Genomic DNA, 71,284 nt, shown 5'->3' with positions numbered 1-71,284 from the left:
AGTTTGCATCATAAGAGCATTTGTGTTTGCTGTGCCTTGCTCTTCCCTGCTCAGACCTTCAGCCCGGTTCTCCTAGTCACATAGGTGCAGTGCTGTGCATGGCCTCTAGGTAGAGTTGGAACTGAAGTCTTGAACAACCAATAATACTAAGCAGGTAAACAGCAGAAGCTAAATTTAAATGTCTATGTACAAACACATAATAAATGTTTGCTCTTGGGTTGGGTTCTAGGAAAAAGAAGGGGCATGTGTACTTCCTGGTGAAAGATGTGTGGTTGTCACACTACAAGAAGGGTTTGAAACCCATGTTATCTTTAGTCTGTATGCTGGTGTTTATGTTAAGCTTTGGTAGTTGTCTGTAGATAGCAGTGCTGTGAAGGCATAGGTATTTTGCTTGTTCCTTCTTAATTTTCAGGGATTATATAGCAGTGGTGAAACATACAGTGGGAGAGAGGGGAATGCTAGGGGTTTCCCTGCTAAGCCAATTTTGTTTTTAATAGCTTGCTCTCTTCACAGTGGTCTGTAACTGTAATCACAGAAGTGGTTAGAAGATCTGATCCAAAGCTTGGTAAGAGTTTCAATTTCTGTTTTGGATCAGCATGTAATATGTAGTTCCATTTATATCCCCCTTCTTAACTGTAAAATACTCAGGGTATTTTGTCACTGAAATGTTCTTTGTATGATGCCATCTGCATGATAGATACACTGTGAGCAGGAGACCCATAAGCAAACAAAATACATTGATTGACACTTGTGGAGTCAAGCAGAGAGAGTGCAGGAGTGTGGTGGATGTCAGGAGGGCATGCTGGACCTCTGGCACGGAGTGTGTGAAGTGGTGAATGGGAAGCTGCTGCTGCCAGGACTGCGGATTTGCCTCACCTTGTGGTGCAGAAACACCCTTACCACCCCACACTGTCAGCGCTTTCCCTGCCTCCCAGAGTACCGATGCCATGTGCTCCATGACAGCTCTGTGGCTTCTCCCATGGTTGGGTTGAAGGTAGGAAGGGCATTTCGTACCTGAAAAGTGAGCAGGTCCAAGTAAGGAAGGGGCTGCATTGTTTCGGGGTTTTTTAAACCCAGGTTATCTAGTCTTAGTTTTTTCAGGTTGTGTCACTAACCAATGCTTGCTTTCATCCTTAACAGCATAAGCTTGGTGTTCGTTTTCTGAGTGGATTGATCAAGTGGGTTGGTTGCCATGAGTCTTCAGGTTGCACCCAAGAACTGCCCAGTACCAGGACATACAACAGGGAAAGCTCAGAAGAAATTTATTCCCTTCAGAGGAGCCGTACTGGTGAGTATACACTGACAAACAAGCAGTAGGTTTGGCATGCTGCCAGACTGCTATTTCTGAGTAGTGTTCCTCAGTAATGGGAGGAGGTTCTAGTCAAAATATGAAAGGGGAAGATGAGAAAAAGGTGAGGTAAGAGAGTATGAAATGCCAGAACTGTGAGAAAGTGAAGGTATTCAGTGCAGACAGGGGGTGGCATATTAAAGGAAAAACATATGAAATTCATGTGGAAAAAAGACGTGTCTAAAAAAGCTGCTAAAAGCATTTTGCAGCATGCTGTGAGAGTACTGCATCTTTTGGGCTCAGCCTTCCTTCCAGAATAACGCTATTCTGTGCATGTTCTTCATCTGAACTCTTCTTACAATTGCTATTCTATTTAAACAGTGATCTCGTATTCAGAGTGTGCTTTTATTGCACAAGATAAATCATGGTGAACAATTAGGTATTTCAAACACTAAACTTAGGTAGATTAGGCATTTCAAATATTAAAGTGAGGAAAAAAAGCACAGGGAACAAGAGTGTGATAATCATCAGTTAATTTAGGAAGATGTAAATGTGTTCACCTATGATTGACTGATTAGTCAAAGACACATAAAAGAGTTTCATTCATAAACCCTGCTTTGCCAATGGATACAGCTTCTGTTTATCTGAAGAAGGTGCTTTGGTCTATTTCCTCTGGAACTACTACCCAGGCTGAGTGTGTGTGTTGCTCAGGAAAAATCATCTCTTTGTAAGGGACCTGTGCCTTACCTCACATCAATGCGCCTTTTGTGCAGGAAGGCATCTGCTGTGATTACCTGGGGAAGTTTTACACATAGAGTACATAGGGGAGGGAAGAAAATTAAAAACAAACAAACAAACAAAAAACCAACTAACCAAAAAACAAAACAAAAAAACACCACCCCACCCCACCCCCAAAAAAAGGAAATCCTTTTTTCTCTTCATGTTCTTCAAATATAAGGGAAAACAGAAAGGTGGTGTGCTTTTTTCAAGGTATTCTGCTGATATCCTGGAAACCAAGAGAACAAACCTCAGTTTGGTTGGGATCCCTATCCATTGGCATGGTGGATCTCTAAATGGAGAGGTGCTGAGCTGAAGGAGGAGCCATGGGGATTTCTTAACAGGTGGAAGAGGTTTATTGGCTTTTAGAGAGTGTATTGCTGCCTGGGCTGTGCAGGGCATGTGATGTGACATAGACTAGGGTGCAGAGGATGTGTGAAGGATCACACCTTAATCTGTGAAGTGTAAAAATTGTGGCCTGCTTGAAAAAAGAGGGATTTTGTGTAATATGAGGTTTGTGGTGGGCTGTTGAGGGACATCTGAAGAAGTTGAGGATTCTGCTCTGTTCTTCAGCTCAAGCTGTGCAAAAATTGTCCACATGCATGTGCTACCATTCTGACTTTTTGGGAGTGGAAGGGACCTGCAAGAGTTAATGTTTTCCTGAGATTTCTCTCTTACTGGTGTACTGAAATATGCAGGAAGCTTTGTTTTTTTTTTCTTTCTGCTTGTTTCTTTTTTTTTTTTGTCTTTTCTCAGAATGGAGTATTTCTTCTCTAACCTCAACCCTGAAGAGCAGTTGGGGGTAGGCAGGGGGAGCACCGCAGTTTAGCTCTGTACCATTTGGGCTGTTTGAATTCATTAGCTTGGGAGCCCCCACAAATGCCTCAGGCCGTGTACCTCCTCATGCACCCAACTTGGGAGAATCTCTTACTGCTACAGCATGCATTAGGCTTCATTAATACAATTAGCATAATAGCGATTAGGATTCATTATTCCCTACAAAAAGATAAAGCCAGTAATACATATCCCAGAATCAAACTCCTCAGTGCCTTGTCTTGGGATTGCTTTATTTTGGAGTTGTTTGCTCTTTATGTCCTTCCATATCTTAGAAAAAGAAAGCCACTTAATTGTAAAACTGCTTGGGTCAAAGAAATGCACTGAGATGATTTTTCACGCATGCTAAATAGGTGAATTGATCTATGGGACCCACACAGCTCGCTCAGACCGCCACTCAGTAGTTGAAACTGTGAACTTCATCTTCCTCAAGCACAAAAGCTACTTAGTTTCCCCATGTTGAAGACTTTTTATAATAGCAATAAGACAACTCTAGAGAGAACCATCTAATATTAACTCCAGGGAGTAATCATCTAATCACAATCTGGGGGTGATTTGAAGCACTCATCTGGACCAAATGCCTCACAACACCCCAGGAGTGGTTTTATTGCATGATAGCAGTACCCCATTGAGCCTTATTGCTTAATTAAAAACAAATTCCCAAGTAATTTTTTTGCCTTTCCATAAAAACACAGTAGTATATAGCATGTATAAAACATCCATTAAATGATGGTAGATGCAAATTTACATTGTGAGATACAATCCGTTTCTTTACCACTTGGGGTTGAAGTTAAATGTAAAACCATTTCCTATAATCTGTGCACTGCTGTGTTTAGCGAGGAATAAATATGGGAAAGAGATTCAATGTAGGATGCCTAGTTTTTATTAAGTGATATGTTTGGTCTCCTTACAAAGGAGTTCAAATTCTCACCCGTCTTGCAGACACAATAGTCGGTCAACAGTGTTGCCTTTTCTGCTTCCTCCTGGACATTTCTTCAGCTTGCCGTTGTTTCAGTGCAGATCTTCAATAGAAGTCCTGTATTTTTGTTTGGTATTTTCATTTCTCTTCGAGCAAAGAGAGCATGAACAGTGTAGGTGTTGTATTTGGAATACATCTAGAGTACTATTGCAAGTGGTGCCTTGCTATCCTTTGTGGGTTTTGTAGCCTAATGCGGATTAAGCCTGGTGGATGCAGGGTACAGCCACTTTTGGGGGGTTTGCTGCACAGCTGACCTCTGCCTGCACTGGGTGCATGGCTGAGATGTCTCCACCTCCTGCAGTTTGACTGGGACCACTGCTACAGCTGTGGTTGCTCTGCAAAGGACCCAGACTGTGGATGGGAAGAGTATGAAAGTCCTTTTTGGTTTTGTTGCGGCATGCCTTAGCACCCACCACAGCAGCTTTACACCTTTATGGAATGCTTTCATAGCCCTAAAGTAATTCCCAAATGTAGTGCTCCCGAGGACTTTGAATATTGTTCATATATTGCAGGCAAAGGAAGGAAATCCAAGCTTTTAAGTGTTTGTCCAAAAATCATCCAAGGAGTGCTAGAGACACTGTTTGGAAATCTTCTTAGCCAAAGCTGTAATTGGGCTTTCAGCCACAGCACTGAAGTAAATGGGGGAAAAGGGTTGGTATGACATTTTCTTTAGATTTGTTGCTTGGGGTGCCTTTAATTAATTGGTGGAGATAAGCTTGCATGTACAAATTTTTAAATAAAAGCTGAGAATTAGTGGTAACTATTACTCTAGTTGTTCCACATGGTGAAGCCACCTCGTGGTACCTACAAGCTCTGGATAGAGGATGACACTTGTGTCAATCTCATCCACTGTGGGCTCCATTCAGTGTTACACTGACCCTTCTGTTTTTCCCCATCAGATGGTCTTTCCCCAAGGACTGATGGGAGCTGAAGTCATGTGTGACTATCTACTGCTGATAGCAGGTTGCAGCATTCAGGGTTATAGAGGCAGCATGCTTTGTCCCATATTTAGTTTCTGTAAAAAAATAAATGATTTTTTTTTTTTGGTGAACCACTTTACTAGAATGTTTTACTGACTTAATTTTTAACATCCTGATAGAAAGATGTTAAATGTTGTGGTGGAGGATTTGTTATAAAGAGGTTATGGCATTGTACTAGGAAACGCATGAGAGTAAGACTAGTTGCCTCCTGCTGCTGCCTGAGATCAGTCTGAAAGAGTGACAAAAAGAATAATTAAGTCTCTATATTTAAAACAGTTCTGTAGTAACCTGGGACATTGCCAGGTCAGGAAAGGACATGAAAGGACCTGAAAATGTTCTTGAACAATAAACATTTTTACCTGAAAGATCTCAGCTGGCTTTATTAGGAATGCCATTAACTTGCTTTGATCTGACTGTTTAGGACTGGCTGCTCATACAGCTGACATGAAGCATGCAGACAACAAAGAAAAGCCCTAATAGAGTAGAATCATTTAGGTTGGAAAAGACCCTTAAGATCATAAAGTCTAACTGTTTACCTAGCATGTCCAAGTCCACCACTAAACCATGTCCATAAGCACATCTGCATGTCTTTTAAATACTTCCAGGTGACTCAACCACTTCCCTGGGCAGCCTGTGTCAATGCTTGATAACCCTTTCAATGAAGAAATTTGCTTAATACCCAACCTAAACCTCCCTGGTGCAACTTGAGGCCTCTTTCTTGTTGTATCACTTGTTACTTGGGAGCAGAGATCAACACCCACCTTGCTACAGCCTCCTTTCAGGTGGTTGTAGAGAGCGATAAGGTCTCCCCGAGCCTCCTTTTCTCCAGATTAAACATCCCCAGTTCCTTCAGTCGCTCCTCATAAGACTTGCACTCTAGACCCTTCACCAGCTTCGTTGCCGTTCTTTGAAGATGCTCCAGCACCTCAATGTCTTTCTTGTAGTGAGGGGCCCAAAACTGAGCACAGTATTTGAGGTGCGGCCTCACCAGTGCTGAGTACAGCAGGATGATCCCTTCCCTAGTCCTGCTGGCCACACTATCTCTGACACAAGCCAGGATGCTATGGCATTCTCGGCCACCTGGGCACACTGCTGGCTCATATTTAGCTGGCTATTGATCAACAGCCCCAGGTCCTTTTCCAACAGGCAGATTTCCAGCCACTCTTCCCCAAGCCTGTAGCGTTGCATGGGGTTGTTGTTACCCAAGTGCAGGACCTGGCACTGAGCCTTGTTGAACCTCATACAATTGGCCTTGGTCCATCAATCCAACCTGTGCAGATCCCTCTGTAGAACCTTCCTACTCTCATGCAGATCAACACTTCCAGCCAGCTTGGTGTCCTCTGCAAACTTACTGAGGGTGCACTCAATCCCCTTGTCCAGATCATTGATAAAGGTGTTAAATGGAACTGGCCCCAGTACTGAGCCTTGGGGAACACCACTTGTGATTTGCCACCAACTGGATCTAACTCCATTCACCACAACTCTTTGGGCCCAGCCGTCCAGCAAGTCTTTTACCCAGCCAAGCACATGCCTACTGAAGCCATGAGCAGCCAGTTTCTCCAGGAGAATGGTGTGGGAAATTGTGTCGAAGACTTTACTACTAGGTAGACAACATGCACAGCCTTTCCCTCATCCACTAAGCAGGTCACCTTGCCATAGAAGGAGATCAGGTTAGTCGAGCAGGTCCTGCCTTTCATAAACCCATGCTGACCGGGCCTGATCACCTTGTTGTCCCATATGTGCTGTGTGATGGCATGTAAGATGATCTACTCCGTAACCTTCCCTAGCACTGAGATCAGGCTGACAGGCTTGTAGTTCCCCGGATCCTCCTTGCAGCCCTTCTTGTAGATGGGTGTCACATTTGCTAACCTCCAGTCAACTGGGACCTCCCTGGTTAGCCAGGACTGCTGATAAATGATTGAAAGTACCTTGGTGAGCAATTCCACCAGCTTTACCCTTGGGTAGATCCCATCTGGCTCCACAGACTTGTGTGTGTGTCTAAGTGGTGTAGCAGGTCACTAACCGTTTCCCCTTGGATTATGGGGGTTTCATTCTGCTCCCCAAACCTGCCTTCCAGCTCAGGGGGCTGGGTACCTGGAGAATGACTGGTCTTACTATTAAAGACTTAGGCAAAGGCATTAAGTACCTCAGCCTTTTCCTCATCCTTTGTCATTATGTTTTCCCCCACATCCAATCAGTGATGGACTTTCTCATCAAATGATCAGTCACATCAAATGTGCAGCTTACTCTGAGTGACTGCAGCAGTGCTGAAGGGTTTGCAGAGTACAAACCTAGCCTATTCTCTCATCTGAGCACATATTTTTAAGCTTTAGGATACAGAGTAAACATGATATTATATCTGCATTTATTTGGCCTTTTAAGAAGATGAATTACGAGTTTTATGTTGATGGGACATGTATGACTTCCTTTAAGAGTGCATCCTTTCATGAAGGAAATTAAAAGTGTGATATTTTAGCAGTTGGAAGCACCTGGCTTAGTTTGGTTCTGTTTCCTGATTTCATTTTGACACGGTAGGCAATTCAGAAAATATATTTGCAATAAGGAAAATTCAGTTGTTATGGAAACATCTGAGAAAGGCAGCTGACATAGGGTAGGGCACACACCAGATTAGCAGTACACATAGACACAGTAAAAAGGCAAGTTCATGTAAGGTAAGGGAGCAGTTTCTAGGCACTGTCTGCTTCATGGGTGTTTTTTTCTGTCAAACAGGGGAAAAAAAAAAAAAAACAAAACCTCACTCTAAAACTGTGAGCGTGTGGCTCCATCTTCTGGTACCAAAGCAAAATGTGTTGCTCTGGGCAGAGAAGATGGTGAGGAGATTTCTATAGTATTTTTATGTTAGCTGCAACAAAAGCAACAACAGAACCAACAGCAATAATAATAAATTAAAATAACTGTGCCTCAGATCCAAACCACAAGTTATTAATGTAGTTTTCCTGAAGCTACAAACCATTCTTCCTCATGGAAAGAAAATTTGTCTTTTGAAACATTCTCTTAAGTGGGTAACCCCAAAAGTGTCTTGTCTTCCAAAGCACGACACTGTTCTCCTGCACAAAACCAATGTTTGGTCAGTGTGGACTGTACCAGCGACGCTTGGTGCCTGTTTAGGTGTTAATACTGTCACCTGCTTATAGCTGTAGGATGTTTTTCTTTGTTTTCCCTCCCAACAATATCTTTGGCAAAGTAGCTAAAATTCATGATACATTTTCACAGAAATACTAGCTGGGTAGAAGTAGGAGTGATTAGTTCTTTGAGGTAGGCTTCCAGAAGTCAAAAGAAAATAAAGCTGGTTTATTACTTCACCGAACAGCGAATGTTGTTACAGTGCACATTGCGCATGCTTAGTTGAGCTTGATTACTCAATCTGTTTACCTTAGTAACTCATTTTGTTTTAAACAGAAGTAAGTCATAGTTGAAAACCAGGAAATGTTATCACTCTCTGGATAAGCCTTGGGTTGTCTAAGTAATCCCAAAGAATTTCCTCAACTTTGTTGCTTTTTTTTTTAAAAAAAAGCACCACCACGACAAGCCAGAAACAAAGGTTATCTTGATGCAATGTTGTCCTAATGCTGTTGTTCACAAGTCATTGCAAATAGGAGGTATTGCACTGTAAGTGCAAAAATAAAAATGTGGATCATGTGTTTTACTTATTTTTACTTTTGTGTACATATGTAGGTATGTCTGTTTTTTCCTCTGGATATTGAGTCTAGGATATAAGGGACCCTATATTCTTTGTATGAAGCATTAGTTTTCAGTCCAAACTACTGCATGGCAGAACTGTGAGAATGAAGGTCAAGGGACATAAATTTAATGGCCCCACCGATTCTGCCTGTAATTGTGCCACTCTATGACTAACACAAGTGATGAGTTATTTTCATGCTGCACTTATCTGTGGGGAGGGTTTTGTGGAGACCTGCTTGGAAAGAGTGCATTTGTGTCGGTCTAGTGCCTGTATGGCAGGGAATTGTATCACAAAAATAATCCCTAAAGTAAGCACTAGTCAGGTCTTATCATCATGGCCTCAGCAGCAAGGCTGTGGATTGAAACCAGAGGTAGAACTAGCCTTTACTCTTCAGTGTGGTGCTTCTGAGGCCCCACAGAGAGGAAGGCATGTGGCCACAGGCTGTGTTGATATAAGATTGCATTTTCCACAGCTTGCATATAGCATTTCTAACCTGTCCCTGCAGCCAGAGTGCATTGGACTTGCCCTTGGCACTACCTGAGGTTTCCTCTTGAGGCTGCCTCCAATTGTTAATGATCTTTTTTTCCCCTTCCCTATATTTAGCCTTCAGCTTCATCCTGTTTCATTTCAGTGGTGATTCGAAGCTTTGATTTTTAGGGTCTGTGGCACTTTCTGTATGCTGTGGATTATTCCTAAAGGGATCTACTCACCCTTTGGAAAGATGTCACAAGGGTAGCACCTTTCATCAACACTAACAGTAAATAAATACTACAGACCTCTTTTATTAGGAAGTACAAACCCACAACAAATCCTGCCTGGAGTGTGTTTGATAAATCAGATCTTTTGTAGACATCTGGAGATTGTGTTTTCAAATCCCCAGCCAGCTTGTTTTGTAGTCATTGTTACTATAATTCAGGTTAATGTTGTTGCCACTTTTTACTTGCTAAAACACATGTGGTGCTTTATTGCTGAAAAAAGTGGCTGCCTTGGAACAGAAGTTCTTTTAAAACCCTTCTTGGAAGTTTGCTGCTTGGAGAACCAAATGTCAAATCAATTGTCCTAGCTCTGAACTGCAGTTCTGAAAATGCAGCTGTGAAAAGAGATTACTTGGATACTGCCATGGGGAGCATGTAAGAATCTAGATTGAAAACTATGTAGCAATAGAGACCTAAAATAACAAGTGGAACAAGTAAACTTTTAGCTTTTCCTGCAAAGATTTGCTTAAAAGATACTAGATCCCAAGCGACAGTGCTCATGCCAAATTTTAAATCTCATTTGAATTCTAATAGCTGTTATAATCTCTGATATATAACCATGGAAATAGGGTCTCGTAACAGAAATGCCAAGTCCCTTGACTGTTGCCTCACAAAAAAGAGTTGCTGTAATGAGTTACAATTCTGAGACAGGTTTGCAAGCCTGGCTTATGTCTGCATATCATCACTCAAATGGGTCTAAGCTGGGCTCTTCACATTATTTTAGGGTATTTGTGTGTACATGATCAGCTGTACGCAGCTGTTGCAGTAATGTCAGCCTTCTAAGTATAACAGGCACAATTCAACATATCTTTATCCACTGAAATGTTGCCACAGGGAGAGGCTTGGAGCTTGGACACACTGTCATGAAAAGTAAAGAAGAGCTTATATTCTTTTTTTTTGTCATTCTTCTATATTTCTGCTCAGAAGAAATGGAAGTTCCCAAGGAGCCTGGGCTGCAGAAGGATTGCATGTGCCAGTGCTCTTTTTCCTCTCATTATCATGTGCTTGCAATCAAACTCTAATTTTTGAAATAAAAAACCTGCAGGATTCTTTATTGGTACTATTAAACCTTCAATCTTCATTATTTAGGATGGCAACTTACCTTTTACTCAATGAAGCCATACTGCAACTGCTCCTATAAAAACTATAGAAATGGCTACTGTGGCAGTGAGTAGATTTTCCTCCGTGTAAAATAATCCTCTGTGAGTGAGACATAACTATCATTTACATTAATTAGGCAGCCATATAATGGTGTGTTCAGTAGCTATTACATCATTTAAATTCTTCAGTGAGCACCTCAGCCACCCAAGAACTATCCAGCTGAACATTTTTGAGTCCATAATTTTGAAATAATCCTTTAGAGAAAGAATATGCATGGCAGAGCGTTGCAGACAATTTCACCAAAAAAAATTTCACTTTATTCGGATTTATGGGATTATTGTAACATTTACAAGAAGGGCATAATCCTTTTTTTCCCTCCCTCCCAGAATAACAGTGCTATTAAGTGGAGTCCATTTTGGGACTGATACTGTATGTACACTAGAGGATGGCCAAGGAGCTTGTAATCAGAGGTCTGCAATGGCAGCTGGACTTACATACACAACAAGCACATTTCCCTTAATACTCTGTTACAAGCCTGGGGCCTGGCAGCCATGCAGCTCAGCTGAGGAGCCCTGACCATGGACGAGTGAGTGCAGTCATGCTTGAGGTTTTGTTTTTGAAGTCTTATCTTTTGCCTTTAACAAGCATATGAGGATTTTAGCATTTATATTAAATTTTGGTTATTGATTTAAAATTTGTGAGATCAAACCAAAGTCCTTTGGCATTTCTAGTAGTGTCTTACTTCCCATAAACTATCACAGAAGTATTAGAATTAATATTCTAAATATATTATCATATATTTTTGTGTATTTTTAAGATTAGTGTCTCAGTCAAAAGTATGCACGTATGTCATGAGGCTAGGAGCTCATTCTGAGAGCTGAAAGAAATAAGGCTGAATTTATTAATATACCAGGAAGAGATTTCTATTAACATGCCTGTACTGCACATCTTTAACATGCTGTTCAGCTGCCTACAGAAGGTGATGGTTATTAGAAGATTGGTCAAGGCTAAAAGTATATGAAAATAATATGTTTTAAATCAGTGTTGTTTGGCAATAGTTAGGTGCTATGGGAATAGTTCCTAACAGAATGAAAAAAAATAATAGTCTGAAAATAGACAGGGCAACAGGACAGAATAAACCGTAAAGTATAAGTTGTTCCTTTTCCTTCAACATCCTGGTTTAAAGCTATCAGTTATTTTTGTCAGTTGGACACTCAGGTTTTTTCCTTTTTTAATGGTTATAAGGTACTGTACCTTATCAGACTAATACAACAGTAGAAAGCAGCAGAGAGCTCTCCTAACACGTACAGCTCTTAATTAAATATTAAGTGTTGCTGGGTTCTCTGTAGTTCTCAGTAATCCCTATCAAACAGGCAGAGTGTGCAGAGCTATGTGTCAAAACCTGTCTATAGGTAGAGCACCAGGTACTATTTGTTCTGCAGCCCAGGAGGTTTGTATTTGCCAGATGTAACTGCTCCTCTCAGCAGCAGTGGTTGCTTGATCCTCTATTTTTCCCATTTGCTTGTTAATTTAATTAAATGAGTACACTGAGGGGGATTTCTGCCTTACCAAAAGAATGTGTTTTCATCACATGCTGAAGGGAAGGTGATTCAGAGTTGGAGTTAGTTACCATAGGAATGACAGAATTTAGGAGGGGGAGTGTGAGGCAAAGGTGGGTCAAACCTCTGTAAAATTCCATGAAATCAGCCGTTATCAATGTATAATTTGACCTGGTATGTAGGACCACGGTCTGGTGAATGTTGTAGTATGACAAGCTTTGTAAATCCAGTTTTTGTTTTTCTATCAAAATGAATGAAGGTGAACATTTATTACACAGGTCAACTAATGTGTTTTACTCATCAAGGAGGCCCTGCATACTAACGAGCTCACCTTGGGTGCAAAAATGTAGGACAGCTGGGATAAGAGCCACAGCTGACAAGGGGTAGTTTGTCAAAGTACTCAGGTGTTTCCCATATCAAGAAATCTTGTTTGGAGTTTTGGTGTTGCTAAAGAGGCCAGTTGGACATTTGCCTCAGCTGTGATGGTGCAGGAGACTGGCCTGATATAGCTGGTACTGGCTGTTAAGGAGCTGCAAACTTGCTGACGCTGCTCAGATCTCCTGTGGTGTGTAGGCTGCAGAAGATGGGGCTGTTGGAGTCAGACAGGAGAGTTTGTGGATTACTGAAGCCTTGTACTTGCATCACCTATGGTAAGGTCACTGTGAGGGAAAAGGGAGATTAAATAAGGATGTTGTTTTATGTGTTGAGGAAGGACTATGAACAGCAGGAACTAGGAACTGGCTATCCAGTGGTCTTCAGTGTGAAGGTGTCGGTGACTGCAGCAGGAATTATAAGGTGGCCAGGGCTTTTTGTCAGTTAGAAAACCTGTCTGTGTATGTTCTTGGGACTTGTAACTGGGCAGTGGGCACGTGTAACTGCTCTGGTAAGGGGCTGATGAATTGCCCTGTTTAGATAAAAGCAGTGCTGCCCTGGTTTTGAGAAGACAGTGCTCCTGGTACCTGAAAGCATGCTGCTGATTGAAGAGGAACAAGATGGTGTTTTAGGACTAATGCAGTACAGTGGGTCCTGCCTGATACCACAACTGTGTTTTTAAGTGAATTTTAAAAGAAATAGAAGGTGGTGTAGAAAAAATAAGTGAATTGCTCTGGTTACATGAGGCAAAGGATTCTACTTAAGAAAGAAGTTATAAGCAAAGATGTAAGCAGTTTGATGGCAAACCTGTTAGTGGCTCTGTGGTGTGCTGGTTCTTTGGCACATAGACACTAAGAGATACACAGCAGGGGGTAGGACTGGGCTGCTGTAAGCACTCTTGCAAGCTCAGCATTTCTTAGTCATGCTGCTGAATGACCAAGAACACAGTTTTCCTTGGAAAGTGAAATTTTTTTGTAATTTTTAGAAGGTATGCTGTGGCTTTTGTTCACTTCTTGATGATTGCTTTATATTTATTTGAAGCATGTTAAAGGTGGTCTCTTATAAAAGCTTTATAAATACCCGAAGTAAAGAAAAAGTGCTGATGTGGAAAAGGACCAATAGCCTCTATTTGGCTAGTGTGTGACACGTGCAGTTTGTAGCAAAATTGGAGTATCTTTTTCCCTAAAAAAGTGGAAGCCTGCAGACAGTGCCTGGAGTTACCAGTGTCATGCTAATGAATAACTATAGCTTTCCTTTGCAGGATTTGTTTCTCCTACTAAACTGATTCTTCTTCCCTTTGTTATTAAGTCTGAACTCAGCTTACTCTGTCTTTTCTTCTGTACTCTTTTCTCCCCCCACGTCATTTTTAAGTTTCTTTCTATTAGAAAACACTGGCAATGTTTCCAGTCAAGGTTTCTAAACTTACGATTTGCAAATTACGGTGAAAATAGCTAAGCCAGGTTTGCCTAGGTTTTATGTATGCACCTCAGAACAAAAAGCTTCCTTTTCCAGATCATATGAGCCTGGCATAGCCATATCCTGTCCTTTTCCAATTTAATAGGGGCATTGTTCTAGTAAAAAATACTACCCGCCCTTGCCAGGACTCCTCCTTTGCAAAATGAAGCTATGTATAAAGGACTATGTGTTACTGTTCCAAATATTTTTAGGGTTTGTTTAACAAGAGTTGCTTGGTCAAAGGTTGTAAGAGGCTTAGAAACTACTTCTAACCTCTTGCATTGACACAAGTCGTCCCAAATCTAAAATACTCAAACGGACAGAGAGTCTGCTGGAGAGGCGAACTTGTCAGAGGCTTGAGAATCCATTAAAAAGGGCTCTGGTCCAGATCAGAATTTTATGTTCTCATGCTTCTCTAAAACATTGTGTGGCTTGACTATATAGAGTTAACATCAGCTATGTGCTGCTGTGATTTCGATGATTTGTTTCCCAAGGAGAGTATCAGGAGGTTTTGGGGGCTTTTCATTGTATTGCTGTATAATTTAGAGGAAGTATAAAAAACCCTCAAATAGAAAATTCTGTGTAGTTTCTCAGATGTGACTTGGCTTTAATTTCAAGCATTTTCTACAATTAATTATTTTGAGGTTCCAAACAGAAATTATGGGGGGGTTTCTGTTTGCTTTCCCATTCTTTCTTAAATGTTCAAAATTCAGTAACTGGATTGTTCACAATTGTTTCAGTTCAGATTGGTTATAAACGTATTATATATGCATACTAATAGGAAAGCAGAATTCCGTGTGACATAGTGAGACAGTATATTGTTCATTGTTGTTCATTATTCCCTGGCTAGCCTTTTCTTTAGTGAGAATTTAGGCATACAAATCATAATGAGAAACGTGCCTCTGCTGTGTGCAATTCAGAGTTGAACATACAAAGGAAGAGGCATATTAGAAATAACTGTGATTAGTTCTCCAGTTTTCTAGTATTAAATCCATTAAGTATTCACTGTCTCAGCTAATGAAGAGATGGGGAATGGTCATGAATCAGCAGGGGAGGACTGGTGAGCAGTCATTTTCATGTTACTCAGTTTCAAAGGAAGTTCCTTCACAAGCAATGGGGAGTTCAATGTGTTCTAGTCAAAGATGAACAGAGTCATGTTCTGGAGAAAGTAGATGGGACATGGGCTTGGTTCAAGGAGCTGATGGGTAGATGGTGATACCAGAGGTCTGCAGGAATGATTTAGCTTAAGTGATTTATGAGGGCTGTTTAGAACACCTCACTGAGTCATTACAAAAAGGCCTCTTCAGGTGATTTGCCAACTGCACTAAAGGCGTCCCAAATGTGTTGGCTGTTCAGCTCTCTTGTTATTCTTAATTTGTCATCTGTCTTTATGTGCTATTAGCATGTGATTACCTTGAGGAGACCTTTGAACATCTCTTCAGCACTCTTCCCTGTAAATAATGAATGACCTCCTATTATTTATCGAAAGGGACTGTTAGGCAGCGCTTGTCTTTTTTGGTTGCTGAAAGTCTAAAAAATGGAAATGCCAGTAGCTATGGGAAGTTGTATCATGTTTGTGTATGAATATGGTATGTCCTTCACAGCACAATGAAACATGATTGTGCCTAATTCCAATTTGTATGGCATTCCCATTAATGATGTCTATTTAAGACATCCATTAAAAGCCCGTAATGTTAATTAACTGAACTATGCCAATAAAGTTCTATTAGCTTCCCCCTATTAATTTAATATTATAGACATTTAACAGATGTCTTAATTAGATGTTACACTGAAGGCTATGAGCAAAATGAAAATGAGGTCATTGTCCTGAAAGGAAAGTTTCTGCTATGATTCATGCTTTATACCACTCTGGGTTTTATTCTGACCTCTCACAGGAAACCAAGGGATTTAGTTTCAGAGAATGTTGAGAGGAGTAATGGGCACTAGGTAGAACAATAATTTGGGTCTGACAACTTTAACACATCTTGTTCTTACTTAACAGATACAAATTAATTGAAAAATGCTTCTACTCTTTTTTTTGTACTTTCAAGTGTGTTTATCTGCATTTTCAAAAGCTTTCCCAGTGTTTCTTTCTCCTATTTCCTATTGGTGTGAAATGTATTTCCCTGTAGAAAATATACATCTCTAGCAAAAAGTGTTTTCCCCCTGTCAAGGGCAGTACTTCATATAATTGCAACAAAGATTTGTTTCCATACCAAGTATGTTATACCCCGACTTAAAAGAGGGCAGAGGAGCAGACTGTTCCTGAAAACCAGTGTTGTCCATGCTGTGATTTCTACTGATTGGTCTGGTTCAGTGATGCTGAATCTGGTCTGCATCTGAGGGATTGTGCTGGGAAGATGCAGCTCTCCCGTAACATCACCCAGCACCAGGTTCCAGAAGGGAAGTAGAAGCTCTGGAAGCTGGCTAGCAGTTAGTGTTTTCATAGGACTGAGGACGATTGGAGGTGGTGATGATCTTTGGCTTTCTCATGGCAGATAAATGGCTTGTGTGCCCTGCAGTGCAGTTAACAGCTCTAACCGAAGCTGTCCTCCTAACCCCTGTACTAGGCTTTGGTGTGTAGTACAGGTGAGGAATAGCTATGTTCTCTTTAAAGACATGAACCTGGTTGGCTACAAATGCTTGAATGGTGGCAAGGAAAAACTCCTTCCTAGATACAGGTCTTTGATTTGATCTGAAATGGACTTCATAATATAAATTGAAAGCTACTTTTACCAAACACCATAGAGGCTCTTTTATAACAGGAAAATGTTAAGTGATGTAAATACAGGGGTCAATTCCACATCCCAAACAAGTCATACCTGTCTAGTCAACGAGAGATTGTAATCTGGGCAATCAAAAAAGGATCCTGGAAGTATATAGTAAAAAAAAACCCGTAAGTGGCTGAGGATACATGAAGCACCTGTACTCAAAGCTGAACAAGAATCCACTGGTACAAGTATGGGCTCTCCATTACAGCCACTGTTGCAGACTGCTGCAAAAAGCAAATACTCATAAAAGGTTTAAACACTAGAAGCTTCTTAAGTGGTGCTTTATTAAGGGTGGTTGGTGAGTTTAGAAGACTTACACTATGAAACTACCTGACTTCTTATGTTTCAGTGATGTAGTGCTCACAAACAAGAGATATAAATTGCCATCCACACTAGGCTTTTTAAAAATTGTATGTATCACATGTATTAATAAAAATAAAGGTATTTTTAAATGTGTAACACAGACACCATGTGTAAATATATTAAATTTTTTAAATTGTTGTTAATAAATATAATTAAAAGGCTAGATTAAAGCTCTAGAAATAGAGGTTAAATATTCATGAAGCAATATTGTGGGTAATTGAATGGGGGCCACTTCCATCTTTGATTTTCTAGCTTCAAGGGTTTCCCCCTGTGTTGTGTTCCCTGATTTAAATTATAAATTTAAACAGGATTCAGGTAATCAATACTAATTGTAAGTTTAATAAAAGCCAGAATGTTATACACCAATAACAAAACGGATACAAACTCCAACAGTCTGAGACACTGCTTTAAAGACAACAAATACTAGTCATTCTTCAGTAACAAATGCTTTAGAAATATTTCACATAGCTATTCCATTTTCAATCTGCCAGAAAACCTTGTCTTTAAACTGCAGGAAAACAGCAGACATTTTTATTAATACTTCAGATTTTCCATGAAATCATAGGTCAATAGTTCCTTTCAACTTGAATTTTTTTGCAGAGCGCTCACTTGCTCTAAGCTGGAACTTGCTTCCATATATGTAGGAAATGAATCCATCAATCTCCAATCTAAAGACATTATTTAGTTTGGGAACAACTGAAAATGCAAAAGGAAAGAAATTAACAGAAGTGGACTAGTATGTAAATCCCTGTTATGAAAATATACTGATGTACACACATGTAGACTTGAGGTTTGCCACATTTCAAGGTTTTACTGCTTTAGCAATAGAAGAAAAATGACCAAAACCTCTAAATTTTAAACTGGAATTACTACAGTTAGTCCTCTTTCAGGAGCATGCAGCAAGTGTTGCAGAGAATATCTAATGTGAATCAGATGAATGAGCCATGTGCATAATCATGTTGGGTTCATTGTAAAGTATTTTTTTTAATTGCTCATTTCTGAGATACTTTTGGTAAGATGTTGGGTTGTTACATGGTCAGTAAAGACATTGATTTCTGCCATTACGCAAAGAACTAAAAGCACTCATAGAAAACAGCGTACTCGGCTGTAAGATGAATAGTGTTTAATAAATTTCTGACTATTCAAGTTGAGAAACATACCTTTTAACTTGTCCTCTTTAGTGATAATTTTGAATATATGCTTAAATTCCTGTAGAATGATTCCTGTTATCCCAACGTAAGAGGGGCACTTAGATTTTGTGACTGAAAGAAGTATGTATGTATTAGAAAATTTCAGATGCAGGAAGTTTATTTGCTCTTCTACAGTTGCCTCATGATTTTAAAGACTGCATTATTTAAGAATATTGCAAACCAATGACCGTAATAATAGGTAAAACTTGCAGATAATCTGTGCAACTAACATCATGAATTTCAGGAGCAGTTGAAAAGTAATTAGCATTTGTAGGTAGAGAGAGAATCCATCAATATATCTCAAGTATGATTCTAGAGTTAATGATACTGAAAGGAATTTAAAAATAAGCAACTGGAATATAGGAGTGTCTACCTAGCTTCAGATGATTTTGTAAAAGAAAATGAACAGGGTACCTGTAACAATAGCTCCATGGAGATCTGCTTTTAGCAGTTTGCCCTGAACCATATGTGGTTGCCTTGAAGAAGGTGGGGTTAGAGAAGAGGGAAAGAAAATTATATGGAAAAAGTTAGGTTTACAAAACATGACTGATGACTGAAAACATGGTCAAAGATTACAGAAATAATACATACCCTTATCACATAACTGTTTCAAGCAGTAACTCAGTAAACCTGGAAATGTCTACTAAATCAAAGCCACACCCATTTAAAAATATCTCAACTTACGCATCTGGTTTAAGTCCATGACATAGGTCTCTGATATATTGTTTCCAGAGTTCATGTAGTGGTAGAAAGATGGAGTATCTGCAATAAACTGACAAAAAGTAGTCTACAAGAACTTAATTATAAAAAAAAAAAAAAAAAAAATCTATCAGTTGATTACTGAATCCATTATTTACAGCAGAGTTAAAACTGACATTTATAAGTTTTTTAATCTGCTCTCATAATCTGTGAGGTAATCCACTTCAAGCAACAGGTTTGCTTTATTAAAGCCAGCACAAAGTACGCTCATCTGTCAACACAAAATGGGGATGTGTTTTAGAGGGTTGGGCTACATCTAAGACTGAAGAAATTTCTACTCTTTACCTCCCCACTTAGTTCACTTTAGCAACATCAGGGGCTTTACTTTACACTTGTTAGTTTGAGGAACCCGATGCAGATTTTTGACTCTCTGGTTACAGGCAGTCTAACTTGAAAGACTTAAATCAGATGTGATTGTGTTTGGGTTTGATTCCTATTGTATACTTAAATATAACAACAAAAGAGAACCAGTAAGAAAGAGAAATACGTTTTCCAACTATATAGACAAGAGAATGGTTTTCTCATGGTGAAATGCCACAGAGTCTCAGGCTGACTTTGCATACTGAAGGGTTGGTATCCACGTGCATGTGCTGTCACTTTTACTTAGTTTTGATGGACTTCCCACTTTTGCTATACAAAAAAAAATACTTAAGATCTTACCTTTGCTGTTCAGGTTCTATTTCAAAAAGACGCATTTCTCGCCTTTGTTTGGCAGTAAACCCTTTTGTTTTCTTTCTCTTTTGCTTTGTCTTCTTTTTGGAATAATGCTCAAGCACTACAGCTTTCCGAGTTAATATATCCTGGATAGCTTCATCTTTCTTTTTTGGCATGCTACGCTTCAGGAAGGCATTTACAAATGCTTTGGCCTCTTCTGATCCCTGAGGCTAAGGATATTTTTGAAAGATACTTATATAAATTTACACACTTCTATATATAAATGTATCTACATGTAAATTTACATATTTTGATATAAAAATATAAAATTTTAATTAAATTGAGAGCTTGCTGCTGACTAGTAGTTTTATCAGGCTCACAATCACCATAGGGATGGGAGATCTACACATCCATAACAGTAAAAGGGAAATGTTCGCCGGCGGAGGCCCCGCGCAGGCAGTGCGGAGTGGGAGCGTAGGGCAGCCCGCGGCTTTCTCGCGTCAGTTTAACTAACGTGTCTGTTGGGGAGGAAATGCCAAATTTCTGCATTTCGGTTGAAGCGGCGCCTTCAACCGCTGAAGCCCGACGGAGCGTGCTAGGGAAACGGGCGCCGCTGCCCGCGGGCACAGACCAACCCCTCCCCCTCAGTGCCGAGCAGGGGGTTTAGGAGGGCGAAGAGAGTTGAAATCGCCGAGCGACTCCCGCCGCCGAGGCTCCCGGGGCGGGCGCTGCGGGCGAGGGCCGGGGCTGCTCGGGCGGGCGGCGGTACCTGGAGCCGCAGCTCCCCCGTCTCCTCCGGCGGCAGGCGGCGGTACAGCTGCCCTGCAAGGCACGGCGGAGCGGGGCGTCAGGCGGGGCTCCGTTCGCGCCCCTCCTCCCCGCCCCGGGACCCCGCTTGCCGACACCCCCCCCCCCCCCCGGAGCTCACCCTCCATGGCGGCGGCCGGCGGCGCTTCCGGCGCGGGGCGCTGACGAGCGCGGGGGCGGAGCCAGCGGCCGAGCGGGGCGGGGCGGGGCGGGGGCGGCGCTCCGGGCAACGAACGGCAAACCCTTGTTTTTCTGTAATTATCAGGTGCTAAAAATTATCCCGCGGCAGTTCGCGGGGCGTTTGGAGCGCGCGGGACCCCCGGAGGTGCCAAAGCGGAATGGCGGCTCGGGCTTAAAGAAGCCCACTCAGACCTAACCTGGGCACGAGTCGCGTGTTCAGCAGCCCAGCGTGGCTCCCCCGTGGGCTGTGGGTGCAGCAGGCAGCTGTCGGCAGCCCAGCCCGCTCCCCTCGGCCGTGCCCGACGTCTGCACGACAAAATCGTAATGGACAAAGGGGAAGGGGGTGTCAAAATATTTTCAGCAAACAGGAGCCGAAAAAACAGGGGACAGTTGTTAGATTCTACTTGCTAAAAAGCTTATATAGGGAGCTGATACTACTCGGCATAGCAAAAGAAAAGCCATCTTGTTACCATCTATCCCGCTGCTGGTTAGAATGGTAAATCCCAGCATTAACCTCAAATTTCAGAGGCTGCACTGCTAGAGGTAACCCTGTGTGGCCCAGGCAAAGGAGCCTCCCTATGTATACCAGCATTTCTGGGTTATTGCCAAGCATGGCTGGCACTGGGGTCCCAAAGAACTCAGTGTCCCCATAAATCACGGACTGTGCTGGACTCCGGTTTAGAGGGAAGCCATTGCTAAGAGCAAAATGCAAAGAACATAAAACAAGGAAGTGGCATTGCTTATCCCAACCATGAGGTTCTACAAAGGGGGAAGGTGTGGCCAGGGTAGATGGCTAGATTATCCATTTAGATTAAGCTAGATAGGGACCATTTAATACTGCTAGCTTCTGTGAGGTGTCTGAACAACTGTGATACTATTATTATGCAAATCACAGGTTTATTTCAGCAGAGATCATGATGCAAAATTAACGTTAGCCAACAAAACAGTCTTACAAAATGAAACCTGGCTGTTATTTGTCACCTTTATACTAACAAATTCTCTGATTTGGAAGAGTAAGTTGGGCACCAGGTATTTCAGTTACTATTATAGGGAAATTTCTTTTAAAGAATGTCCTGTCGATCTTCTGTAAGACAGGCCACCTCATTTTCTCTAGTCGTTCCCCACCTCAGTATGGTCAAGTATACTTGGATCAGACAAGTGTATTGTTTGAGTATTGATTTGTTAGCGTCCCTCCCATAGTAACAGCACCACTTCAGAGTCTGGACATGCATTGTAACGGGCAGCCTGGACACGTCAACCCTTACTTCTCCCTCATCCTGCAGTTGCTCCCACCAGAGATGCTGGGACATCCATTTCCACCTTTCCGTCCTGCAGCCCCCTCACCTTCCACCTTTTGTTGCTTCATTTGTTCTGCAGATCTTCCCCACCCAGGATTTACAAATAATGTGCTGGAGCCAGCCGCTGCCCGAGCTCACCAGGCTGCTGCCTGGCACAGGCCCTCTCTGCTGCCCACTGAAGTTCTTCCCATCCCACTTCTCTTGGTAGGAGAGAGGCTTTTTCCTAGTCCCAGCCTGTCCTTCAAGGCCTCCCCAGCCATAGCCTTCACTGCCATTGCAGGTCCCTGGCTTTTGCATGCCCCCCGTTCAGCTGTTCCCAGGAGCTAACAATGTGCCAAATGCCACAAATACCTGTACTTGTGCACCCAGTGACATGAGATCTTCCTTGAAAATCTGTCCCTGTGTTTCTAGCAATCAAGGTCAAAAAATCAGGAAAATGCCACTCGCTGTGGGGTTCACCCCTTCTGATACATCGCTACCTCTTCCTCCTGGGATAGGACAAAGTCACACTCGCTGTACAGCATGGAGGTGCCTTGAAACCAAAGCAGCCAGTTCATTTTCCTTGCCAGCCTAGTCCCAACTCACCCTGCCCTCTGCTCAGATATGATGGCTCTCCAAATACAGAAGAAGTTTGTATTCTTGTCATGGAAGGGATATTGGCTTAGCAGATAATTAAGCTCTGCTTGGCAAAGGATACTTAGGGAGCGAGTTACTGAGGCAGGGTATAAGAAACACGATGATTTTGTTGAGTGCTGCTGTGGAGCACAAAGGCACTAAAGTGATCCCTAACAGAGAGTGAAATTGTAGATCTCTCTGTAGGTGTGTAAAGAAGAAAGGGCTGGTCTCCGCAGAGTATTAAGTGTGAGCACCGGTTGGTTTGTATCACAGACCTCCTGGCAGTTAAGTACATTGCCACAGCAAGCAGATCTCTTGGTTTTACAAAGCGTGGACTCCTTGAGTTGTCATTGCTACTAAGAAAAGATCAATTTTCATGAATGGAGTACCAGGATAAGTGCTATGGGTCTTCAGGGCCATATGAGTGCTCCTTCACTGGATTTATGCTGCAATTCCTAGGGCACTTCAGGGATTAATAGTCAAATCAGTGTTGGCGGTGCTGGTGTTGTAAATCCAATGATCCAGGCTAAACTGGTGCCTGGGGAAGCCAATCTTTTCCAACAACTCTACATCTTCATTTCCCAATTTATCTTCAGATGTAATGTCTGAGGGAGCGAGATCAGTGCGTTACTGTGTGTCCCAGCAAGAAGGCTCTGCATCAGGAGTTGAGACTCCCATCAAATAAACATGAAAAAGAGCAGGTGAAGAAACTGAGAAACCAGAGAATAGGCAAAGACAGTTTGTAGAAAAGAAAGAGAAGGCTTAGGGAAGGGAGGAGAGATGGGCAAGATGTGAATATAAAATGCAGTGGAAATATGCAAACAAAATAATTACAGTGCATGTTTCCAAATGTGCAGCATCACTCACTCCGCCTGTTTTAGTGTCTTAGAATTCTGAAGCTCTTTACTTCAAGTAAATCACCTTGGAATAGGTTTATAGTGATATAAATCCTTAATATATAGTATTAATAATAAGTTACAGGTGCCAACATTGACATTTCTTATTCTATTAAATTTATGTATGGATTTATTGCTGTCTAAAAATAATAATAAAATTTACAGGAAACCCCAACATTGATGCAATCTAACTGTGTGCACTAGGGGGCCATATTGCTGTATCTGTAGGTGCTGTTGAATTACAGTGATGGGGAAAAGGTGTGCAGGCCAGGCTAGGTACAGCAGTGTCCTGGGGAAAGTTGAGTGAGTTTGGGAGTGATTAGAGAAAGACCTTTATAGTGACAATCGCAGAAAGCTTAAAACTTGAGATACAGAGTGACCAAAGACAGTAAATAAAGATATTTGTTTGACACAAGAAGAGAAGATCAGTGTTTTGTTTTGTTTTTTTTTTTAAAAAGTAATTATGAACTGAAAAGTATGCGAAGTTAACTGATGTGTGTAAAAAGTGACTGGGCTATAATCACTATTACACTTTTGCTGATTGTCACTGATACAAGAAATAAATACCATAATTCTCTAGAAGGACTGTCTCAGCAAGCATTTGAGCTCTCAAGATCAATATAGTTTATTCCTCTTGGCAAAACTGTACTAGTAACTGAATTTGGTCCCTAGGGACATCTGTACTGGTGAAAATAATTTCCATTTAAACCCCTCTGATCTGATTTCCTCTACCCAAATATCAAGCTGCTGATACAACTTCCACCCCGTTCCCCCTCGGCTGCGCTGAAACAGCGAGCAGCCAGCCTGCGCCAGCCCTGGGTCCCTTTGCCTCTCGGCCCAGCTGCGCCGCGCGCGGCACATTTCCAGGGTGAGAATTGCTGCTCAGCCAGGCGGGTAGGCAGAGTATTTCATATTGGTAGCCTGAGTTTTTGTTTCATGTCGGTGCAGGTTTGCTAGAGGAAAGGTTGTACATGTTGTGTGTGGAAGCCCGAACTCTTGCATTATGGGTTTGGTTGACTGATTTTACACGGCTGTGGTTGGTTAATTAGTGTCATCTTTTGATGTACCCTGTATCCCTCAAATGTTTCTTTTTCATATATTTTTTCTGTACATTTTTCTGCTTTATCAGCTCATCTTTAACTCACGGATTAGGATGAGATGTGTCTCCTGTCCCCCCCCAGATGATAAACTGTTCTTTCCAGCTGAAGGTTCATTATTTCCTTACCATCCTGGCTCCTTGTCATCTCAAACTGCAGCTACCACTTCAGGGCAAATGAAAATGACTGTCTTTTCTGTGTGTGAAGAAAACAAGAAAGCTCTTGGAAACAATCCAAATATGTCTTAGTGGCACATGAGTCAGAAGGCAAATAATAATCCCAAAATGTTTTCCAAAAAATGCAATGTTTTAAAAGCCCTGTTTTAAAGTGAAAACAAAGAACCAGGCAGGTTTTTGGAAGGAAGGCTGGTTGGAGGAGGCCGGGCCTTGTCACTGTGGCTGCTCTCACTAGAGGGCAGCCTGAGACCGGGGCTCTGCGCTGGAGATGGGTGCTCGCCTGCCCCTGGGCCTTTGCCATCTGCTATGAGTTTGCTTTACTTATTTCTACCTGTTGTTATAATTCAACTAACTGTTTCCAGTCTTTAAGGGGGGGAAAAAAAAAAAAAAAGTTTAAAAATTGTTTCCTCTTTTGGAAGAAATTTGGCTGTTTGCAGTTATTTTTTAGTGTACAGGACTGCAGTTCTCCCAGACACCAACCTCTTCTGCATCACAGTAAAATTATTCGTGGAAAGAGGATTTTGAAGGAATTAAATTTCACCACAAGTTAAGGAGGCTACTTTTTAAAAAGCCAGTATATTATTACATCAAAATAAGAAGCTATATCCTCCTTTAAAAATAGGAGTAACCTTAGAATACCTGGAGAATAACTACTACAAACTAGAACTACCCAGCCTTGCCTCATAGAGCAATGCTAAAAAATCAACACTTGGTCCCCAGAACAGTAATGAGGAGTCAGTAAGCTGAGGCTTTGGCAGCTGATGTTTGGTTTCCCTGTGTGCTGAGAATCACCTATGATCCAAACACACATCAGGATGACAGACACCACTGCTGCTCCTGAACAGCTTGTATTTACTAATTAATACCAGCATTCTGCATTCATGTATTATTCCATGACAGTCTGTCTTAGTCATTACTTCTGCTGTGCTTTGAGTCTCATTTAGATCTTGTTGAATATTTTATTTTAAAACATAATTAACATTGGCTCATATGTGATAGGGATGTATGATGCAAAATGAGTGTTAAAAATGATAAATTGTAATAATAGTCACTGGAGTTACAGCAGATCGAATAGTTTAACTTATTTCATTTGGTTTTGGTTAAACTACATAAAATTAACATAATTAAAATTTAAAAATAATACAAATAAATAAGTTTTAGGCTCAATAATCAGTTAGGTTGCATTTCCCTCACAAAGTGTTTAGACTTTTTTCTAGAAAAGGGTTGTCAAATTTTGCAAGCTTCTGTGCCATGGTTTTGTTGTCTTGACTTGGCACTTCACCCATGGGAAGTAAGTTTTGGCCAAAGACATGTTACTGTGTACTGCATGTGGCTGTTTGTGATGGAGTGCGGTAGAGAAATGGTACCTTGAAGAGCTGCCGTACAGTGCCTGCTGCAGTATTTGTGCATCCCTGTCAGCCAGGGTGCTTCCTCCTGTCACCTCCAAACCTCCTGGCACTGCCAGGCCACCCACACAGAGTGAGCTCCTGAACATAAACAGGAGCTTTACATGTGCTGTGTGTAACTCAGCCTCAGGGCTCTGCACTGAGACGAAGCAGTTTTTACTAGGACTGAGGTGACAGGTAGGAAAAGGCACTTTTTGCACAAGGCCCATGTTAAAGTAATTTATGTTTCGCTAAAGGATCTTTTTCTGCATTTCCCAGAAAGTGCTTAAGTGCTAACTGCCGGGGTCAGAGTGCTTGGAGGGGGCAGCCTCCAGGTTGGGGGATCTGGCCGGGACCGCAGGGGCTGCTCTGACCTGTGAAGGAGCAGGAGGCTCCCGCCGTGCCAGGCAGTGTCTGCAGCACAGCTCAGTGCCAGCAGGTGCCTCATGCCAAACAGCCAGCGTGCCTGGAGTTAGCAACTGGGAAGAAATCCCAAGAAAGTTGAAAAGGTTCATTAATTAAACAGATACAAAGTTCTCATTTTTCCTTTGTAAGGAGATGTTTTTCTCAAAGGCATTGCTATCAGCAAGGCCCTCTTCCTGCCAGACTCTTTCAAAGTAACAGAATTAGGTTGTCAGGAGTGAACCATTCTTTTTAATAAAATGAGTCAGCTTCTGCACCTCCAGAGATGCACTGCGGCGTCCATGCACGTGAAGGCCTCATCTGCTGAGGCACCACTGGTTTGAACATGTCTGTCACAGCATGCCAGCTCAAGTGAGTCCTGCCCATGGGACACGTGTGTCTCCACGAACTCAGGTAGTGCAACCCAGGTCAAGGCAAGTGGAAACTGTTGAAAACTGGGCTGAATGAGCCCTGTGTTGGTCCTTTTGCTGTGGTCAGCACCTGAACTGGCAGTGTCCTTGAGCTGCTGCTTGAGGCAGTAAGAGACAACAGCTGCTTTATTCGGCTGTTATGGAGGGGTGTGTGGTCACACAGGTGATGTATCACCCACAACACTGGCTGTGACTATGCTGGTAATGCATGTAGGCAGCTTTTTTTTTAAAAAAAAAAAGTTCCTTGTATCTACATCAGTTTTTCATGAACCGGTTATAGAGGCACAGGTGACAATATAAAGTGTGGCCCAAAACATCAAGAGGAATTCAGGCAGATCCCTCTCACTGGACTGCAATGGAGGGCACTGAGCTGTGTGTTCAGGAGTCTCACAGCATTCCCACTTGGAGTTTGCGTTATGTGGGAGGATGAAAAGCAGTCACAGCATCTGCGGGCAAGGTCTTTATGAGCAGTAGTCAGGGTGGTCAGCTGCTTGCATGGAGCTCGCCATGAGGCTTTCGGCTCTCTGACTGTAATCTGGTTTCTGCTGAACTGCTGGTGTGTGGTGGGGCAGTGAGGGGGTTAATGCTGCTGGCTTGCTTTGATAATTGAAAATAAAAAAGCCCTGTTTGAGGTCAGTGCTCTAGTAAGTGCCTTTTAAAGAAACAATAACCTGGTGCAATAGAAAATATTTTGTCCATTTCGTCAGTAGAAATCTGATAAACCATGGAGAGAGGCAGGTGTCCAAGGAGATAAAAGTAATAAAGGTGACTGCAGTTCTGGAGTGAGCTAGCCTGTCAGGCTGGTAATTAAATGAAAACCCCTCTCAGGAATGTTGGAAGCTAATAGATACACATGGAGATGCCAATTCATTTGCCTCAGCAATATATGTTAATTTTAGCATGAGATTAATTTATCTATTTTGCCGTGGGACAAAATGGTGGGGGTGGGAGGGGGAGAGCTTTCATCCTGCCAGGGATTATTTCAGGTGGTAGAGATTATTAAGCACTTTATTCTTTTTAAAAACAGAACAGTGGGTGAGAACGGAGGAGGGAAAATGTTTAAGCAGAGCCTTGAAACAGAATTAAGTAATCACGGGCTTACAACTGACCCAAACCTTGTCTGCAGACAGCTGCCGGGGGATCCTTTGCTTTGCCACAGCTCGGGCAGTACAGGGCCCCAGTTAGCGAATAGTTTGAGCTTGAGTCGCTCTGTGTTGGGGTTGTTTAAAAGGCTTTCTAAGAGTTCCATGAGTGTGAGATTAGGCATGCTGCAGTGTCAGATCACACCTACAGGAAGAACAGCAGTTATTTGCGACTCCAGTAAACTCAAGGGTGCTTTGTTCAGTGGACAGAGGAGGTGCAGGGAAGGACTGACTTGTGTGAAGTGCGCTGGCAGTCACTAGCAGGACTGCATGTGCTGCCTGGGCTCCAGTGGTGTGGCTCTTCCCACAGACAGCTGCCCAGCTCCTTCTGGTCTGGGGTTGTCCTGTCCTGGGAGAGAACCAGTTCTGCAGCCAGACGGACAGCGGGGTGGGGGAGATGTTCACCTGATGTGGGAGGCAGTGAGGGGGCCGTGACCCCGCTGTGCACAAGGGCAGTGTGTGTTTGTGCATGACAGTCCCTTGCCGAGGTCATTTTTTGACCCTAGTTTCAATGATATTTGTCACAGCCATCAAGTTCTCACATAGCACCCCTGCAGCTCTCCCATGCGCAGATGCCTGTGTTAGAGGCTGGCTGTGCCATTACCCTTGTGTGCTCTGGCCCGTGGTGAGGCCGGGGCTCGCTGGTGGGGTGTGCCAGGCCCTCCGCTGCCGGCAGCGCGGGGCTCTGCTTGCTGCACGGTGCTTGGAGAAACCAGGCCCTGATTTACACTTCCAAGTGTGGCGTTACGGGCATGGCTACAGGTATTTCAGCTATGAAACACACACGCTGCAGCACAGCAGGCTTCTTTCTAAAAAAAACCCCTCTGATTTGTGAAATTATCAGCATTGAGGCAGCAGAAGGCAAAGCAGATTTTCCTTTATTTTCTTCTGCCTCAAAGGAGGAGTACTCACTTGCCCTTCAGCGTGATTACAGCCCATTTACCAACACTTCTTTTTGAATTTCAGACCTACAATTTGGAACAGTCACAAGCAAGAAGTGTTTCTTTTCAGAGCCTGGAGCAGTCAGCACAAGGGTAAAGTTTATTTAACAAAAAGAATAGTTCCAGCTGAATTCCCATTGTGAAATTACAGGTCCATTTAAAGCAAAATAGAAATGGTGGCAGGGTTGGGGTCAGGGAAGAAAGATAGTGATATCTGCTGCAAAGTGCATCCAACAACTGTATTCAAAATTTTAAGTTTTTATAGGACATTTTTTTTTCCTTTGTATAATTATGCAAAAGAATAGAACTAACGTAAAATGTACTAGCTGCTGAAATTGCTTAGGGATTGCAAGTGTGGAGACATTATAAATGGTGTCTCAAACGCGTACTGATTTCAGAGCTATGGGCTCTGTCCTTCCTGTCATGGACCAGGATGGGAGGTCTGTGACCTTCCTGCCAGCACATGTGTCCCCAGGGGATGTCCTCCCTGCGAGGCTGGCCGGGGCAGGACCCGGCGGGGGGTGTGATCCCCACGAGGCTTGGCCCCGGCTGCACATTCCTCGCTTTGCAGCCATTGCCCCGACCCCACAGCAGTCACCTCGGTCCCTTTTGTTCCAGACTGCAGCTGTCAAAACGCACATTTTTCATGAGAAAGAGAGTTGTTACGAGCTTTTCATAATAGTTCTTTAGTTTGAATAGTTCTTTAGTTTGCTCTCACCAATCTTGCTACAGAGACTGGCTGCTGGGTCCCCCTCCCAGGCACTGCTGTAGTGTCCTTCTGCCCTGAGAGCTCCCTGGTAGTGTTACTGTAACACTGGGAGGGGAGCTAGAAAGACAACAGGGAATGTTTGGTCAGTCCTACCTCTAACAGCCCTGCGTGTTTGCCTGTCAGAGCTGTGGGAGACATGGAGGATGTACGAGAGCCCATATCCTCACAGGAGGGGCTTCTGTGCCAGGGAGATCATCTTCATGAAGCCCTCCCTGTCGCCTGAGGAATTACTTATGGCCCTCTGAGACTGCCAGAGGGACTTCCAGAGGTTAAGACACTTTGGGGCATGCCTCAGTGTATCTTTGTCTTAACATTACTGAATCCTAGTGAGCCTTTCCGTAACTCTGGCATTTAGAGATTGTGTTTATAGTTGTCGTTGTCTTGCAAGTTAAAACAACCAAAATAGATAGAAATAATAATTTCCCACATTGTCTTGCATCCAAAAATACCAGGCTCCACAGTTGCCCCCATTTTGTGCTGCCCACGTGGACACGTGGAGTCAGTTCTGGGGGTAAGAAACAGGGATATTCGAGTTGCCAATGGAGATTCTTTATCTGCAGCTGGCAGCTCCAGTTCTCATCTGGCTTGGTAGCACCAAGAAATTTTCCTGTTTTAAGCAGAGGCGATGAACGAACAAACCAGTCGGAGCCCTTGTTGTCCCCGAGCGTCGGAGGCGGCATTTCCACGGGCGGGCTGTGAGCGCACCTTCAGACGCAGCACGGCGCTCGCTGCAGCTCTGCTCCGAGGTCCTTGTGCTGCTGAGAGCTGTGAGTTTAGAACTAGCTGAGCCTCCCACATGGCAACATGATTTACTAAAGCACTACAGTATTGGGTCAGCCTTGTAAATAATTTTAATTATTTCACTAAACAGGTTGTGGAAATAGATCAATAGAAAATACAGTGTTTAAGTTTACAATGCTGTGCATTCATTATGGGAAAGAGATTATATTAACTGATTTAGGAGCTAATAGTAACTGAAAATAACAATTTAATGGAAGTCTTCCAATCCTGCACTTTGAAAACAGGATACAGCTATACACAGTCTACCCATTTTAATCTCAGTCAAGTATACCTAGCAATTTTTTGACACAGAGAAATGTCAGTCAAGTACAAGTAACTTGCAGACTTTCAGCATCTCACAAATTACATTATAATAAAACAAACCCAAAGAAACTGTCGACTGCCATTTTTACATACTGTCAGGGTCACACAAATCAGGCACGTGAAAAATATATATATGAAAATACATTGCAATATAACAAAGTGGAGGTGTTGCACAGCAGGGGCTATTTTCTGCTTGCAATTTCTAATTTCGTGAGACCATGGTTTGTGCTGCCAGGCTTGAAGGGCTCTTCTCTAAAATGTTAGGGGTTTGTCTCAAACATCTGAATACTAAATATATGCTACATACATGAAATATATATAAAGAGCGAGGGAGGAAAACAAGCCAGGAAAACCTAATCTCTCCTGTGCAGCAAAAGCCAGGTGTCACCATTCAGTAGTTGGGGTCAGCACTGCTCTATTACAATTATTTTACTGTAACTAAACTAAATTTGGTATGCTGTGTCTTGGTTTTCTTAATGCATGCATGATAGTCACCTGTGCTGCTAAAATATTTTCCCCTGAAATACGCTGTACATTGTGGCTATTTAATGCCTTATTGGCCACTGAATAACCACGCTGAACCAGGCAGGCACGACTGTGGGCAAAATTTAAGCTGCAATCAGATCTTGCACCTTTGTTGCCTGCTCGTTTGAAAGCCTGCAGCCTACTGATAGGCAGATGTCACATCAGCTATCTCCACTCTGCTTTGCCAGGCAGTGTTAAGCTTCTTTTTAAGCCCTCAAGCTAGATAGCATTTGAATTATGCACTTCATCGCACCCCAATTAGCTAGGGATGCATGACGGAAATCATTATCAGTGAGTTTATTTGGGAAACCACCTTATTTTGTTAATCTGTTCAGCATTTTCAAGAAGAAAAATATACGCACACCTTCCACTCCCTACCCCCTTTTTTTCTCCACTGAAAAGCTTGTTTAGAGTGAAACTTTGAGCCATGGAAAATCATGCTGCTCCTGCTTATTCACCTGTCGCCTTGAGCTCCATCTGGCTGTTTTGGGAATGTTAAATGCTGCTCAAATAAAAATAAATGGCTTCAGCATGACTGCAGAACCAACTGAGCACGTTCCTGGCGCAGGCTGTGCAGCGCATCTGCCTCCTGCTCCCGAGACCCCCACAGCAGGTGAGTTTTGCAGTGTCCCCAGGTAAATGGCCCCTGTGGCTTCCCATGCCGCCTCCCCTCTTCCCGCACCGTTTTGCAATCGCACTCCCAGCTCTAAACAACAAATGGATGGATGTTTTTCCCAAGCCTTGTAAATGCCAGCAGCAACAGATGAGCACTGAATGAAGGGAAATGTGCTGTGTGAACACATGGCATTTTCATGGCCCTCAACATGAGCAGTGCTTTCTCTGGTGCTGCTCTGCTCCAAAAACCTGCAAGGGCAAGGGCTTAACTACCCCAGGAAATGAGCTGAAACTTGGTTGATTTTTCCATGCACGTTTATGACCAGGTTGGCAAACGCTTTCTGAAGCCAGCAAAGCTCCATGAATTTGCTTTTGAGATTGTTTGCTTTAGTGAAATGCTTTTGTCTAGGGTAAGTAGAGTAAGACCTCTCTGGTCTTAAAATAATGAACTCTTGGGTTGGTTAATAAAGAGATTTTATGTTCTTGAAAAATACTGCAAAAAAGTTTAACTTCTCACATTTGACACTGGCAAGCTGGATTTACTTCCATTTACTCAGTCTTGATATGAAATCATGTTACAGTTCAGATTTTGACAGGTGCCTGGTGTGTTGCTAACTACTGTTTGCTTGGGTCTGAGCTCCTCCAGTTCTAGCAGCAGTGAGACAAGCTGCCTTCCGTTTCTCCCTACCTGCCGAAAAACTCTAAGGTGGCCACATCAATGAGCCCACAACAGGATCAACGCACTGGTACGTACCCAGATTTGGTCTTCCTGTGTCATCAAACGCTGCTTACTTCTCTGGAGAACAAAGTCCCAGTGTTATTAATTATTGAAAGATTTCACTATATAAGGAGTCTGGCTGCTGATTTCAGTGGGACTCAGCTAGCTTGGATACAAAGTCATTAGCTCAACCAGTGACTTACCCATAAACCAAGGTTCATTTTAACCAGGATTGCAATTAGCAGCTTGCTGTGCATTCAACTGATTTGTGGCTTTCATACCACTATACTGTAAAAATTGAAATTATATCCACACACTCTATAAATGGATTACACTATTATAAGTATTTGTAGCACTGAACAATTATATTTTTACTGTCTTGCGATAAATTTGCATAAATGAATTACTAAATGTGAGTGTATTTGGTAAAGATCATGAAGTAACTGATGTTTCCTTAATCAAACTACATTTTCATCATCTCGTTTGATTTTGTTGCTTTTAGCTTCTCAAGTGCACTTTCTCAAGTGCTGCATTCCCCTTGGGATAACAGGTATCACTGACAGAGTTTGTTTGGTCTAGACCATTACTCAGTACAGTTACCCCTTGGCCTGACTCAGATTTAGAGGTGCACACCATGCCTTTGTCCAAAGACTTTATCCATGTTCCCAAGCTCAGGTGCTGCCTGGCTGTGTCGTGGCAAGGCACGCTGACTAGGTCCTTCCCGCTTTCCTGAGCTCAGAGCAATGTATGTTCAGTGCAACAATGTGGGGTATTTCAACAGCATCCTAATTCTTGTCAGAGACACAGGATTAGTTTAACTAGGGGAAGCAGGCTTTTAAATCCTGAGGCACTTGGGGATCCCTTCAGGAACCGAGGGGTGGCTTTTCCTTGTGGTCCCGCTGTCCTTGCTGGCTCAAAGCTGGCGGAGCAGCGGCTGTCCTGCTGGAGCAGAGCACAGGAGGATGGGCCGTGTGCTGGGATGCTGGGCAGGAGGCATCCTGAGCTGCACTGTCCAGGACTCTGGGAGCCTGGAAGCCCAGCCCCTGCTGTTCTGCTTTTGAAGGGGATCCCAGAAAGCAGGGAAAGAAAAAACAGAGTCCTCTCCACCACACTGGTGACGTTCCCGAGGCCCCAGAAGTCTGATTCTCCGAGTGCGTGTCTGGGAGCACAGACTGTCCCCCAGCCCAGGGCTGCCTGATGCCACAGGAGGGCATGTGTCCTGAGCAGTAATTTAGTGATCAGTCTGGCCAAGCTGCTCCTATCCAGGTCACAGCAATGCACCATGGTGCTCTTCTTGGGAGGGAAGGATGAGGCAAACCAAGAGGGGGGTGTCAAAGTCCTGACACCGACCTTCCTCACACCCATCCTACCATGCAGAAGCTCTCCCTCTGGGGCTGATGACATATTTTTAAAACTGCAAAGACAGTTGATTAATGATGCACTGACAGGTATCAGTCACTTGGATCAACTCTGACAACACTGAAATACAAGTGTCCAGAACAGTAAGTAAATTACAGCATATAGATTAAAAAGAGGCTCTGCCATGGGAATTTAGAGCTAAATCTCATGTTTGCCATAGATTATGAATAGAGAAGTACTCTTTAAAAAATTTGAAATTAAAAAGTATTATAAAAAACACAGCACTTGGAAATCATAAGTATCCTACTAATTTTTGCCAAAAAGCTGACTTTGACAGCCTAAATATCCATTCCTGCTTAGATACTATGTAGATCACCCTGAAAGCCAAACTGAGTCATGATATTCACTGGATTGTCAGAGCAACTTACAAGCCTGAAAAATATTTAGTAATGAAGAATTCCCATTCTACTTTGGTAAAAAAAAATCAAGGACTTCAGATTTTCAAGGAGAATTACAAGAAAAAAATCAAAAACTAAGAGCCCATTTCATATGGTCATCTGCCTTCTCATCCTGCATAATGCTCCCAAAGTCTAACCTGTTGCTTCCTATTTCAAGGGTATTAACACAAAGATGAATTAGGTTTCAGACCAATGTGGTCATGAAATGGAAAAAAAAATAGCTTAACACTCCCTTCCCCATCTTCCCCAGAGCAAATCCCCCAAATGTCCTACTAGAAAAGTATAATCCTCACTGTAAGCATTTTTGAGTTATTTATCAAGATCCTGGTCATTTAATTTGTATTAAACTACAGATGATTTTCCATATGAGATTTAAGAAACATTTTAACAATAACAGGAAACCAAATCCATAAGCAACAACTAGGGACTCGACAGTGCAGTCCTCTTCAGTTTAACTCTTAATATAGCTATGAGTTGCTTGGAATGTCTATAACAGCTAGAATTAAAGGGCTGGCAGTCACCAGAGGAAAAACAGGAGATTTCATTCCATGCAGTGACATTAGCATGGATCCTTAAAAGAAGCCATCTTGTTCACTGCTATGTTTTGGATTGTCACTGATGCAGATCTGAACCATATATTTTCACCTGCTGGCTCCATTTATAATAATATTCATCTTTACTCAGCAGTGATTGCTGGGCTTTAGAAACATGATCTAAAACAACAAGAAAAAAGCCTTCCCTTCCCCACCCCCTGTCAAACCACAGGGCTTTGCTGCTGCTGCTGCTCTGGGGCAGGACGGGCTGGGGCAGGAATCCCTCGCAGCCGTCCTCCTGCCTCTCGGGGATTCTTCCAGCCTTTATCTCGTTCCCTTTGTTTCAGGGTCTGTTAATTTTCCTGTGGAATAACTGTAACTGCTCCTGTGTGAGCAAAACCCAAACCTGTCCCACACAGCCCTGGGCTCTGTTTCAGGGCATCTCGCCGGAGTGCGAAGCCCCCCTGTTCCCGGCAGCCCCCTGCAGCGCAGCGCAGTGAGCCACGGTGCTACAAGGCTGCCAGGGGACACAAAACCCCCAAAAACGGTGAAGGAGGAAAAAAATCCCCCATCTTTTCTATAAGCGACTGTTTTACCATCTAAACACTCTATTAATCAGCAATACTTTGGGTAGGTTGGTATTACCTTGGTAGCGCTTGTCCTTCACGAGGTGGCAGGGAGCCCCCGGGGTGTCCCCACCAGCTCACCGGGCTGTGGGGGCTGAGCCCCCTCGGCAGGGCTGGGTGAGCCCTCCCTGCTCCCAGCAAAACCAGGCAGCACACTCCCTTGCTCCAAATTAAGCCTCTCAACAACCCCCCCTACTCCAACCAGTCTTTGCTAAAAGCATTAATTAAGACTTTAACATTTTTGATCCCATCAATTTTCTGTTCTCTTCTTATTAAATAGATGTACTAGGGGAGTTTGAATAATAACTGCCCAAAGTTTGAGGATAATGAATAAATGAACTTTGCCAGCCTCTGGCTAAGCATGAAATTTACTGTGCAGTAACAAATGCAACAGAGGCAGCACATACATTAACCAACCTAGTTTTGACACAGAAGTTTGGGAGCACATTATTTACTTACTTACAAATTCTAAGTGAGACTAGGCTCCACATGTTTTATGCAGGAAATGAAAAATGACACGTTCAGACAGTCTTTTGCATTCTCCATCACAGCACAAAGCTGCTCGCTTCCCCGTCTTCCCTTCGGTGGGTCTCTGGCCCTCTTGCCATGCACCGCGATGTTTTCAGGACTGCACGCTTTATTTTCATTGGGAGTTTTGCCAGAAAAGGAGACCAGGAACTAGGTAATTTTGCTTTTTACTTGCTGGGTCTTGCCACCTTGAAGGTCACCTGTGTGCTATAAAGCTACTTTTGTTCCATGTATTTTTACATGCACATGGCTTTAGCATCAGCTTTGTTACACTGTTGTAAATCCATTCATTTTTGTAGAAATCCATTAACTCACAGTGAATTTATAGCAGTATAACTGTGAGCAAACTATGGCTGATGGCACAGACTGGAAATATTACAAGGAAAAGTGCAAAGTTCTATTGATTTTTTCTCAGGAAAAAATGTGTGTTTCCTTATGATTATATTATAGATGATTCAGCTCTGGCCCCTAACAGCCATCACTCATGCTTCCCAGCTCGACTGCTCCTTTGTGAGGAGGAGCGGGTGCCCGTGCTGTCCCCCCCCAGCACCCACCCGGCCGCCCGCGCTGGGACTTTCCGCCCAGCTCTGTGTGGCACCGCAGGAGGCACGGCCGCCTTCCCACGGCCCGGCAGCCCAAGCACTTACTCCTAATCGATTCTGACAGCAGACACCACGAGGAATGCCGAGATTTATGAAAGAGCAAGATTTGCCACTAGCCTCTGTCCATTAAGGGTACAGCAAAACCTCACTTTGCCCTTTGTAAATACAATCAGCAGAAGTGAGGCAGTTGCCCTTTTCAGAAGAAAGAGCACTCTCAAAGGAGCGATGTTTTAGCAAAAGTCCTTAACACACTCACAAGCAACAAGGCTCCAAATGCTTTACATTTTTCCATCAAAATGGTTCTCATTCCTTTAAGTGCTTTTTAAAGACTAAATACTGTACTGAAAGCTGCAGCCTCCTCTTTAGCCAGTTATTTCCCCTGCACTATGCAAAACTGGGGCCAAACGTAGGATGTGTATTTCACAAAAAAGCTGGCGCAAATATGGAAAACTAAGGCCCCCAAACCTGCTGGACTCATTCTGCACATTTATGAAGGCAGAAACATAGCAAAAGTAAAGGTAGATCCAGGTTATCTTGGCAATCTGCTTCCTGGTTGAGGTTATCCTGTGTGTTGGGAATGAGTTATCTCTGCATGTGTGCAGGTCTTCACTGGAAAGAAAAGATCCCTCTTGCTCTTGTTAGAAGAGATTTTTCATCAAATCCTCAGGTTATTGTTTAGTAGTTCTGAGGTTTTATAGTGAACTGGAATATAATAATTGCTATTCCTACTGTGGCACACTTAATTCTGATCTCAGAAAGGATAAAAAAAAGTTATTTTTAGTTGCGGATTTAATATTTTTTCACCTTTAATGTGATTGAAGTATGAAAGACCTTGATAATTCTACTCCTGCCACTGCACGCAAAACTGCCAGTTGCTGCCACATCCCTGTGCAGGTAAAAGACTACAGTACAAAGGGAAGGACAAATGCAAGATGATGTAATTTCTCCCATGTTTTCTGCAAACCACAGAGTATGCAATTCAAGACATAACATGCTCCGTAAGCGATGAAACAAAAGTTTCAGAGCAAAGCAGATGATCTGTTTTATTAAGAGACCATGCTGAGGTATGACTGAAGCTGAAATAGAAGCATAACTATTCCTAGATAGACATGCTCCACTGCTTCAAGCGCCTGCTATTTATTTAGCTAAAGTTAAGCAGCTTTTCTTCCCCTTGTGGAAAACTTTGGTTTGGTTCTCTCCCTTAGAAGAAAGACAAGTCACTGAGAAACATTCACTGCCCTTGAGAAAAAGCAGCAGTGATGATGAGCTCGCCAGAGGACCCACAGTTCACACCCAGGCAGGTTTCACTTTCATGACCAGCCACTATCTGAGGGACTCGCGTTCTCGTGACATTACAGACTCTACACATACCTCTGCATTGAACAACTGTCCTTGAACAAGTTCCCAGACATGAATGCTGGTATTAAATTCGGCATGGTCCAACATTAAAATTTTTTTGGCCACCTGTCTCTTCCTTTCAAGTTACATGGAAGCCGAGGACCGTGATCCTCAGAGTCTCACGCCCTGATGCACTTCCAGGCTTCCAATAAACACCTCCCCCAAGTCCTTCCAAAGAACAGTGCTGCTTTTTGGGGGATGATTATGGATTATTCCCCAATCCACAGGATACTGCAGCTGGCATGAAGTGGATGAACGAAGATTTTTTTACAAAGATTTTATCACCTTTGGATCCCTGTGGTGAGTGCCCCAGCACAAGAGGGCTTTTACCGCCACAATGTAGTAGCATGTATGAAACACAGAGTCAGTTTGGTCTCACACTTAGTGAGATGTGAGTGGCACAAATCCCTCACAACAACTGGCAGTCCTAGAAAAAAGCAAATTCTGACCATCAGAGAAATTGAAAATCCCTTCCTACCCTCCTAGAAGAGGACTCGGGTACGAGGTGAGGCGAGGCGATGTCATGTCCTGCTTTTGCTCCACAGCTTCTGCCGACAGAGTCCTGCTGGTGCTGTAGCTGTTGCTTTATCGTTTCCACAATTAAGGTCCTTTCTAAAATGCTACGCAAATGAAAGGATAACAAATCAGAGTCAGACATAGGAAATTTCAAAGTACTTCACTCAATTCAGCTAAAGAAGGTTATGTTTCTTTACCAAGTCATCCTCTTATCTCACTTAAAAACCAAATATTTTGAAACTGAAAACTAACTGCTGTATTTACTGGAAAAAAGCCTTCTGCTTCATTAGAGGAACGCTCACTTGGTAAGACAAATGACACAATTATGTAATTTTAAAAATCTGAATATATTTTAACCAAATATTGGAACCAGGTCTGGGGAACACAACATTCTAAGTTGATTATCTTCCACTAGTTGATTCGTCTTTTTTCAGAGGCCTGAAGAAAACCAAAGCAACTTACCTTGAATGCTCCACAGTCACACTGTCCATCTGGCTGGGTCTTGCATTAACTGCCCAGAGATAGCTGGTGTCACCACGGGAAAATGCAGCTAGAGCTTGTGACTAGCTGTCGGCACATTCTGCCCTGGGGTTTGCAAATATATGAGGGTGTATAATAACCAATTTCAATTTTATTTTGTTTGTGGTACACCTTTCCTCAAATCTCTGTGCTGTGACAAGGTAGGAAACAGGCACAGCCATGAAGCCTTCTCAGGGAGCTTCAGGACACAGGGAAAGGCGCACACACATCTCTAAAAACTTTATTTCAAAATCTTTTTATTCAACTGTTATTCAGCAATATACAATACAGTTTATAAACAAATGTCTTACCTTGTTTCCAATCTTCATTTAAAAATAAATATTATTGACAGTGAATATTAATTATGGTAAGATGTACCTTTTTAATTAAAATGTTTCCAAAAGAAATAATTTAATTAAAAAAGAAAAAGGAAATCCAAAAAATCTAAACACAATAATCTACTAAAAATATTTCCTTTCTTAGGAAGGGCTTTGACCCAACATCTTTACATATTGTCATAAAGATAACTGCTCAACAGTTCGTGCAAAATGAAGAGTCAGAGGAAAGGTTTAGGAAAGAAAAAATATTACATTAAAATAGAGAAATCATAAGTGCCATGCACAGAGCAGGGCTTTACACCATAGAGTCTGGAAACTAGATGCATTATTCTATGTGGTTTACTTTCTGTGTCATCCCCAAAAATATGTTTTTCCCCTCACGTAGAATATATATCATGCTTCTTTCAGTCTCTTTCTGTCCATCTTTAAAACTGTACGTACTTTTTTTTTTTTTTTTTTTTTTTTGTCAGGGATTTGTTGTTCTGTTTTTAAATAGGTTCCTTTTTGTTTGGCTGAGGAGGAATGGAGGAAGTAGTCCATCAGTGGTTTACTAATAAATGTACAAGCTTGTGCAGTATGAACAGGTACATATATAGGAGTGGGTCTGTAGCATAAATAGGTCCTGTACCTAGAAAAGAAAGAGACAAAGAAGAGAAGGAGATTTTATTCTTTATCTTTTCCAATATAGAAGATTAAATGCAGAAGAGAAATATAGGAAGATTTATTTTTATCACTTCAGAGCCAGGGGTCAGAAGCTTAATTTTAATAGTAAAACAGCATCCTCAAGCTATCCAACTCAAATAGCTTGCTCTTCCCCCTCCCAAATCTAACTCCGCTTAGGTCATTTCATTATGCATTACTAATGGTATGCCTAAACTTGGCTTCAGCCAAGTTACCAGCAATTGAGATTTCTATAAATACACCTTAATCTGGTATATAGTTTCTTGAGAAATGACAGGTATCAACCACCCATTACTTTAAAGGGAAATGACAAATGCTGCAGCTGTACTCCTTGATTAACAGGACGTGAACCCATTTCATTTGGAATGGGAACAGCGAGACCTTGACATCTTCTTTACCTTTTATAGGAAAGAGCAGAATTTTAAATTAAAAATGTGCACAGGAGCTATAGAAAAACAGAGGTCAGATGTGGAGCACATCTGTTACAGTCATTTCATCCAAACCCAGAGAGGGCAAGACTGCTCCCGCTTCTATGAGGGAAGCTCTGCGGCACGCCATCGGGCTGCCGGGGCAGTTCTGCCCGGGCCAGCAGGGCCAGCAGGCGCCTGCGGCCGCAGGGGCAGACGCCGATGCCTTTGCTCGCGGCAAGAAGTGGCATCCATGTCCGTATGCGGCTAGCAAGGCGGTCCCTGCCTCATAGCCACTTAGATACTGGTTCAGTTTTTTTCATTTTCTAGTTACCTGCACCAAAAAGAGAGGAATTCACTGTGTGCCACCATGGCCCAGGCCCTCTCCCTTGTGTGGGAGGGCTGAGCCTTGGGGCTGAGGACACGCAGGCACGGCCTGGGGCTGCTCCACCTCCGAAACGGGTCACGGCTCTGCTGCCGGGCACGGGCGGGAGCAGCCCCTTCCCATGGAGAAGCCCCGCTGCGCGGGTGCAGCCCGCGAGGCCACTGCCCATCCCGGGCCACTGCTCAGCCCACGCGCTGGCCCGCGGCAGCGGCCGTTGGGGTCCCAGGTGCCGATGGGTGACACCTTCCCAAAGCCGCGTCAGGGACTAGCGCGCGCAGTTGTCACCAAGACTGTAACGTGACAATACGGGGCTGCACACCCGTGACTGAAGTCTCATGTGGCCGTGGGTCATTTCCACAGGAGCCCAGTCGGAGCTTTGCCCTGCAGCTGGAGTGTACGGAGGCACCCGGGCAGAGGCTTCCTCAGTGCTGAACACCCTACATACAGCCGTAATCAATGGCCAAAATACTGACAGCCACCTAGAAAAGTGACTGTCAGAGCCACTCTGCAAAGCGTGAAAACTTTAAAAAAAAAAAATTTTACACGTTCAGTATCTCTGAAAAAGGAATCAGGCCATTTCTATTTAAGAAACTCACTTCAGGCACCCTAATGCGAATACTTTAGTGTTGGCCTCTAGGAGATGTGGATCTCTCTCAACTGTGATCAAAGGAAATACCTCGAACAGTTCCTGAGTCAACCGCTGCTCTTGGGCTCACTGTTCAGGCTGCCTCAAACTCTATATATACCTCACCAGCAAAGCTTGAGTATTATTACCCAATATCAGAAAATAGTTCATAGTAACGTGGTGTGCAATTGAGGAACTCAAGAAATGTCCCCATAGTGCTATCTCATAGATGCCTAGACTGTGTGGAAATTATTTAGTTATCGAGGTTTTAATTGAATCCTTGCATGCACGAACACATGGCTAAGGACTGCCTATGTACCAACAGCAAGGTATTAAGATGAACACAGGATTTTGCTTTTTAAAGCTGAAATTCATTAACAAACACAATTAACTGGGGTAACTAAAGGAGTAAGTTGTTAAATTTTTGCAAAAAGACACTAGAAGTGTATGCAGGAAAGCACACAACAGCTGCTAAAGCTCAGGTTCCCAGCCAGCACATGGGACAGACCATCACCAGCCCCAAACCTTCTCCCTGCTCTGAGGCAGCTCTGAGGCAGGAGCTCACCAGCTCGGACGTGCCCTCCCTGCCCCAGGAACCAGCTCTGCGGAGCCGCAGTGTGAGGAGGGTCCTGCCCCGGAGGCCGGCAGGCAGGGTAAGCAATCCCCCTTCTGTGCTGAAGGGTGAGGGCAGCGGGAGCCCTGCCTGTGCCCACCCCAACCCCGCCAGACCTCCCAGTCTCTGCGCCAGCCTGGCAGCGAGCAGGGCTGTGACAGCCGCTCCCCAGCCTGAGGGACCTCCCTCCTCCAGCGGGTCCTGCCCTTCCCTTAAAAATATACAGGCAATTCACAAATACATTATATCCTGCAGTTTTAGCAAGGATAAAACCATAACAACAAATCTACCTACACCAGAGACAGACAGCAGCTTGCTGACCGGGAAGGCTGAAGGTAAACTCCCATTTTCTGCCTGTCTCTGAGCCCGACATGCTATGAGGTACCAGAAGACAGGCAGTTTATTCACAAATTGCAGTCACTGGCACAACAGACCCATACTTCCAGTCAGCACAGCCCCATTTCCAAGCTGTCAGATGGCTCTTCTCACCTCTGGGACATGGCCCAGCTGCAGGAACGCCGGCCCAGGATGGTCCCCATGTGCTATCGCCGTGCCCTGTGCTCGGGGATGGCAAAGGCAGCTCGGCAGCAGCCGACACTCGTGGCAGCTGCACGCAGCTCACAGGTGCCGAATTTGTGCCAGTTCCACACCTGCCCACCACTGCCGTGAAGATCCAGCCTTGGGTATTTATTATGCTCAAACCTGAGGGTACCGAAAACCCATTTTTCCCTGCCAGGGCTCAACCTGTTCTTTCAATGAACAGAACTCGAGTCTGAGGAGGTGCTGCCAGTTACTCAGAAAGAAAGCTGCATTTTTGCAAGAGTGAAACCCCTCTGGAAACACTGAGGAACTCAACCTGGAGAAACGGATTCTTGTAGCTCAAGTGCTCTTGCGACCATCATACAGAAGGGCTGTGAAGAACACCAGGTTAGGATCGCTCCTGTTTTGAATGGAAAGCAGTATCAGTCACAGCTCCATGCAGTAGCTGTGTGCCTGCTTACCAAAATCATTCCTATGCTAGTTTTCCCTTTACGTACTAGTTTTAATCTCAATGTGAAACTGAATTAATGCAACATCCACATTTTTCGTCTTTTCCTGTTGTAGAAATTGCCATTGTTTTTAACCTACATTCTCCATCATCTTAATTTGACAGCAAAATGTGAGTTCAGAGTCTGTTAACAGAATCTCAGCAGTTAAATAAACCATCTTTTTAAAACATTATTTGAAAGCAGTTTTTCTTGCTGAGCACCAAATACAAGCCTCTTTTTTTTCATACTGATTCAGTGTTATTCTGCTCTAAGACTTCAGGCAGTAGAAGCAGATACACAGAACTTCAGAATTCTCCTCCCTCTGAACATAAGCAGGCTGGAAATATAATTTCTAGTAATTGCTCCCTATTTAGCTAACCTGAACCCTTTTCATCATAGGTAGTATTGTTTATAAACCAGGTGGACTTAGTGCCCTTGATTCTGCTTTTACTGCAGTAGTGGAAGACTTGACTTTGGCTCAATAAATTGCTACATTTGTAGATGTAAATAAACAAACAGAATGTGGTCTTGACCACTAGGATCTGGACATGCAATCGACCCAGATTTGAGAAGAGAGAGTTTCTATCCAGAGACTTTAAACTGGGAGTACACAGTTACCAACAAACTACAGATGCTTACAAGAAAATATTTCATTTATATTTTGAATATTCATTTGATGTTTTGTTATTGTGAGATTATTTATCACCATATAGATTTACCACTTTGCTTTTAAATTATTTATATGCACATGGCTAAAAGGGAAAGTTTATAACTAAGCAGAACAATAACAAATTGTTATGTTCGTATATGGTGAATTGCTCTCTGGCATCACTCATCCTTCTTTTCGATTTACAACATAATAATGTTTTACTGTAGTTTTCTATTTAATAATTTGTTTTGTGCCAGCATTCATCAAAGTTTGACTGAAAACAGTTCATCCAATTGGAAACAAACATTAATTAACCAAGTGACTTGTGACACATGGGAAAAATGGGATGATTCTTTTACAAACTATATTTAACCAGTGGTCAAAACCCACAAGTTTCCATCAGTTTCCTATTTTTCTTCCTAGAAAGAATCTGAAAAGTCCCTTGATGTCTCTTTCTGAGATGGTGGTAATATGCAGTGGCCCATATAATATAAAGCTGAAAGACATCAGTAGCCTCTTTTCCTTGAAAGATGAGGTTAACACCTAAAATCTGACTGACTCTTCATGATGGAACTGGGACCCTGGTTGGCAGTATCACAAGACATTTCTCTGTACTGGCTTTTATGCAGTGACCTGTTAGCCCCGGTCTGCTTCCTTACAGAACAATGTTCAATTAAAACTCTCAAACCTGGCATTTCATTAAGAGGTGAAGGATCAAACTGACCATATAGATTGATTATTCACTCAATCCAGAAACTTTAGACTGTGCTTGAGACGTATTCTTGGAGAAACTGCTCCTACTATCTTGTATCTATGGAAAAAATAGGGTTTTATATGGGTTGCTGGTCAAGGATCATTACAGGCAATAACCCCCTAGATAAAACAAATTCTCTCTCACTGACATACATTTGGAGCACTTCCACTGAACTGAAAGGGATTTATCAAACTTCAGACCTAAGAGCTTCTTAGAAGTTTTTAATTAAAAAGACACCATTACCAAAGTCACTATACACTTACTGAACTGAAGAGATAATAAGCTATTCCACATTAGAATTACTCCACAGCCTGAGACATGATTTTGTAAGCTGCATATATCCTTCTTCCACTCTTAAATACTTACAGCACAATCCACACGCTACATTTTTGCTATTGGGTTTTTTTTAAAGGCTTGTAACTGGTGCCTTAGACTTCCTCCTCCTCACCAAGCGCTAATTCTCCAGGATGCTGTGCAGAAGTGTATCCAGAGCCTGTGCTAACTTTAGCACATTCTCACAGCTAAACCCTGGATGGAGCACTGCATGCAACTGGAGGTGTTCTTGTTAAAAGAAATATGTGGCACTGTAGAAATCTGTGCAAAAATACTGAACTGTGGGGTCCCCACTGCTCCCGGCTGTCAGCTGGCTGTGGATCACCATGCCTAGGCACAACTAGAGACAGCTCCTGAGCTGCCTTTCGGTGTTGCTGATTTTGCAATGGTGACTTCCCACATATTTATAAGCAACCGCATGGGATCTGCTCACCACTGAACCTACCTAGAAGGCACAATGACAAAATTCGTTTCCTACCCACTACACATTTTTATTTATCATTTGCTGAATTTTGGAACCAGTTTTCATAACTCGTCTCAAAAAACATGTCTTGTAGAAGTCAGCACATGTATTTATTTCTACACAACCATACAGGTATCATCTAGTTGATCCTGCTTTCTTCCTTCACCCATGCCATCAAGATCTTTAAGCTCAAGAGAACAAATCTTCTCACGCAGCTGGGTGAAACTATCAGCATTGCCCTCCACACTCTTCTTCTGGAAAATGCCCATGTTTTACTTTCCTCATCCACACTGTAGCCTCAAACTCTCCAGGAAAGTGAAACCAGTTTTACTGGCCAGAGCTTTGTAAAACAGTCATAATTTTTGGTCTTCTCCAACACACTCGAGTTTCACCATTTGTCTACCTTCTCTCTTAAGATACCCACTGCTATGGTCAGGCCAGTAGAAGTGAATTGCCACAACAGCACATAACAAGGGTAAGTGAAAGCCACTCCTATCCTGATTTTGGAAAACCAACAGGTTTTAGTATTTCAAATAAGAATCCATCTGCATTTGGAGAATTTAGCACTTCTGAAATGACCATGTTTGACTTACACACACCTGTATCTATTTACATGCTGGGCTGAACTCACGTGACTGAACACAGAGGTGAGGTAGAATGTAAGGTGTGGTAAGTGCAGAGGCTGCATGCAGGGCAGCACAGTGCAAATTGCCAGCATAGGTAAAAAGATAAGTATGTGCATTTGAGAAAAATCCAATTCTTTGTAGCAGCCTGGTTCTTAATTTTGATCATTCTTGATGTGACATCTGCCAAAGCCCATCTAGAACAGAACTTTGGTGGTTTAGTGGTAAACCACAGCGTGGGTAGCAGAAAGGCATGGGAACTGCAGCATATGGAGAGGCATGACGGCACACTGTTAAGATTGGCGGAACCTTGTTTTCTTGAGAAGCAGCATCTTCTAGCTCCCTGAGCATTTCAACTGACATGCTTAACCCCCAACTTTGAGAAAGAAAACTACAACATGGCTAACCACCCTTGAATACCGTGAAGCCCCTGTTCTGGCATGTTCTAGGAAAAATGGGTCATGTACATCATATAGTTATGGACAAACTAGAAAACAAAGAAACTGGATGGCAAGGAGAAGGAAGTGTAGTCATGCAAAGAAATGATGCAGAAATAGAGGTTTGGTTCTGATACAAAGCTAATAAAAGAAAAAGATTCCTTCTGCAGTGTTGATTTTCTGAAGTACTGCAGTGCTTTGCTAGAAGTCAATCCGTGTGAGCGCCTGCAGGACTGGACAAATGCAGGACTTGGTAGAGGAGTTGGGCATGTGTTTCTTACAGCACTTGCAATTATTGAGGTGGATTTCTGATCACATTAGAGCTCATTTTGACTGAGACTCATTAAGGCCAAACTGTTCTCAAAATATTAGGACTGACAATCCCTTCCAAACATGCATATGGTACACAAATCCTCTATGGAGGCTCTTCCTTTTTTTCTCCTAGATTGTAAGGACATTATTAGACATAAACTACAGGATTAGATGGACAATTGATCCAATCCAGTTTAACAGTTGCTGCAGGTATGTGAGGCAAGACATCTTTGTATTAAACACAGCTACTAACAAACAGAAAGAGTGGTAGTTTAACTAGTAGATTTCATGAATGTGTGGAAGTGCATATCAGGAAGAGAGCAAGAAATACTTCTACCTTTATCAAAAATATTTCTACTTTTTAGATTACCAGAGAAATATGCAGTTTCATTGTGAACAGCCCGGTAAAAACTCATCTCCTACTAAAGTTACAAGAATTAGGGACACACAATACAGGGAACAGTTGGTACATTCTTCCTCAACATCCCCACTTTCCTTCTGTGGTAGCCAAAGGTGTACAGAGCAGTCAGCAGTCTTACCGAAAGCCTCACTCCACTTCTTCCAAATGCTACATTTGACTATGAAAACTGCTGTATCGAGGGAAGGTGGTGCTCCGGGAAAACTCAGCAGAGCAGCAGGTGAGCTGCTTCACACAGAGCCAGGCCCTTGAGGGGCTGCTCTTGGGATCTGTCCTACACTGGAGATAGCCAAACAAACCGCCCAACCACTCCAAATATCAACTCTTGAAGAAACTAAGGAAAAACTTCAAGAAAACATTAATAATTTATAACAAGCTCCAAAATGAAACACTGCTATAGACAGTGTCAATGTAGAATAGGAATGTACTTTAAAAGTATCATTCATTCTATATAGATTATACAGCTTAAATACTTTCTATTAGTCTGCATTTAAAAAAGTCAGTATCTTTCCTCTTTTGAGACCTACGGCCGGTCTCCACTTAGGAGTACATTCCCATAAACAGAATTCTACTTTGGTATCTGTGAGATGATCCTCACAAAGTATCTATTTAAAGAGACTCAAAACATGGAATTGTGGATTTGTTTCATTTACAGAATTTTCTGCAGTTCCATGATCTAAAACAAACTTATCAAAACCAAGCATCATTATAATTCACTTCCTGACACTTGAATAATGAGAGATGCAAAATTCTTTGTAATATGATTTGGCGGAAAATTAATTTTGAACTAAAAATATACAGAAATATAACTAACTACATTAGTGATAGTTCAGGTGGTATATGAGCATCCAGCCCTCCACATCCTTCTTCAGTACTACTGTGTGAGAAAGTCCACGGCACTGTGATACACGCAAATAGCAAAAAGCACAACTCCAGCTACCCAAATCATGAGGTAATGAAGAATTCTGGTAGCCAGGTTTCAGTTACAGAGCTCTGGAGTGAGTCTGGGCCATATTCTCAAGCTTTTCATTATAAGCAGGAAGACTAAAAAGCCAAGTAGCAAAAGAATCAGGCAAGCTAGATGTGGTCACACAATTCCATGTCGACACTTCAGGAAGAGACTTGTAATAAAAGTTACTCTGGATGGAATCACAGATTACACATTCTATAACTGATATAAGCTGTAAATATTTGCAACCCAGATGTAAAGAACAAGACACTGTAGTTCTTTCTTCACTGACTTTTAAACTATTTTTGACATAATCAGGATTAGGAGCAAGCTGCCAATGTAGTTGTAATTATCACTCCAATCAGAATTATTAAGGTTAAGCAGATCCGAGTGCAGATCATCTATGGATTTTTTTTTAAAAGTAACCCTATCCTGTCCATACTGAAAGAACAGAGGTAAGTGCATCAGCAGAAAACATGATGACACAAGGAAAATGGCTTTATTGAGAGCATGTCCCTGAAAAAAAGCTGAGCCTGTGATTTACATAAAGAAGGGATCACATTTTTGCTATAAACAGTGACATTTTGGGAGTGACCCACAAATACACAGACCTTCCAAACCTTTCCAATGATTGATCTGCTGGATATTAGCTAACTAAAGACATTGCCGTACCTTAGATCTAAGGGAGGCAAAACTTTATAGAATAAGCCAGCAAGGGTTTATCTGGAAAAACTGTGGACATGGGATATTCCTCAGTGCCCTCTTTACATGTGAAATCTCCAGCTCCCTGGTGTGGGAGGGATTCAGATTAAAACACCAATTTTAACATCTATCAAGTACTGAAGTAGTTCTAATATACCAGTTCAGTGAATTTTACACATGACCAATAAAATGACAACATAGAAGACGGTGTCCATTAGAGGACTTACTAACTGCTCTGCCTCATTTCGAAGTTAGCAGCCACCCTGAGCACACACAAGGGTGCTGCTTCCTAGCCACCACCATGCAAATGCAGGGTAAGACCAGATATTATGGCAACTACTTGACATCCTGCGTAAGCTCCGTTAGCACAGCTCCCGCCTCCCGCCGTGGCACAATGATCTGCGCACTGTGATCACACTGACTTCTCCGCAGAGCACAGTTGCTGCTCTGCCAAACTGCTCTTCTTTCCAGCTAATAAAATTGCCTCCCAACTGATAACAGCCTAGCAATATAAAATCCTTGGTTGTTAACCGTTGTTGTGACAAATAATATCATTCTGCTGACAACCCCATTTTTTCCAATACAAACCTACTTGAACTGTTTATTATTGACATATGGGACTGCTCTGCCATTATCTAATTTTAAAAAACACATAGTAAACAATGATAGTGAACCTGCCAGCATTCTTACTGCTTTAGCAAAGCCATATCAAAACCCAAAGCAAACCCAGCACAGTCCTGTCAGGCTCTGTTATGTAAAGAAGAAACACCTTCTTCACAGGACTACCGTAAGATTCATTTCCTGGCAGATCCTACTTTATGTTTGATTTCTGACTACAGACCATCACTATTAATATTCTTCTCAAAACCAGTACCAGTAAAATTGTCTTGACATTTCTTTCTACTATGACTGCTAAGTATACCACTTAAAGTATTAGGGACCTATATAATCCACAGCACAGTTCAAGTGTTACTTTGTACATCAGTAAAGCTGCATGAGTATAGCAGAGGTGGGAATGCACAGAAATTATCCACCTCTTCTAAAATATACCGACTTACTTAGCTGGTACTGCAAACTAAGACTCCATTTTTCAAAGTATCTAGTGAAATCGCACATAAAGAAGTAGCAGTGTACTCCTGCCCAAAACGCCATTTGTTCACACAAAAAGTCTCATGGGTGCACTCAGACTTCCCTCATACAGATTTCTAATTTTCACTCACAAACTAATCAATTTCGTACAGAAATCCAGACCTGTGTTAGGTACAGTTTCCACATTAATTAAAAAGACCTGGAATACCCCTTTCAATGTGTCCAGTAATATTTTTTTAAAACATTTTTTCCTCTGTAACTTGAAGATACTAAAGAAGTTTAAATAATATTCAGATTTCTTCAAGGACACTGTGCAGGCTTTAGTGGAATAGGTTAGTACAGTTTTGTCTGTCCTCCGGGGAACAAGCAAGAACCACTGAAAGGAGGTTACTCAAATAAATTGCATTTCCACAGCATAAAAACGTCCTGGCACAGCTTGTTTCTGCCCTGGGTAATGAGGTGACCATTTTGTGCTTTTGTCCAGTTTAAGAATTAATCCATATTACACACACACAAAAGAAGATATTTGACCTCACTTGTCCCCAAAGCAGTCTGATTTGCCTAGATATTAAAATGCTAGTGATGTGTATTTAATGAGAATTCTTTTTTGCATGTTTATTATCCAGTGACATTTAGGAGGTCAGCCTGGTAATTCAGTTATGGTCTCTGTCTTGCTACTTTATTTAATGTAAAGGAAAATGTGATGTGACCCAGGTTGCGTTTAACTACAAATAACAACAGAATGTGGGCTCATATACGGTCTCATAAAAAGCACAAGGGGAATGAAGTAGACCCAGACATTACTGAGTTGGAATGGTAGGGAGCCTAAGCTGAACAGCAACAGAGATAGATTTTCCTTTCTTGATATTTTGTGTAATGTTCATCTATCAAAGATAAACGAGCTCCACGGGCTGTTTCTCAAACTAGCATGCAGAGTCATTCAAATTCTGACAAAGCCAGGAGAGCCCTACACCCAAACCCTTACCCAAAATGAATCCAAACTCAACCACAGCCACTCCAACCAGCTACAGCCCAGCACACTCAAGAAAACAGTGGGTTCATTTACTTTCCTGTAAAGTATTTACAATTTACTTTCCTTTTCAAAGCTGCAAAAAAATACCTTTTGTTTCCAAGTGCACGATGGAGATCTAACACTCTCTTACATGGTCTCCTGCCTCAAGGTAGGTTGCCACAGCTTGACTTTGTGCATGTACTGCCCTTACGAGCATCACGGAGAGCTGCACATGCACAGAGACTCCAGAATTGGGACCTGGTGCTGTATTATCTCAGGCCATGAAGCCCACAAGCAGACTTTCTTCTGCCTCAGACATAAAAGGCTTTGTGGGGGGGGAGAGGGGGATAGGCATGAAGTGAAGACTTATTTTCTTCCTTGCTGTGAACACTTCATCTCTGCATAACATATGAGCCTGCCTGTGTCCTTCCTAGAGCACTCTAAGCATAATGAAGCACAGTTTCTTGTTTCACACTCCCATCTTTGTTTATTTTATTTAAAGCTTTCACTTCAGAGCTTTGAGGCTAGAGATCAAACAAATAAAAGGGAATTTGGAAGCTGCAATGTCTGATCTACATTCTGCTCAGAAGTTAAAGTAAAAATTGCCCCCAAGCCAATACACAGACATTCATTTTGGAGACAGTTTGGTAAGATATAATACAGCCAATTTGCCTCCCAGAAGGTCAGTATGAAGATTCGTGTTTATTACTTTACCAATCAGATAACAGTTAGTCTCGTGACTAAGGTGCTGAGCTTAAGAGATCTGAAATTAAGTTTTCCTATCTAATTTCACAGCTGCCACACACTCACAGTCAGTCACAACTCTTCCTGCCATTTGCCCATCTCACCCGTTTGGACTACAAACTTCCTGGGGCAGAGACACTGAGCATCTTGCTCAGTGATGCTCCTCTATCCCCCCTACTTACTCAGTAAAAACTAGGAACACTTCCAAACACATTAACTCTACATGCACTCTCACTTGCTCACCCTGATTTTTTTCCAGTAGCAAAAGATTCCATTTGTATGTAAGCATTTAAACTTAAAGCTAAATATTTTACTTTAGAACCATATAGACAACGGTCCTACTCTGATAGTCTTAAAACCAATGATCTTATCAGCAGATCTTCACCTCGTTGCAGCCTCAGTAATATTCTCGGGTTCCACTTCAGTCTACGTTACTGGCAGACAAGCAGTAATCTTCTTGACTCTTGTGAGACCACAGCACTAAGTTTTTATATGGTAATTTAAACATTACAGATAAAATTCTGTTTGAATAGCTAATATTTCTGGCATATTGGGCAATTTTTCTGTTACACTGGATCTATTCCCTTATATATTATAATGCTGATCATAAATTTCTACTAAATACAATTTCAGATGACGTGTCAAAAACTATGGATTGTCTATTTATACCTACTTTGTCAGATGAGGCTCTATGCTCTTTAGCGATTCTCAGTAATAGACACATTTATTCTCATAAATTTATGTTTCAGTTGAACTAGAAGATGTACAGAATCACATTTTTCCTCGGTGCGTGACTGGGGGACTCCAACTGAAGTCAACAAGAGCCCTGCAGGCACATCTGAAAGCAGCATTTGATCTATAATCACATTTATTGGAATACAAGCACATAGAGGACCTATCTCACTACACTGAACATATTGCGAAGATTTCTATTGCAAGGAAAATAGGATTAGAACCCAATTTATGCAGGACACTGTGGCTAGTGCCATGTCATCAGCTTTTAGGCAGAGCTAGCTCTCCAGTGTATTAAATGAGAATGTTTCTTAATCACTGATGGCAAATCCATTGTTTGAGCACATTTCTGCTTTTATACAGAGGAAATATCCCCACGTACAATGAAAAGACTTACAAATGCTAAAGACTTTTGAGAGTAAATATATTAGATGATTCACTACACACAGATTTGGTGCAAGTACTTATCTGTACGTGTGTTACAGAGCTCAAAATAGGGTAATGAAATGTATGTATTATGTTACTATGCATATATATAATTCATATAGCAACACAGGGTTGGGTCCCGCAGTCGTATACATGTATGTGAACAAAGATTTTCTTTGATTTGACAGCCATACTGCGTCAAAAACAGCTACAACACTGCCTTGAGCGGGTGGACTCAAAACAAAAGGGCTTCTAGTTTCCAGAAGTAAGAGAAGAGAAAACAAAAAGTATTTCCTATAAGGAGACTGCATTCTTTACAAAGAATAATAATTACTGTACCTAAAGAGCTCTAAAGAGCTCTTTAACATACAAATGGGAAACTCTGAAGTTCAAGGATTTAATTTTCTTTTAAGACATTCTGAAGAAAGTTTAGTGCTTATCCAACCCAAGTAACACCACTGGAAACCCAAGTCTTCAGTTTCCTCACAAAAGCAGACAATATCCCTACAAGTCCTCATCATACTGACTTCCACGTTAAGATTTTATCCACATGCCTTTATTCTGGGTTTAGAGCAACACTTCATGTCTAGGGGAGGTAAATCCATACACCAAGCTGTCTCACCCTGCTTCAAACCAAGTGCCTGGCACAGGCAGTCTTTCTAAAATACACCAGTGGTGGGGACTAGGACAGCAACCAGCAATCTGCTTCACAAAAGCAACCAAAGAGACATCTCGTGGAAGCAAGCCTCAGACAGTTGTGGTCCAGAATCAGGAGCTTCGAGGGCTGAGTCTTTCAGGTGCGAATCTCCGGAGCCATGCTCTGGCTGCTGTTTTATTGTTAAGTAATTACAGGCAGCTTCAATCTGCCACATGTATGGACATTAAAATAAACCAAGTAGAAGCCTGTTATTCAGGGGGTCTTGATTCAAGCAAAGTAAAAAGACATTATTTTTACAGAGGTATTTTACCATATCAAAATACAAAGTTAGTTGCCTCCCTCGTATGGAGACAAAAAGCAGTTTCTGGTTTATACCTTATAAAGTCAGTACTGCGAACAAGAACAGGAGTCCTGCACTGTCTACACTGACTTGAGCTTTCTCCAGACATGGAAGCTGCCACAGAGTGGCACTGTTCACAGACACCAGCGTACACAGGAGATGTCACAGCAGGAAATTTTGGTTTAGCCTATTTTGTAGCCCTCTTAGCATCAGTCTCCATCTAGAGATCCCCACAAAATATTTTTCTGCATTCCACTACCCTTTTCACTGATGTAAATCATTCCATTATCTCCACTGCTTATAGTTTATTTTCAGAATTTAATCCAGCCTACAAATGATGCAGCAGTGCCACATCCCCGAACCACAGACATGTAAAAAATCAGGATAGACAGCAGTTTAGATGATCTGGGCAGGGGGTCTTGCCCTAACAGACATATGTGACATGCTCTCTTGGCGGCACACACTCACATCCATCTGTTAAGATGGAGCTGAGCCCACTGCACTTCCATCATCCTGTTTTCAGTTCATATGCACCACATAAGCTCTGGGTTCAGTAGGAAGGGCGAACAGTGCTGCGAATCCTAAACCTAACTTCTATTGCCAGCATGGAAAACATTGCTAGAATTCTCACTGTGGGGGAGTGGAAAGAGGAAACACAAAACCAAATACCAGCCCTGGGCTCCTAGGAGGAAATCAGACCTTTCCAACAGGAAAATTACAGATCATGAGCATTACAGTGTTTGGTTTAATTTCCTGTGGTCAGAGAATTCAGCAAAAGCCCACAATCACCTGTAGCTAGACCTTGGGAATTACAACTTTGTCTTCCACTAGACAGCAGTGAACAGCCAGCTAGCTTAGTCTTAGGAATGATAAGGAGTAAAAACCTAGCTTTCACACTTTTTTCTACATGAGAAAGAAACTAAATTATTCAGCAAACAGCGAAAGATAGTAGCCAGATAAACCACAGCAGCTGTAAAGCACCAGCAGGTCACAGAGACCCATATACAACTGATTTCCATTACTGTGAGCCAAAACCTGCAAGCGTTTGCCCTGGGAGCGTGAAGAGGCAGCAGGAAGAGTTTGAACATTCCTGCGTGAGGATTATGAATTTGCGTCAGAAGAGACTCAGCAGAGAGGGGAGCTCAGGGCTTTCCCTGCACAGTCGGTGGCATAAAATTGTTTTGCTTCTTCCACTGATAACTTGGCAACAAGCTCTGTTCAACATTGGCTAAGTGACAGTGGCTGAGATGCGGCTAAAGCCCAGCCAGAGCAGCACCACACCTTTGAAGCTAGAAACACCTTTGCAGTGCAGATTTAAGACTGAGTTCTCTGTCCCAGACTTCGATGTCACTGGCAGAAATAAAGGTTTACACCGGGCTTTTCTGGCTAGCCATAATATGGTAATGTGGCATTAATAACTTAATACAGTATTAAGTGATAGACAATCAGTATTAACGCGTTTACGTTTGCAAACCGTTATAGAGCATGGTATCTCCAATTCTTATCCTCGCAGTAATTCAATGTGGAGCTCATTCCACAGCAATTGACATTTCCCTTCTGAACCCGCACCCCGCTCCGCAGGGCCCCGCGCCCCCCCGGGGCGACCGGCCCCTGTAACGGCTCCCTGATTTAAACTCCCCGCAGAACAGCGGTGGCATTTTGCTCGCTCGAGGCTGCAGCTACTGTTTAAAAGACCACGTCTAAAAAGCTTGCAAGGGGGATTCTGAAGGCAGGGCCTCCCGCAGCACCTACCGAACGGCAGCAGGTCCCCGCCGCGCCCGGCCCCACGCCCTCTGCTCACCCCCACCGAGGCAGGGCGCGATGCACCGGCCCCGGCTTTTGGGCTGACTCAGGTGCGTTTACTTCCAGGCTCGGGGGCGATCAGCTGTAGCAGCGCAGCGACAGCCGCACCCGTGGCAGCGAGGGGGCCGCGGCGCCCGACCCTAAAGCGAGAGGCGGGACTCGGCGGCCCCGCGCCCTACCTGACCGGTGCTGCTGGCGGAGGATGGCGGCCTGCCCGGGCGGCGGCGAGGCCGAGGAGGCGGCGGCGGCCGAGGCGGTGGCGGCGCTGGCGGCGGGGGCGGCCGCTCCCCCCTCGGCCGGGGGCGGCGGCGGCGGCGGGCGCTTGGCGGGGCCCGGAGGCGGCGTGGGCCGGGCGGCGGGGCCGTGGCGGCGTGGGGCCGCGCCGCTCTGGATGTGCGAGACCGCCTCGGCCGCCTGCACGTCGGGCGGCGCGAAGCGGGAGAGGACGCGCAGCAGCGCCTGGGCCTTGTGCTCCTGCGTCTCGTCGTCGCTGTAGTCCGCCACCCGGCACTGGTAGACGCCCTCGTCCTGCCGCCGCACGCCCGACAGCCGCAGCCGGTGCGAGATGTCGTTGCCCTGGACGCGGACCGTCTGCAAGAGAGCGCATCGCCTCAGCAGCGGCCGCCGGCCCCGCCGCTCTCCCTTCCCCCTCCCCTCCCCGGTGCAGCCCCGGCAGAGCCCGCTCTCGCCCCACGTACGTGCGCTGGCAAGGACACCGAGCCTGGGCCAATTCCCGCCCCCCTCCCCAAGCAAACGCACCGGACATTTAAGCCCAGCACCTCGCTGTTAAAGCCCCGCTTCGGGGTCCCAAGGGGCCGTCCAGAAACCAGCCGCTGCTCCCCCTCACACCCACGCATCACCGCTAGCGCTCTGCCACACCACCCCCCTCCTGCCCGCCCCTAGCCGGAGGGGGGGTCCCCTCTCCCCTCCGCCCACGGAGCCCCACAGCCATCAGCCTGCACGAACCGCCCCGAAGCCGAGACGTGGGGCGAGCCCAGCACCCCGGGGGGGGCTGCAGAGGGCCCAGCCCTGCCGGGGGTAGGGGCCGCCCCCCGGGCCTGCTGCGGCGGGAGGGAACGGCCCCGGCCGCCCCTCCGGGGCAGAGGCAAGGCCGGGCCCGCCTCCCGCGCGACGGGCTCGTTATCTGCAGGGGAGGGAGATGGGGGCGTCGCCACAGGCGGCTGGGGTTTGCAGAGGGCAGGGAAAAAAAAAAAGCAAACTTCTCTCCATCTGGCCCACAGTCCTTTTTCAAACGTGGCTAAGGAAGGGCTGCGAGGCAAACATCACCTCCTCTCGATTTGCGAGGAATGAGACGTGACTGCTAAACCAGCAACAGATGGCAACGTTTCGACCAAGCCACGACACACCGAGGAGGGGAACCGTGCCACGCTCCCGCCGTGCTGCCGGAGCGGGGCTGCCAGCGAGACCAGCTGCATTCCCGTGTCAGGAAAGGAGGGGGGCATGCAGGAAACCCCACGGGTATGGGAGGAGGGGTGCCCCCACCCAGCTCACGCTTCACTTACGCTGATTTTAGTTGCATCCTTATTTGTTACCTAAAAGGACAGAAAAAAAGGAGATTAAGCTCAGCTCTGCCAGCGCATCAACAAGATGCTCATATTCCCACCCCCGTACAAGGACAGATGCAGTTTTCTCCACTTGCCATTTGAACAGCCCGTGTGTGGTGGTGGTGGGGGGGGGGGCGGACAGAGAGGGAGTTCCCCAGGAAATGGAGAAGGCAGCAAACCAGTGCTCAGCTGGGGGGACTGTCTCGGTAAAGCTCCTGTGGTGCCCACAGGAGCACTGCCTTCACCAAGGGTGCAGACAGCAGTCAAAGAAATGCTTGTTGCATGCTGCGCTGCTTGCAGTCACTGACAAACCCGTGGGAAGACGCTTTACCAGCAGCATTAGCACAGCGGTGAAGCGCTTGGGCAGGCTGGATCCTGCCCTGCTCATGGCAGAGCTTTGGTCCTGAAACATCCTGGGAGGAAGTATCGCTCAGCAGGTTTAGTACTTGGATATTTTTTTTGTCTTCAGCCAACTACTGTAAACCTAAGTGATGCGTCAGATCTTACTGATGTGCCTCCCAGGGAGACGGTCATCATTCTCCAGGCATGACCTGTCATCATTTATTGTAAAAGCAACTCACAGTTTTTATATAAGGTTAAAGAAGACATTTAAATCCAAGCGATTTATTTCTCTGTCTGGCAACTGACTTACACTTTCCCCAGCTAGGCGGCATCGCATTAGCTCAGTGTCTATATGCTTTGCATCTCTATTTGAGCTCTGCAGGAAAACAAGCGTGCCACAGAGAGGGGAGCTGGCACGGGCACAGAGCTGCCGTGGGGCACCCTGCCGGCGCAGGGGCTGGGGGCTGGAGAGGATGACGTGCCTTATGCAGGAGGGATGGCAGTCCTGCTTTACCCCACTCCTCGTACAGTCCCGTTTGGCACCAGCCAGGTGTCTTGCAGTGGGGGGAAGGCTGCAGAATGAACTGGCTTATGCTGGGGAAACGCAGCTGAAAAATTTAGACTAGAGCCTGCCCTCACGCCAGGCGATTTGCTAGGGGGAGGGGAAAGGACATGCAAGATTTAACTCTGCTTCATGCATTTTAATTACTACATCTGACTGTCTGAAAATGTCTTGCTGAGTTCCAGATATGGACACAGGCGTCTACGTGCACCCCAAGAAACTGTGTGCATTTGTATGTGCAGATTGATACATACTTAACATACCAACACCAGAGGTGTGTCCCTTATGCCTCTCTGCTGTATCAGTGAGCAGAGTCTCCCACCTTTTACAAGAGTTCCTAGCTCAGCCCACAGAAGAACTAGTTTTTGCTTGTCCCCACTCCATACTACAGCTATTTTTGACTGCCTCTCTTGGGTCATTGCTGCTGGCTTTGCAGCCAGACATTTGTAATTTTCTATTTACAATCCTTAAAGCACTGACGTTCTTTCCTGAGGTGAAGTACCCCACGGTGCATGCCCTGTCCTCCTCCGTCCCAGGGAGGGCCTGGGGACGCTGGTGCTTCCAGCTTCTCACTGGCACTGGGTAGAGGAAGCACTCTTCTCTCTGGGACTGCCGAGTTCATTTTGATCACCCCCTGAGCATGTTGCACTCGATGAAGAGATACATCTCCATACACTGTATTACCTTGCTCCTGCTGCCGGGGACACTGATGGCTAATTCGTGTGCAAGTTCTCTGGCTGGTTCTTTAAGGTACCACCACTGGATTTCCAAGGAGTATGAGGTGGATCCGCTGGCTCGGAAAGCACAAGGCATCTCAATATCATCTCCCTCCCTAACAGTCACATCTTTGGGAACTTCAGTAAAGGTAGCTGGGAGGGGAAGATTACAAGAGTTACAAGGGCTGGTTAACGGGAGAGATTAAAAGACAAGATCAGTCCTTGTCGGTGTAACATGAGTTGTTTCAGCTCACGGACCAAGCGCTGACCGAGACACGGGTTTCCCGTAGCCCGGCGACCGCAGGATAAGCGCAGCATCAGGACCGCGCACCCGGGGCAGGCCCGGTCCGGTCCCCGCCACCCTGCAGCCGGGAGCCGCGGCTCCAGCGCGAAGGGAAAGTTTGACGACGGCCTTAAAAGCCCTCGTCCTCTCAGGAAAGCCCTCGGCTGGATACTGGGGCACCAGTGTCCCACTGCCCCCCCCCCCCGGATCCGGCTCGGGGACTGTTCCGGGCTGCGCGCCTGCTGCGCCCCGCTCCGCGCCGGTGGCTGGGAGGCGCCGAGCCCGCGCTGCTGGCAGCTGCGGCCGCAACAGTGCCACCTTGTTCTGCGAAAAGCCCCCCCGGGCAGCGCTCCCTGCCCCCAGCCATCGGCACCGCCACAGGAAAATGCAGCGGGGAGGACGGGATTTGGAGCAAGTGCCGGCAGCAGCGAAGCGGCCAGAGCTCAGCGGCGGGCAGGGCGGGCAGTCCCGTCGGCACCCGAGCCCCGCCGGCTCCCGCCAGCAAGTTGTGTCCGGAGCGGCGGCTCACCGCAGGAAGAGGCAGAAGTTTCCTACTCACCGGTGACAATGAACAGCAGAGGTGCGTTGAACATCAGGTAACAGAGGGTGCAGAAGAGCCCCCGATTTTCCATCGCATCTATGAGGGCTGCGTGCCGGGGCCGGGCTCGGGGCGCAGCCGGGCACGCCTCAATCCATCGCACACAGCGGGGCCGGAACTCCTTCCCAAAAAGCCAAAGCCACCCCGACTGACCTTGCTTTGCGGGAAAGCAAATAGAAAATCCACAGCCGGCTGCTCTAACGCGCTCGCAGGTGGAAGCGACGTTTCTGGGACTGAAGCAATAAATGTCGTCGCGGTTCTCTGCTCCGCCGCGGGCGGGATTCAACTGCCCTGCGCCGAGTGGGGGCTCCGGCTGCCCGCAAGCGAGGGAGCGGCGCTGCGCTGCCCTCCGAGCCCCATCCCACTGGCAAGTGCGCTCTGGGTGCCCGCAGGAAGGTCCAGCGAGGCGGCGGGGACGAGGCTCCTCTCCCCGAGCCCGGGGAGCGCCCGCCGTGGCCCAGCCCGCCTCTCCCCGCCCGGGCGACCAGCGGTCCCGACCGCAGCTGCAGCCGCGGGCCCGGCCCCCGCCTCCGCGGCCGCGCACCGCTCCGCCCCCAGCGGGAGGCCCCGCCTGCGCGCCCGCGCCCGCCCCCGCCCCCGCCGCGGGCGGCTTCGCTGCGGCTCGGGCTCGCCCGCGGCCTTTTCGGGCGGCTCCCGCTCTCCCCGGTTCGCTCTGGAAGTAACTGCGGAGCACTTGAAGGGGGAGCAAGAACCCGGCTGCTTTTGCTGGCGTCCCGATCCAAGCCTGGGTGTCCCCTTGGGGTGCGTGCCCAGAGCTGCTCCTTCAGCTGCTGTCAGGCTTCCAAGCTCACCACGTTTATTACTTGTTAAAACGCGTTAAGGAAAAAAACCCCAGCCACCACGGATTTAGAATATAGGAACATAAAATGTTTCAGTGGATCAGCTGTTTCTCAGGCAAACGTCCCAATTAAAAAATAGCGCTCAAAAGTCAACTTTGTGAAGTCATTACAGTGAGTTACAGTCACAAGCAGAGTTTGATTTTTGCAGTAAGTGATGTGAGGGAGCTGTATTTTAATAAACTTGAGGTGCCTTTCTAAAATATTTGCTCTTTTTTTTTTTTTTTCCCTGAAATTCCATTAAAAGTTACCATTTTACTCAGCCATAACTTCCTTTAATCACTGGGATTGCATGGGAAGTGTATTATATGATCTGCAGAAAATTTCCTTTATACTTTTAATGGTTTCATTCTGTACCAGAATGCAAAACTGGATGCATGAAGATTTATAGGGAACAAATTATTTAGAAACATTCACTTTTTGAATAACTAAATCGGAACAATTTTAAAGTGGGTGCTAGTATCTAGCTTCCCAGTAACTCCCTGTCTGGCTGGACAGACTGCTGGAGGCTTAAGCAGTCGGGCCCCGCCAGCTGCTGGCTTCCTGCTGGGAAAACCCACCCACAGAGTTTCTACCAGGAAGTTTCAGTAAAATTCATGCAGTCCTGAAGAATACTGAAACTGCATCAAATCAGTGTTTCCTGCTGGAAAATTTTTTCTTCAGAGCATTTTCAGCCATTCCTACTGACCCTATCACGGTTTAAATCCTGAGACAGTCCTCTGGCAGGTCTGTGACAACTTGCCTGAAGAGCAATCCCTTGCCTTTCCCCACAGGCTTTCCTGGGAGCCTGAATCCTGCCAGTGGGCAGAGCCCAGATCCCTGGGCAGGTGGAGTCAGTCCCCACCAATCATAAAAGCTTTTATTGTAATAACTATTAAACACCATTTAATCAAATGGTCTAATAATCACTTATGCTTTGCTTTTCCACCCAAAAGCTCAGCGTGCTTCATGCAGTAAGTAAGCATCGTTATTTCTTTTCACATATGGCCTTAAGCCACGTAGCACTGCAGTGACTTTTATGACCACCTTGCCAGAGTCCCCGCGTAGCGCTTCACCTACCAGGCCGTGTGAAGGCAGGGAAAGGCACTCGTGACAGACGCACCTGAGGAAGTAAATCCAGCGGCTACTCTGCTCAGCAGCATAAGTCTCTCAGTCAAATCCCACGGATGGGTTGGCTGGGTCCTCTGCTAGTGAGGCAATTCCACGACTTTGTACCCTCCACAGGAGGACTGATTGGAAAACTCCTGGTGGATAAACAGAATCAAAACAGAAGAAATTTTGATATCAAATTACTAGTGACAAATAATTTTTGAAAAACTTTTACTTAAGTTTTTATTGAAGTTGATGTTTAAAAATTTCTTCTGAAATTGCAGCATTGTGAAAATTTACAAAGGCTCAAAATGTAAAAATACTCAGTTCATGTTAAGTGATTTTTGTTTCTTAGATATAAAAAATAAGTAATAAAAATGAAAAGGAAAGGTAAATGCATTTAATCTTAGTTCTATTTTAATAAATCTAAGGTTGTTATTGTAGTAATAGTGTTGCTGAAGTGAGGACAGTTTTATCTTGAATGTGTCCCTCGATTTATAGCATAAAACCTTCAGTTCTACTGTATTTACTACCCACGAAATTTGATTTTATATGTAGCAGCTGAACACTGAAGTGCTGACATCTTTGTATTCAATTAAAGTAACGAATTAGGAACACAAGTATGTTTTTCAGTCCTAAGTTACAGTAATAACAAGACTCTCTTTATGTTCTCCTCTTCTACTAAAATTGTAATGGGGGACTATTGTGCTCTAGCAAGTACTCTGTGCAAATCATTTTGCTCTTAGGATCATAACATTTGAAGTCATTTATTGATTCAATCCTGCCAGCAAAAGGGACTTGTGCAGTGCAGGAGCTATCACCTGCCTGCGCTCATACCCTGAGCAGGTTATGAAAAGCAGGAACATCACCAGGAGAATCTCCCTTTGCAGTTGCTGGTCCTGCAGCATCATCCATACCAGTGATCCTCAGTGAAATCAGGGAAACTATCCAAGTGCTTAAAGACTATGTTTTGTTGATGACCATATTTTTTTGCTGTAACTGCCACTCAGAAACTACATTAAGCTGTGTGGCAGATAGGTAACAGTATTTTACACCTAGGAAAACTGAAATTGGTTGTTTTTATGGAGAAATCATGTGGCATTTCCATAGCTTTCCACTTCCAAATCAGATTTTAGTAGAGAAAATTCTCTCTGCTGTAGCATAAGCCAAAAGACAGGAGCATTTGTTCTGGTGAGAGCACTCTTTGTCGCTTGATCCATGTGACTTCAACCCTAAGCCACCCCTGAGGAGGTGGTGGCAGGGAGAACCTCAGAAGTCCCCTTCTTGGCTCCTGAGCACATTTGCAGGGAAGCCAGAAGGAGTCTGAAGGGACCATTGGAAGAAACCAGCAGAATTCCTCCCGAAGGGACAGTCTTCTTTGTCGTCTCTTAGTCCCATTCTCATATTCCACTGTCAGCCCAAATCCTCCCTTGATAGGAAATGCAGGAGCATTGCTGACCTCAGGAGGTGATGGTGATTAACAGCGGATGAGTATCTGGTGCTTTAAGCAGACACTGAGACTTACAGGACTGGTAATGGCAGACTGCTTTTGCTGTTGCTGGACCATGTTTTATAGCAACTCATGAAATCCCCTAAGCAATTCCAGCACTGTGTAGCTGATGACATTTAAGAACATTTCTCCCTGTATTTTTTTTAAATGACTAGCAACTCCATTATTTGAATAACCAAAATACTTTCTAATGGCTGCTTGAGGAGCCTTTAATTCATACCCTGCTGTTCGGAGTTAATCCATTCAGAAATTAAAACAGTGCAGGTCACCTTTGAAAAGGAGAGAGCTGCAAAAATATCCAATTTTACACACACAAGCATATGTGATGAGACGTTTACTCTGAGTTGGTATAAAAGTGCTGTAACATACTTGATGTGACATGGTGTTCCTACCATATTTAAGCAATGTTCATCTATGCTCTAAATCCTCTGGCAGGAATAAGTCCCGTTCAACACCATCTTCTTAGATTGTTGTCAGGTTTGGTTTTTTTGTGGTTTTTTTTTTTTTTTTGTTGTTGTTGTTGTTGTGGGGTTTTTGTTTGTTTTGGTTTTTGTTTTTGTTTTTCTCACTAGACTGACATGTTTTCATAGTCACAAGGACCAGTTTTACTCCTACTAATAGAAAGTAAATGCTTTTGCAAATGACTCCTGTGAATGTGGAGGGCAGTGCTGGCCCTGGGCTCCTGCGGTGGAGCAGGTAGCACTGCTGCTGGCAGCTCACGGGCAGCGTGCAAACAAACTCTGGGGCTCAGGATGCCTCCCCAGGAACCTGAGTATGCTGATGGCATGCTGACTGGCTTCTGAAAACTGTATTATCTTTAGAAAATAGGTGAGGGGCAGAAGTGAATATTGGATATAAAGATACCAAAAAAAGCAAAAGAGAGAGATGCAAAAATGTTCACATCTCTGCTTCCAGCACAGTGACCTTCACTGTGGAGCTTCTGCCTCGTGTTGCTCATAAGAAAAGGCTGGCAACTGCCAGCTTGGTTGCCTTTAAAATGTCACTGGTTTAACACCAAATCAAGAGGTATAATTGCATTTTTCCTTCCTTCTCCCCACCCCCCAAATTTCAGTCCTGATCAGGCCCAAACCAAACTGACAGCATATTTCTGTTCCCATAAGAAGTTTGTAAAAGGTCATAAAAGCAGCAAGTCCAAAGGGCTGGATTGTTTTCAGTATACACCATAACTTTCCTATTTCCCATCTGCAAGCAGTGGGCTGCACTGCCTTGAAGTTATTCCAGGATCCAGGTGATAGGCAGAAGTCTAACACAGTGTTTGAGAAAGAACTGATTGGTTTTATATTAGGAAATTCAAGGTTAAAACTTCAGACTCTGCTATCTCTTTGGTTGATTCATCCTTACTCTGCACAAGTGACATTTCCACCAGAAAGCTTAATTTTACTTGCCATGAAACTGATTAAGGTAGAAAACACATTTCTGCATTCTGGCTAGGCACAGTTCTCACTTTATGCAGCAAGTACATTTTTAATTGCCTTTAGTTTCTATTTTATCTAACTTTCTTATCTGGCATTCTTTGTTAAATGATCTAACAGTATGAGATGCTCATGCAAGAACATACAGAAAAAGAGGGCAACATATATTCATAATAATGCAATAATAGCTCATCTTCTAGTATGCCATGCTTACAATAAAATAAAAATTTTATTGTCAGTCAGAAAATCAAATTACTCCGCACTATAAAATTTATCTGAAATTTACAGCATATAGCCTGTTTTAGTAAAAGACATGATGCTGGCTTCCTAACACTTAGGAGTAAAACATGGCAAGAGAAGGCAACATATAAAAATCATCATCTGTCAGGTCCATCAGCACGTGGGGCTGCCATTCGGCAGCTCATCCTGCAGCATGTCGGAACTGCTGCACCTCCACTGCTCGCTGCAAGCCCTGCACAGCAGAAGGCATCTAGTAAATTTACTGGGAAGAGCTTGGATGAGGTGGATGACCTAGAGGCAAGTGGCTGAATAAAAGCCAACTCAGCTCAGTCTTGGGAATTATAAAAAATACTCTGCTTTGCAGGAACATACTAAATCCAGGGAAGCAGCCAAACTTCAACATTACCATGAGAAGCTCTGACATCAAATGTCCCAGCAGTGCCTGACGGTACGGAGGTGAGTATTGCTTACCTCGGAAGTGTCTCTCCCTACATACTGTGATTACTCCCTTTGAGTAACATGCTTGTGTTTCACTTACACCAGGATCTTTATAAACTATATTAGATCACCATATTGTAATATCTTATATCTTAAAGATAATTATTATAAAATATTTTATAGATTCTAAAATAACACTTGTCCCTCTTCTGGGGAAAAAGTAATATAATTATCCATTGAAAGAGATAAACACTTTGACAAAAATCAAAATACTCCACATTTGGAGCTACAAAATAATTTTAACAATTGTTTACCAACATCCTGATTCATCTCATTCTTAAAGTGGTATAATTAACGGGGAAATGAAGCCAAAATATTATTAATAAACACAGAAATGAGAATGCTACTAACAAACGTTACTAAAAAAAGAACATTAATTCCAAGAGAGAACACCACTAAGTTAGGCAATACCTTGTATTTCCCACTGGACTCACAGAAACTAGTAACATCTCCCACACAGAAAACTGGCATATATTTGACCTCAGAGAACTCCAAGCACCTCATATGGAAAAAAATCCATATAAGAAACCAATAGATCAGACATCTGCAGCAACCTCTTAAAGCTTAGGCCTCAGTTCTGCAAGTTTTTGTGTGAGCTGCAATATAAGCGCCTCAGCAACCTGTCAGCTCCAAATAGAGAGGGTGAAGAGATGAACCTACTGTGCAAGATTTTAAAGAATACATGTTTTCCATGTGTAAAACTGGATAGTTTGCTTTGCTTTTTAAAAATGCTAAGATTGATTCTCCTTTCCTTTTTAATATTTGCATTGCTAGGATCTCATCACTCTAGGATCTCTACCAGAACAAAGCTAGAAAATCAAAAGAGTTAGAAATTCAGGTCACATCTATCCATTTTTTTAAGAAAGACACAGTGAATGACTGGAGAGTTAGAATAACTACTGCAACATCACAGATACTAAGCAAATAAAGCCTGATTAACTAGAGGTGGGGAAATGAGTTTTATTTTTTTAGAATGCATTGATTTATTTTTATTTCCTTTTTTTTTTTTTTTTTTTTTTTTAAATAATAAGTACTTGATAAACTATTGGAATAAAAAACATTGCTGTTAAAAAGTCATTTCTCGCATCCCTCCGGTCAAGAGCTGAAGCTAGTACGAAAAAATTTTTTATTAAATGTGGTTGCATTAGGTTTCCTGATTTGGCTGCTAGGTAGCTCACAAAAACAAGCTGCTGTGACAGAGAGTATACTGCTGTTGCAAAAGAAATGAGGAAGAAAGCTGAGCCAGCAGGACTTGCAGCATCCTCTGCAGCACGATGGCCTCCGTTTCTTGGCCTCACCACAATGACTATCCAGATATGGGGGGCAACTCTCCTGTGGGCCTTTTGCCAGGACCAATTGTTTTAATAACAGTTTAACATAAAATACATTTTATTTTATATAGGTCTGTATTTCTGTCTCCATATACAGTATATATATACATACTCAGCATTCAGGTTTGTTGTGCTTTAAATGATTTATAAGATTTTCTATATTAAATACCTTTATAAATGCCACTTAAGCTGTGAGAACATAGGGGAATACTCAAAATAGAGTTAGGGATTTAAGTACATAGCATGCCAACGTACTATGTCTTTGAATCATGGGTGAGCGAGATAGCAAGGGAAAAGATGTTGACAGTGTGAATCTGGCTAGTCGATAAAGCCAAAATCATGACCTTTGTTAAATCAGTGCAATCAGAAAATGTACAGAAACCCTGTCTTTCCAATTATTACTAGAGCATAAAACAACAAAGTGCAAGAAAAAGACAAGTTCAAGTAGAACAAGAATGTTATACTATATATAAAACACACACAACACAGAAAACCATATTACGCACAAACATCTTGTATTAAACACACCATTTTTGGGCTGATGCACAGAAAGGCTTCTAAGTATTCAATTAATTTTCCTTTACAGATCAAGACTGTATTTTTATTTTTTAAGGAACTATCTGCAGCTGCTCTCTGCCTAAACCACAAAAACCTATCCACTTAATAAAAGAATGCAAGACAACTCATTGAAGCCAACAGTTTCAAAAAGCATCCATTAATTTTGGATGCTTTTGGTTTGAGATGTCTCCCTTAATGAGCCTGAATGTAAACACGCTCTTAATAATTCTGCCAAAACTAGGGTAATAAGTTGATGGCTTCATTTATCAGCTGAAACACCTGACCTCATGCTGTACAGATGAATTAGATGCTCTGACTTAATCATTTATATTACTTTTCTTTATATGAAATAAAGATAAACTTTGGGCCACATTCCCTATTCTGTTCTCATTCCTCCCAGCAGCCCTGGCACTGGGAGAAAGCAGCCTGGATGGAGATGCCAGTAGAGCATCTCTGCAGCAGCCTGCCTGAGAGGGGGTCACCTCCACACCCCCCTCATGGCAGCATGCATTTGTGGAACGGAGAAGGGAATAGACAAGGACGTGTATTTCTTGGTTTGCAGACAACCCTTTCATCAATAATGCATCTCTTCAGTCTGTTGGTGAATCAACTCACTACCTACTGTTTCAGAAAGACTGTTAGAGACTATGGCTCCTAAATTAGAATTGAAATGACTATTTTGTTTCAGCAGGATCAATTACTTGCTAGTGTTTCCTCAGTGCTTGCTGTAGTTAGAAAGCCACAGGGCTGATGCACGTGGAGGAGTAAGTGCTGAACTGGGGGGTGACACTGGGAAAGTTTGGCTATGGCCTGTTGATGCATTAACATTTTATTGCCATGGTAGGAAGGACTCAGACTGAAGAAAAATCCATCCAGACAATTAAACTGCTTATCCCCAAAAATGAGAGAAACCAGTCAGTGGGTGTATCAGGGAGCTGCTGGCATTACTTGTGAAGGGCTATATTCAGGGCTTGGAAAGAGGGACCGCTCCAGCAAGTGACCTGAGAAATGGATAGACCTGAGCAATGCCTCTCTCTGCTTCTTGACTTCTGGCTGGGAAGGTTGGAACCCACTCCTGGCCAGGATGAATTTTCTCTTGGGTAATTTTCCTGCAGCCCTCAAGCCTAAAGTAATTTTTCCCAAAGGAGAAAGAATTGCAAAGCCTCAAAGGACCAACAACATTTCAAGAACTAATGGGATTTAAATCACTTTCTTGGTCATAAATTGCCCAGGAATAGAAGACTCTCCCCATCCTCCACAGAGATTTTGGCACCAGAAGACCTGGGGAGGTGCTGCCACAAGCAAAGGAAAGAACATGGGAACTGAAAGGCAAATTGCTCTTGATTCCACATCCTTCTTGTGTGGACTCTGATGTTTTTCCCTTCTCCCAAGATCTGAATTGGTTAACTTCTGACAGGGTTTTCTGTGTCAGTCCTTTGTACAGATTCTAATAGACAATACCAAAACCTAACCTCAGCAGCACATTGGGTAGGTGTGGATTAAAAGTTGTGGATTACAGAGTGATAACTAATAATTTTCAGCAGACAGGAGGTTGTCAGGTGGAAAGAAGGTGGGCAGAAAATAGTGGATATAGACAATACTCAGATGGAATACTGAAGATATGGGAAGATGGATTCAAGGAAATACTCAGAAGAGTTTGACTTTTACAAATTTTAAATTACATTTTGCTAGTTTAAAATAATGATAACGATCATTGTAGAAATACACAAGTTCCAGCAATTAATCTGCAAAAGTATCCTGGAAAAGAGTCTGAGACAAAAGATCTTTGTGAAATGATTCCTTAGAGGTGATCAGATGGTTCTAACAAAGTGTTTTGTGGACAAATAGTCCTATTTTCAGAGTTTTAGAAAAAAAATTGCAACACACATTTGTTCAAAGTGGCTCCTGTTAGGAATAAGCATGTGTCTGACTTCAGATGTTTTCCTTGGAAAGGTCTACTGACTGTCAGGAGGCTGATTTAGGTGATAACACATAGATAACAAAACTTAGATGCATAAATATGTTTCTACCTTCCTCGTCTCTTATGTGGGTAAGAGTCCTGATGCTCATATGTGACTTTGCTCTGATTTAAGCCTTCGACATGGTGAAAAATTTTGAGTAGAATGATTATTTCTCAAGCTGTAATTCAGTCATGTCCAGTTCACTGCAGGCAGTCATTCAAACGCAGAGGCAGGTATCCAGGTGAATTGGAAAGGACAGGCTTCATAGCATGCTAGGAATTAATTTGTGTTTCTGAGACTCAGGCTGTATGGATGACATTTGTGAGGTATTTCAGCTGGCGGGCAGGGTAACCACCCGGTGGGCAGCGGTCACGGTGCTGGGGGACTGCTGCCCTAGCCCAGCTGTGCCGAAGCACGTTCTGTCCCAACCCCAGGGACATACAGCCTGCTCAGATCAGCCCCCAGCTTAAGAGTAGTGCAACTGACAGGAAGAAGATGAAGGTGCGTGTTTGATTAGCCACGGAACAAATCATATCACTAAGCAGAAAAGTATTTGTAATAAACAGTCACAACTCTATAAAAATACTAGAATTCAAATATTTACATCTGCTTAAATATTTAGCCTTTTTACTTCACTAATCTGAGGTTAATCCACCATGTAAAAATAGATATCTGTTTAGACAAATTGACTACACTGCTAGTTAGAGATAGCAATTTCCATTGTTCAGATGGTCTGCTTTGTTTTGACCTTTCTTAGGGGCTAATCCTAATAATCCTGTATAAAGTTGACTATACGTGTTCTCCCTTAGAGATCTTTGCATACAGCAGTGATCCTGCCACCACTCACTAGTTTCTGCTACTGTGGAGTTTAGGTTTTCAGGAAGAAACTGGGAAGCAGTTATGAAGATGTTAAGTGCAGTGATAACCAGAATCAATTCAGCCACAATACTGTTAGCAGATGAACACTGCGAGGAAAACACTAAGCACTGATTAGAGTTTTCTATCCCAGCAAAGTAGTATTTTCTTGCAGCTGTGTGTGTGCTCATGGTCTATTCCAGTGCATCCAACTTAAGCCACCATATGTGGAAGTTCAGTCTGTTTTCCCAGCATTATTATTCTGTGCCTGAAAGCTCTATATACGATGTTTTCTGCTTATCTATTTTTGTTGCATCTTTCTTAGTAATAAAGTCTCTCTGAGCTGTGCTTTACACCTCAGAACAAGTCCGTTGGCCAGATGGTTGCTCTAACAAATGGGGAGAAATGTCAAAAGCACTTTTGCAAACCCGGGCAGTGAGGCGCACCAGTCCTGCTCCTCGCTGCCAGCACTGGCCACGGCACACCAGGGCTGAGCACGCCTTGCTTTCTTGGCACAAGGGCAACAGGCACAGGGACAAAGACCACCCCTCCGGGGCAAGCACTGCACTGGAGAGTGGCTTCTTTGCACTGACCAAATTATCTGGCTGTGTCTCTGAGCCCTGTGCCCCAACGCCAAAACCTCACCAACATGTTTTCTTCTTGGATGGCACACATGGATTTTGTTATAAACATTACCCCCCAAGCTTTAAATGGGAAACTCCTAGTTGGCTTTCAAAATCATGACCTTATCATGCTTCATTTTATACCAATTATCAGCATTACATTATCTGGTCGATAGAGTATAATTTTATCTTGTGGGTGATGATTCCTCACTGCTGCTTATGATTTTGTATAAAATACTTTCTGCTCTCAGGGAAGGTGTCTTTTAAAGTCCAACTTCATGGCCTTGCTTTGTGGATGAGAAATGCCAAGTCAAATAAGCAAGATTTGTTGGGTAATGAGACTGGTGAAGTGCATCACAGTGAATCACAGATTAGCTAATGATTATTGAAAATCCTGATAATAACAAGCAACATTTTTTGCATTAGGAAGCTCTTCTGTTGTCTATAGTTTCTCTGGCAATGCAACACCATCAAGTCAAAAGCAGATCTCTGGAAACCAGAGGCCTGAAGTTGGTGATGGTAGTCATGGCTAAAAGAAGTCATATTAAGTAATTTTTAAAAT

General features: G+C 43.5%; 2 protein-coding genes across 5 annotated transcripts; both read right to left on the bottom strand.

The window, feature by feature from the left end:
* Window positions 1-17,256: 17,256 nt before the first annotated feature.
* Window positions 17,257-20,519, bottom strand: POP4 (POP4 homolog, ribonuclease P/MRP subunit). Of its 2 annotated transcripts, XM_042797378.1 has the most exons (7): window positions 20,469-20,519; window positions 20,310-20,362; window positions 19,547-19,770; window positions 18,812-18,889; window positions 18,542-18,603; window positions 18,098-18,199; window positions 17,257-17,633 (listed from the first exon to the last, which is right to left on the bottom strand). In XM_042797378.1, exons 1-7 carry the CDS (start codon window positions 20,473-20,475, stop codon window positions 17,497-17,499), a joined length of 663 nt encoding a protein of 220 aa, XP_042653312.1. In that variant the 5' UTR covers window positions 20,476-20,519; the 3' UTR covers window positions 17,257-17,496. The 2 variants fall into 2 exon arrangements, with proteins under 2 accessions (XP_042653312.1, XP_042653313.1); XM_042797379.1 differs by lacking the exon at window positions 20,310-20,362 and having other exon boundaries at window positions 20,469-20,512.
* An 8,465-nt stretch (window positions 20,520-28,984) lies between these two features.
* On the bottom strand, window positions 28,985-60,535 carry VSTM2B (V-set and transmembrane domain containing 2B). 3 transcript variants are annotated; one of them, XR_006165722.1, is made up of 6 exons: window positions 59,729-60,531; window positions 58,855-59,039; window positions 57,225-57,254; window positions 55,881-56,292; window positions 39,124-40,146; window positions 28,985-38,765 (listed from the first exon to the last, which is right to left on the bottom strand). XR_006165722.1 is itself a non-coding variant. In XM_042797372.1 (5 exons), the coding sequence occupies exons 1-5, from the start codon at window positions 59,799-59,801 to the stop codon at window positions 40,058-40,060; spliced, it is 789 nt and encodes a 262-aa protein (XP_042653306.1). In that variant the 5' UTR covers window positions 59,802-60,531; the 3' UTR covers window positions 28,985-40,057. The 3 variants fall into 3 exon arrangements, 2 of the variants coding, with proteins under 2 accessions (XP_042653306.1, XP_042653307.1); XM_042797372.1 differs by having other exon boundaries at window positions 28,985-40,146; XM_042797373.1 differs by lacking the exon at window positions 57,225-57,254 and having other exon boundaries at window positions 28,985-40,146; window positions 59,729-60,535.
* Window positions 60,536-71,284: the final 10,749 nt, after the last annotated feature.

The sequence above is a fragment of the Tyto alba genome, unplaced genomic scaffold (assembly GCF_018691265.1).
Source record: "Tyto alba isolate M040663 unplaced genomic scaffold, T.alba_DEE_v4.0 Super-Scaffold_26, whole genome shotgun sequence".
Classification (NCBI taxonomy): domain Eukaryota; kingdom Metazoa; phylum Chordata; class Aves; order Strigiformes; family Tytonidae; genus Tyto; species Tyto alba.
Note: the sequence above shows the minus strand (reverse complement) of the source record. Positions and strands in the feature narration are given on the sequence as shown.

What these genes read in the sequence shown, in the direction of transcription:
- POP4 (XM_042797378.1), bottom strand. An exon ending in CGGGGGAGCTGCGGCTCCAG is followed by an intron (nt 19,771 to 20,309) that starts GTACCGCCGCCC and finishes AAATATCCTTAG; the next exon opens with CCTCAGGGATCAGAAGAGGC. An exon ending in CCATGGAGCTATTGTTACAG is followed by an intron (nt 18,200 to 18,541) that starts GTACCCTGTTCA and finishes TACTTCTTTCAG; the next exon opens with TCACAAAATCTAAGTGCCCC.
- VSTM2B (XM_042797372.1), bottom strand. Translation starts at nt 59,801, where the DNA reads ATGGAAAATCGGGGGCTCTTCTGCACCCTCTGTTACCTGATGTTCAAC. An exon ending in TCTGCTGTTCATTGTCACCG is followed by an intron (nt 59,040 to 59,728) that starts GTGAGTAGGAAA and finishes TTCCCCTCCCAG; the next exon opens with CTACCTTTACTGAAGTTCCC. An exon ending in CCGCCAGCAGCACCGGTCAG is followed by an intron (nt 40,147 to 55,880) that starts GTAGGGCGCGGG and finishes TTTCTTTTCTAG; the next exon opens with GTACAGGACCTATTTATGCT.